The sequence below is a fragment of the Trichogramma pretiosum genome, unplaced genomic scaffold, assembly GCF_000599845.2.
Source record: "Trichogramma pretiosum strain Unisexual culture from Peru unplaced genomic scaffold, Tpre_2.0 scaffold17, whole genome shotgun sequence".
NCBI lineage: Eukaryota > Metazoa > Arthropoda > Insecta > Hymenoptera > Trichogrammatidae > Trichogramma > Trichogramma pretiosum.
In genome coordinates this window covers 1,632,313-1,693,599 of record NW_019641225.1, presented here as the reverse complement: position 1 = coordinate 1,693,599, position 61,287 = coordinate 1,632,313, and the positions used below count along the sequence as shown (strand labels likewise).

Sequence of the window (61,287 nt, the reverse complement as noted above, 5' to 3'; positions counted from 1 at the left end):
CCGTGTACAAGTGTACGTATGTATGTGTATAATAGGCCCCGTTAAAGGCTGCGTGCTCGAGCTTACGCATACATACATATTTACATCTGCGTATACAGGTGAAGAGAGAGAAAAAAAAGAGGCAGACGTATAGACTCGGTAGCCAATTGCCCATAGCACCAGCAGCAGTAACAGCAGAGGGGATATGTATGTGCGTACGTACGTATAACGCAGCATCCGCGAGGTGTGGACGACGACGACGACGACGACGACGTCCCGAAGAAAGGGAAGAGGCATGTGTGCGTATATGAGTCGACAGATAAAGAGCACCATTCGAAATTTCTTCGCATTTTTCTCTCTCTCTTTCTCTGTCTAACGGAGACGCCTAAGCAAAAGGTGGCTGGCCGCTGCGGACGGCTGCTGCTACGGACGGCAGAATATAAATACTCTCGTCAGGACAACTGTCAAGACATATTCGGTTTCGTCTCGCAGCGGAGTACATCGTCACTTACAGTGTGTACCCACCCAAGTTACTTACAGTTGTTCGTCGTCAACGCGAGTGTGAATCACAAAGTTCGTTGTTTCAAAAGTTTGATCAAGAAGAAAAAAAAAATCAAAACCATGAAGTTCGTCGCTAGTTTGATCCTCGCCCTGGCCCTGTTCGGCGCCACGGCCTACGGCCAAGAGCTCAGCGAGTGCCTCGAGCAGGACAGCATCTCGTGCGTCCAGAGGAGCATCTACAAGAAGGCGCGCGCCTTCTTCGACCGTGACAGTTTCGAGCTCGTCAGCGGTGTGAGCTTGGTCAAGGTCCAGGGCAGAAGCGCGCGCAGCGGCGACAAAGCAGCTGCTGAACAAGCCGTTGAAAGCGCCGACGACATCATGACCAGACAGAACGCCATCGAGGGATACGTGGGTACCGAGGCCGTCAACTTCCTCAGCGGACGCAGCCTCAAGGTTAATATATTTTCGACGGTGTTGAAAAAATTGTGCACAGTGCGATCGATCGAGTGAAGTTTACTAACTCTTCCCCCCATTTCTTTAACACACAGGTCAACTTCGCCCCGATGGTCGAAAAGATCGGCAGCACCGCCCGCTCCCTGACCAGCTCCGTGCCCGCCGAGATCCAAGCCGTGGCCGACGACATCGCCGAGGGCCGCAGCAAGAAGAAGCACCTCATGAAGAAACTCATGCCCCTGATCATGCTCGCCAAGGTGAAATTCGGCGTCCTGGCCACCCTCGGCTACTTCGCCCTCGCCCTCATCGCCAAGAAGGCCCTGCTGGTCTCGTTCGTCTCTCTGGTCCTGTCCGCCATCGTCGGTCTCAAGGGTCTGTTCTCCAAGGGCAGCCAAGGTCACCACGACACCACCGGCTACAACAACGCCTGGGCCGGCAGCCAGAGCGCCGCCAGCTGGTCCGCCCCCGCCCCGGCAGCCTCCTGGTCCGGAGCCGCCGCCCCACACAGCTGGGACGAGAGCGCATCCGCCGCCGCACAGGCTCAGGCTTACTCCGGCTACCAGCACTAAAACGCGAACGGTTGACTTAGTCCACTACGTTAGGTATATAGAGTAAAAACAAGTTATTTAAAAAGAAAAAAAAACGTTATCTCTCGTCGGCCTTTGGTTGGTCGTCTCCGACGAAAAAGAAAAGAAAAGAGAAGCTTTATTGCTCTGGCTGCTGCCGCGGCGCACGCCGAGTTTCCTTTTCTCCCTTTTTTCGATATATTTGCACTCGAAGAAAGGAAGAAAAGGTTCGTGTGAGACGTCGAATCAAACGTAACGAGGTTCGAGACTCCACCGAGTCTTGAAAAAAGCCCGCATCATCCATCCGTCCATTTTAATTGTTAATATTTAAATGCATTACCTTCGGGGCACTTAGCGTTGATACGATACCGTTCGAGCTCGACCGTCATTTTTCGTAACCATGATCATTATCGCGCATTGTCATTCCATACTCTAGTGTACATAAATAATTTATCTTGATAAGAAAAAAAATCACATTATGCATTGCATTACACATTGAAGGAAAAAATGACTCGGCCGTTCGAGCGGACAATCCGCGGTGTAAATATAATATTTCTCATGAAAAAAAACAGGCGATTGCCATCAATGGCTAAACATTCGCAATCGTCTTCATCGTTGTTCTTCATCGATAATTGTTCATAATATGTGTATTGTTTAAACGATATCCCTCGGAATCTTTGTACAACTGCGACCGTTTTTTTGCTTTTTCTTCGTTAATGTTAACAAAAGAGACTAGTCGTTTGTTACCCATTTATAAATGCTCTCTGCGTCATGAAATAATAATGTGTGCCAGAACGTAACAAAAAAAAAATGAGAAGAAAGAGAAGAGAAACGAAAATTCACATTGTAACAACCGATCACTTGGGTGTTTTTATAAATACACTTTTGTTGAAAAAAAAACCAAATTGAATCACACACGTCTCGTGTACATATTAATTTCTTTCCTACACCTCCTCATTACCTCATACATCAGAGCTCGATGCCAATGATAACCTAATTCAAACGATATACAAGTATAATAAAACTGCGCAACAGCATGGATCGAGACTCTCTTTTTCACATAATATTATATCGGCCAAAAATCGCTGCCGCGTAACCGCTACTGCGCATATGTGTGCAAAGAGGATCGCGTACACGAAGAAGAAGAAGCAGAAGAGGTGCGCAATTAAGCCATCAGTTCGATAAACAAGAGATAGCTTGCCGAGCGTGTCGCGCTTTACCGTGAAAAGTCTTTTTTTTTCTTTTCCTTTACAGTTGGGAGCGCTTGTTCTCGTCATCGGGACTCGGGTCTTGTATGCACACACATGTGCGTGCGCGCGTGTGCACCTCATTCGAAAGCCTAAGCAAATAGAGAGACAAAGAGAGAGAGAGAGAAGAAAAGGAGGAAAAAAAGTCATTTGTGTACCTATACCCGATAACGTGTCATTGGCTACTCGAGTATGCACACACATACACACACGCGCATAGGTACAGTAGTGCACTCCCACGCAGGAGTCAGAGAATCAGCGAGGCGCAATCAGTGCAGTCCTTTTCGCTTGTCCGTCATCAAATCGGGGCCTTATATCTGCAGCCGGCTCGTTCGCGAGCGCACACGCACATCCTCGTAGGCGATCGTTGCTAGTCGTTGTTGTTTTTTAGTTCTCTCTGGCGATAAAGCATTCGTACATACAAATATATACGGAGCGGCGACGATATAGGAGACACAGAGAGGCTGGTAAAAAAAAAAACGAAGCAAATATATACAGTGTGCGTGAGCGTAAGTGTGCGTATGTGTACTCGAGCGTAAGGAATAAAATAAAATAACGTAAAAAAAGTACAACGTAAGACGACTACGACGACGACCAGGAAGAAGTGGGCTTCGCGTGCGCGCATCGCACGAACGAGCGAGAAGGGGACCGACCGCTGCAGCGCGTATGCACCACATGCACAGAGGAGAGTCCGAAGAGAGAGAAAGAGAGAGTAGGGACGCGCGACTTGGACCACACGAAAATTTCGCCTGAACTGGTTTGCTGCGAGCGCGAAAAAAAAGAGGCGGTGCAATAAAGGTACACTTACATGCGAACAAGCTCGTGTGTGCACTTATACACACACACGCGCATTTGTGCATTGCACTTCTTCTTCTTCTTCGTCGTCTTCTTCTCTCCTCTCTACCTTTTGGCCTTTCTGCGGATCTCGTCGGCGGCAAATACGACGACGACGACGACGACGTAAGTACGACGCCCAGTACTTTCGCGAGGTATATATACTAAAGGACCAACACCTGCGTGCTTGATTCGTTTCTCGGCTGCTTGTTCGGAAAGACGTGCAACTTGCATCATATACATATAACCCTATACATACGCATATCCGCATAGAGAGATATATTGTCGATTCCTCGGCAATAACTCGAACGAATATAATAAACGATCGACAACAACGACACGAATAAAATAAAATAATGAAGTTCATCCTAGTGACTGCGTCTCTGCTGCTACTGTTCGGGTGTTGTCGGGCTCTGACGGTCGACGAGTGCCTGCAAAAAGACAGTATAACATGTGTTCAGAAAAGTTTGTACAAGAGGGCGAAGGAGCTGTTCGAGAAGGACAGCTACGAGCTCGTCGCCGGAGTTAGTTTGGTGAAGAGCCACAGAGACGACGGAGCCCGTAGCGGTAACGGAGGAAAGGCGGCCAAGTACGAGGAGGAGATCGAGAAGGCGAGCGGAATCGGCGAGCGCCAGGCTGCACTGGAGAACTACATCAGCGAGGAGATCGGCGACTTTTTCACCGGGCGCAGCTTGAAGGTCAGTTGTTACAGCTGCAGTGTCGATCGTGCCTTTTTTTTTTGCAAACGCGTCGGTTTTTTTTTTCTTTTTGATTTAAGAAAAGATCTATATCGTTACAAAAATTTGTTCAACACAGATTAACTTCTTGCCTGTGATCGAAAAAATCGGCGAGTCCGCACGAGCCCTGAAAGAGTCGATCCCGGCCGAGATCAAGCAAGCAGCGAGCGACGTTGTCGAAGGTGAGTGTGTGTCACGTTTCTTAAAGCGTCTTGATAAGACGTGTAAACGCGCAAAAAAAATTGCATAAAATTTCAGCGAGATCATTGTTCGATAAAAAGAAAATTTCACGATCATCGCGAACATCTTCGATGATTCGATCTTTCCTTCGATTAAATCATGCACAAGATCGTAAAACGTAAGAGACAATCGATCGCCGATCTCGCCGATCGAAACTCGCGGCACGTGTATAATATTATAATACAAGTTACGCGTCGGCTCGATCGTGCTAATCGGCCCGGTGCGTACATAGTATATACAAGGAAAGCTGTGTCGTAATCACGCCGTGCAGTAACCCACATATAGACGCCGGCGCGCGCGCGAAGCTTATAAGCCATACAGGCACTCGCGCTTTCCCTCGCGGATCGCGCGTTGCTGCCTGCATCTCTCTCGAACGAAGCCAGAGCTGTGATGTGATTTTTTGTCGAACAGGTCGCGGCAAGAAGAAGCTGCTCAAGTCCCTGTGGCCGGTGCTGATCCTGGCCAAGGTCAAGCTCGGCGTGCTCGCCTCGCTCTTCTACTTCGGCATCACCCTCATCGCCAAGAAGGCCATCATCGCCTCTCTCATATCGCTGGCGATCTCGGCCTTCATCGGCCTGCGCAACTACATGACCAAGAGCATCAGCCACGACGCCACGGCCTACTCGAGCGGCTGGAGCAGCGGCGCCAACGCCATCTCGTCGGCGGGCTGGGCCGCCTCGCCCCAGTTGAGCGTCTCGAGCGGCCCCGCCATACCTTCGTCCGGATGGGCCGCGGCGCCTCAGGCCATACCCGGCGGTGGCTCCGGCTGGGAGGACATCTCCGGAGCTTACTCGGCTCAGAATCAGGCCTATCAAGCGTATCGTCACTGATTCGACACACATCTAAGTCGTGAATGATGATTATTATTTTTTTTTTTTTTTTTGATACCTGGACGAGTGAATGATTTGCTTGATTATATCGAGATTGAGAAAGAAAAAAATTCAAGTCGTTTTTTGTCGTTTTTCGAAAGTATCTAGTTAAGACTGTTCACGTATGAGATAACGATTACATAGATTTAGTCGACAGCAAATTTATAAAGCAAAAATGTTTGACAATCAAAAAGTAGAAGAGGATAGATTAGTTTATACTCGACACCACCATAAAATGTTACGTTATTGTTACTTACTTATTTTTTCATACAACGTATTATTATTTAATTTTTTTTTCTCTCCTAGACGTAAAAAAATAACGCCAATGGTTACATAACTTTTGTACATATCACTTCATGGTTACGTAAATTGCATAGTTTATAAATATAGCATTGTGCGAATTTAATCAAATTGCGGTACACATTGTAATTTGCTAAGCTCGCGAGCGCATCACATCAACTACATCGCTCAAAGACTTTCACTGCTGCGCCTGCTGTGTGCCGCGGATGATAATAATAATGCGTATTTAGCGGTTAATTTTTATTCTATCATAATTACAATCATCATTACATTAATTGTTTATATCATCAATGTCATTTTACTGTATACTTCACCTGCAACTCTGTTTTCCATCAATCATGTGTTTTTTTTTTCGTAAAAATTCGTTTTACAAATACAAAATGTGGTTTTGGTTATTTCTCCACTTTATGAACCTCAAACATTCAATATAAATTCGTTACAACGTGCGTGAATCATTGTAAAATTATCCTTTTAGCGTGTATAGGAAATTCAACCCGCAGTAGCGTTTCCGTTAAAGGATGTTTTTCCCTTCACGCATGAGCATATACGTATGTACGCGAGATGGCTTTTTATAACTTTCTCAAAATGTCGCTTTAAGTATGCCAACACACTATTTATTTTTTCCGGGTTTTGTCTGTATGTGTGTGTGTGTTTACTGCTGCGGCAAAAACAGCATTAAGTGTCCATTGAATCTGCACCGCGCGCGCAGCATTCTTCCGGCATTGCGGTAAAAACGCTACTACATTTATCGCGCTTTAAAAAACATGTGTGTTCCCGAAGACCTAAAATGTAAATTTTCCATCGAACTTTGAAAAAGACAAACAGTTCATAAACAATAGCCGGAGATTCGTGGGTCACTCGTTTATTTATGGTTTTTACTCGTGAATCGTTGCATCGAAAAGTAATCCCATTACCCAGCTCGTATCAATTATATTTCGTGCGTATTTTTCGTGCGGAATAAGTAGCACGCAATAATTCTACCACACATGCGGCGATCGATAATTTTTACCGTTATACCTTCAAAACTCGATCCTTCGGCGTTCGCGGGCATTAAAAAATTACGCACGCCTCGTAGTTTGTACACGTTGCATCTTTGAGAGATTCAATGTATAATATACGCGAATAAAAATGTAAAGTAATAGCCTCTTACATACGCCATGCATATACTCGAACGATCGCGCATCAAATTTAACAATCAATTAAATAAATACATTAATATATCACAAGTTGTAAACTGTGTGTGTGTATTGGCTCTCGGAGCTCAATTTGTGTGTTACCGATTTTCAAAAGTAGGTCGTCGATATATACACCCAAACGAATTCAGTGCGCGCGGAGTGCCCAGAATTTTCACGTGAAACATATAGGATACGTGGCGAAAATGCAATTTACTATTGGGATTATTTTTATCTCTCGAGTAAATTTCGAATTAAACGCATATAATACGTTCGAGCGTAGAAAGTACAAGAGTCGAGAATTAATTTGTTGGTAAAACGATGATAGAATCTTGGAGCAAAGAAAAAAAAAACATCGGTATACGTTTCAATTAGTCCGAGATAGTTCATTGATTGCGAGACTAATGAAGTTTTCTTAAATGAATTTTTCAAAAATCGATTGCTCTCTATATTAGCCAACTAGACGAACGACGAACGGTTTTGCCGTGTACAACATTTACCAGCGGGTACAATTCCTGCCGTATCGACGATCAGTATATAAAGCTTCTTGCCATTTTTTACGTGGATATAGAGAATAGCGAGTTTTTTTCAATAGTTACTGTGTACCGATCGATTACTATTTACCAACTAGTACGATGCATTTTTCTACGATTTAAATGGTCTGGTACTGAATGTAACAAAAAAGTGTCTTCACACGAGCTCGTAGGATCTAAGCAGCTTTTCATTTGACGAAGATTAAAATCGTTTAGCGATGTGCATGGACAACGCACTAAACTTCAAATTCCATATCGTTTTGAAAGTCACGCGTCAAATGAAAAGGCCAATATAGCGCATTCGAAATTTGGATCTGCACTGGTTTCATGTTCATCAAAATATAAAGATCTCATTCCCTAGGAAGTTTATTTTAGTGAAATTTCAACCAGGGTATAGTGAAAAAATTAATTTTCATGATTAAGGACGTAGAACAGTATTGGCTCAGAACCAAAACAATACGGATTTACTGAAATTGTATAAACTTATCATTTTAATAATATCATATCAAATTAAATGAGCATTGCTCCCACACGTTATATCATTATTTATTACCAAAAATTGGAATACTGCCATTCGCCAAAAATTGTAAATTATTAAAAGTCACAGCAAATCGTTTTTCAATGTGCTTATTGAATACATTAGACATTTATAAAGTAATAAAAAAAGTATATAAGTATCAATGGTAAAAAGTAAATAAAAATTGAAAACCCTAATAAATCTAAACCCAGTTGTACGTGACCTAAAAATCTTCTGGCACCATCTTGATAATGTGTACATATTTACTCTCTTTCTTTTTCGAACAAAAGAATCTTTTCAAATACTCTAGATATCTGAGCACTTTGATCTGATTAATATGGCGTCATAAAATATCTATGGAAATGATAACTACTTTTTTAGAAATAACTACCCCTATGTAAAACAAGTGCATTTGGCCAAGATGATGACAAATTTTAGAAATCATGACTGATCTCAAATATAAATTGAAATAATAATAGAGAAATTATTCTATATTATCATGTTCTTTCTTCCGAATGAATTAATTGTTTTTAAAAAATTATAATTAACGATTAAAATTTATCATGATAACATTAGCAAAGTTACATCACTAGTAGTGGGTTATGGAGCAAGCCACCCATGCAATGGCGTGACGACAAATTTTAGAATAAATATCAAAATTTTTTATTATTTATACACTCGATTCTGTGTGTCGAGAGTTTGTTAGAGAAGTATTTAGTTTTAGAAAGTTAAAAAAATCCTGGAAGGAATCGTTACCAAGTGAGTATTTAAGAATATTTGAATATAGTAAGAACAACAGACAAATCGGCATCTTAATTGTAAACAATATAATTTATTAACGATTTTAAAATAGTCCCTTGAAAACTGATCATGCCATTATAGTCAAAACAAGTTAGTTTAAATGTTGTCTTTCCCAACGAAACAATCCATTACATCAAACAGATAAATAAAACTTGTTCAATTTTCGTAATACTAATTAAAAGGACTCATCATTTAGTTCAGATACAAAAATGAATAAAAGTGATGAGAAAGCCGAAGAAGTTATCTTAAACTACAATTCAAGTGAACACGACGTAGTTTTTTCAAACGACGCAAAATATGTTTGTGATATTTGCCAGGAGGCATTTACACTGGAATCGAGCATGATAACACACAGAGACACAATTCATAATGAACGAAAAGATTACGCATGTGACATCTGTGAAGAAAAATTTGAGTTCCAAAGTCATTTGAGTAGACATCAAATAACGGTACACAAAGGCCGCAACGACTTTACATGTGACAGATGCGAGAAGAAATTTGTGAAAAAATCGAGTTTGTTTATGCACCAGAAATTAGTACATAAAGATCGTGAAGATTACTCATGCCCCAAGTGCGAGAGGAAATTTGAAAACAAATCTACTTTACTGAAGCATATAAAAATATTCCACGAAGTTTTCAAAGATTATTTATGTGAAATGTGCGCCAAGAGATTTGCAAGTAAGCAGAGTTTGCTCTTACACATAAAGAAAGTACATGACAATCGCAAAGATTTCACCTGTAATGGTCCCGAAAAGAAATTTAGAATAAAATCAAATTTGATTAAGCACCAAAATACAGTCCATGAAGGTCGCAAGGATTACGTATGTGACACGTGCGAGAAGACATTTAAACAAAAAAATAATTTGCTTATGCACCAAAAGACAGTACACGAAGGTCGGAAAGATTTCACATGTGACAAGTGTGAGAGAAAATTTACACGTAAATCGTGTTTGCTTTGCCACCAAATGACATTACACGAAGGTTGTTGTGATTTTGCATGCGACAAGTGTGAGAAGAAATTTGGAAACAAACCGACTTTGCTCTTGCACCAGAACACAGTACATGAAGGTCGCAAAGATTACGCATGCGACAAGTGTGAGAAAAAATTTGGAACTAATTCAGATTTATTGAAGCACCATAGGATAGTCCACGAAGGCCGGAGAGATTACACGTGTGACAAATGCGAGAAGAAATTTGGACAAAAATGGAATTTACTTTCACACCAAAAGACAGTACACGAGGGTCGGAAAGATTTCACATGTGACAAGTGTGAGAAGGCATTTAAACAAAAAAATAATTTGCTTATGCACCAAAAGATAGTACACGAAGGTCGGAAAGATTTCACATGTGACAAGTGTGAGAAAAAATTTACACATAAATCGAGTTTGCTCTACCACCAAATGACATTACACGAACGTTGCTGTGATTTTGCATGCAACAAGTGCGAGAAGAAATTTGGAAACAAAGCGGCTTTGCTTTTGCACCAAAACACAGTACATGAAGGTCGTAAAGATTATTCATGCGACAAATGCGAGAGAAAATTTGGACAAAAATCGACTTTGCTTTTCCACCAAAAGACAATACACGAAGGTCGCAAAGATTTTGTATGCGACAGGTGTGAAAAGAAATTTGGGCGAAAAGGGGGTTTAGTCAAACACCAAATAACAGTGCACAAAGGTCTCAAGGAACGCTCTTGAGACAAGTGCGAAAAGAAGTACTGCGTGATAATTGTAAATTTATGTAAATCGCGTCAAGTGTCCCCGCCTCTTTTTGATTTGATTTTTCATATTTCATTCTGCTTCCTAAGGGTGAATATGAAAAAATTATTGAATTATGATTTTTTATGTAAAATTTGATGAGAAACTCAAATTTGATGTCAGAAATCATATTCATAACCTCCAAATACATTAATTTCTAAAATTCAGTCTCAGGGCCAAAAATAAACATGTTCGTATCCAGCCATATGGCCAATATTGCAATATGTTCATCAATTCATCAAAATACCACTACTGATAAATTTTGGTCATCGGCAGACAAACAGACTTCATTATTAAACATGATCTGAGTCAAGAATAGAGGAAAATCAAAGAAAAACCATGTTTTATTGACACATATGATGCTCAATAATGAAGTCTGTTTATCTGCCGATGACTAAAATTTATTAAAAATTGTAGTTTGGGGTATCGATGAACATATTACAGTTATGGGCTAAGTGGGGCTGTTGGTACTGCAGCCTCCGTGTATAATAATGTAGTCGGGTCCACACTACAATTATTCTGACTCCAAGTCAGTATCGAGCTCCCATACAAGCTCGAGGGATGAAGGTATAAAAGAAGGTGACAACGAAGGTATACTTGTGAAGTCGAAATCAATTTATTGTCGGCAAGCCGTTAATTAAACTTGAGTAGAGAGCAGTCAATGTTCGCGTCTCGAGGCTTCGCAATGATCTCGTCGACGCAGCGACCGTTACACGTGCAGTCGGGTGACGAACGCGCTATCGTCGCTCGCGCGTGCGCGTTACAATGTCGAACGTACGGCGCGTTCACACTCGTGAAATGTATTGAAACTCGTGTCGCGCAAGGTGCTTTCACACTTAAACATGCGCCAAACCCCACAATACTCCCCCTCTAAAAAAAAAGGAAAAAAAAAGTAAGGTTTAACCTTCTTTTTTTTATATCAAAAATAAATAAATAATACAATCACAGTATTTAAATATACATATTTCAGCTTAATACATTCTTTCTTAAATCGACTTTTGGCATACTTAATCACTCTGTGTTTCATTTAAACAAACATAACATTTTCATACATCTTGAGTATTTAAATCAAAAAATTTTTAATTTTCATAACAAAGTATTACTCAGATTCATAAACGTATTGAACATGCTATAAATTTAACGAATTATGCTACAACGCTTAATGCAAAGAGTTCTTAAAAGAATTTAATATATACAGTATTATATTTAGTAATTTGGTATAAACTTAACAGCGTTTTTACTGTTAATAATATTTACTTTTTTTGCAGACTTAAGTCTATATAACCACAACGGTAACTTGCTTAAAGCAAAATTAAGAAGTTGAACAACAATACCACTTTGCAGAACCGGAACTATTATTTCTAAATCTCCCATTGGATAGAGAGAGCTACACTCGATAGTCACAACCTTCAAATTTTCACGCGGAATGCAACTCAAAACCTGTTTCAAATTAGGTGTACAGCTAAACTGTAACGTTTTTAGCCTCAGCAATTGTTTCAGAGATGTGGGTTCAATTATTTCTAAATTAAACAATATTAAGTGCTCAAGATTAGGCAAATTGCATAATAAAATATGCAAAACATTATTCAAAAAGACTGCATTAGTAATATCCAGGTAACGTATTTTTTCGCATTCGCTGAAGCTAAAAACAGGTGCCGGTGCACCTTCAATAATAAATGGTTGCTTAAAAGTGAAGGTCACGTGACTCAGAGATTGCAGGTCAGAAAACAACGCTTCGAATAAGTAGGCAATATTTTCGTTAAAATCTGGCGTCGAAACATTGTGGAAAAGCAAAGAATTAATATTATTATTTAATCTTAAAGCGTCAGCAGTTTCTCCGAAGGAGAGCTGTATACAGTCAATAATTTTTATTTCAGAAGCTTTTGAATCTTTTAGACAGGATCCGTGTAACCAGAAGGTGTTTCTGAACTCCAATCTCTTCGTATTTATTTTCGCAATCGCTGAGTCACAGCGAGAACGCGTTTCGCCAATGACACACTCGTTCAATACAAACTTTTCAGCTATGTAATTTAAAAATACATGATTCGTTTGAACCATACTTAAATCTAGTACTCGTAACGCGACTACGTCCGAACTTCGCCGACTGCATCCAACGCTATAAACTTTCTCGATCGCACGCTTACACAAATCGTAGTTATAATCATAATATTTACTATTAAATGTGATCGAATGAGGTAGGAAACGTTTAAAATGTTTTTCGATGAAATCATATGGTGCGTCTAATGAAAAAAGCGGCCAAGCGAAGTCAAAATGATTAGAGTAGAGAATTTCAAGCGCTATGGGATGGTTACATAAGGCAAAAGTGAGATTTAAAGCGGCATCAGATCTAAGAGTACTATAAACCCTCGACAGTATAGGTCGACAACGAATAAATGTGTGTGCCTCAAAAGAGGCTGAAAATTCCTGACGCAAAAACATAACTGGGTGAGCAAGACCGGCGTAACATTTATCAGGCTTGATATTTGCATAACAAGGCTCGAATTTATTTTCCTTAACGTTAAAAAAACCAACGTCAAGCACACATGTAAGCGCAGCACTCTGAAGACGTAGAGATGCAGCAAGGGTCTTGCAATGAATAATACAGGTGGTTCTCTTAGATTTCTTATCTCTGGGGCGCTTGATACTCTTCAACTCAAAATCTGAGGTACGCGCTACGCTAAGTAAACTCATAAGTTCGATACGAGTCATAAACGAGTGTATATTATATAAAAACAATTTCAATACTGGCCGACCACCAATTATTAATACTGGCATATCCGGAAGTCTTAAACGTGGAGGATCCTCCGGTCGCGCGTCAATTGAAGATTATCAACTTCTCGTTGGGGTAAACTAGCTGGATCGTAAGGGTCAAAGGTAATAAGCGGTGGTGTGCCTGAGGCATTTATACTAGAATTGCGCTGAGTCGAGCCAACCTCTTGCGGAAGTGGAAAACCAAAATAATTAGTTGATGACGACTGTACACTAGGCTGAGCAGGAGAAGAGACAACAGAAGGCCGCGTATTAGATAAACCATTACCAGGACTCGAATTATTAGTCCCGCCTAAATTTGCAACAGGAACCGACGCAGCCACGTCCGCCGACGGAGTAGCGCCAATCAAACGCTCACTCGCCTGTACAGGCGCAGTCAAAGGCCGATCCAAAATTGCTTGCTTCAGATCTCTCATACCTGCCGCCAATAAGGATAAAGTATCTTTAATATCCGAAAAAGGCGTAGAAATTTCAGCCTGTGTGACCGTCGAAACTTCTTCGATCAAAGTCATTATGTCAAACTCAAGCTAATTCAGGGTAAAGGAAGAGATAAGCGAATGAAAAAGAGATGAAAAAATGATATGACTTCAATCTGGGAAAAGCGACGCGAGATTGAATGATGAAAGATGAATCAATGAGAAAAAAGATACTATGAAAATGAAAATGGCTATCCTATAACCCGAATAAAACTCTTATATTAACAATAACAACATTACAATCAATCAATCCATACAACTATAAGTTTTGCTCGCAGGCAATTCAAAAACACGCTCGATGATTCTAAACGCGTACAATTGTTCTCACAAAATCCGAAAATTCCCGAGGCGACAGCGTACTCAGCATATAAACAAACAAAATAAATACTAAAAATGTCAAAGGCAAGCTTACGCAATGTGCCGTGCTCAAAGTATTGTTATTGAAAACATCAATAATCTCAGTTGAGATAAACAGTCATGTAAAAGTCAGATAGACTGAACTGCCTGAATTGAAAATAACTACAATTCAAAAGGCAGAAAATATCTAAACAAATTTGTGTCTTGTAGACAAGAAAACAAAGTCAACAACGTAGATATAACACGACTGACAAAACTCAATGTCAGAGTCGAAAACAAATGTATTAATATCTATCTAGAATACAAATAATACTAGATAAATTATTGTCAAAGTATCAACAATGTAATAATATTAAGCTTGAAATCAGCACCGGCTAAGCACTACAAGCGATCTCTCACGTCGCAAGCAATGATCGATAAATAATCGAGGGACAGAGCATAAATATGTGCTGACTTTCAATTGAAAAACAAAAGGTAAAGGTATAAACAATGTATGAAGTCGAACTTGAAATCAGCACCGGCTAAGCACTACAAGCGATCTCTCACGTCGCAAGCAATGATCGATAATAATCGAGGGACAGAGCATAATATGTGCTGACTTTCAAGTAATCAAATAATTAACAAGAGGTAAGCTCAATGAGCAAATACCCAAAAATAATATTGAAAGATTTGCTTGTCGCAAAAAATAACGCTACGTGGTTCATGAAGCCACGAAGAGCGCTAGAAAACATACAACAAAATTACGATGTGCGTAATTGGTATGTGAGAATCTCCTGGCCAAAGGGAGATAATACGAGTACGGTTGTACAAGTTAAGTGTGCAATGCACAAAGAAGACGCCACGCGGTTAGCTATGCCGCGTAGGGCGTAATTTGAAAATTAAAATAATCTTAAATAATATTTCTGAGACTCAAATACGAGTAATGTCAAAATTTAAATTTTACTGAAATATGTTCATGATAATACACAACAAATAATATAACACAGAGATCTGCTGCTGTGAAATTTGCTACTATAATTATTGTTGTCGAAATTTGCTGCTGTGAGGACTGCTGGTATGAAAGATAAGCTGAGCACGAGTTACGCAAGCTACCGACAAGAACAACAAACGGTGCTCACGGTCAAATTCCACACACTCTAATAGTACCACTGTCGACTCGGAAAATTCGAGAAATTGTATACTTGCGAAAAATAAAATTCCAAAAATTCGAAAACTCTAAATGCTTCGAGTCCGCAAAAGAAAATATTAATGACAAAATGGCAATTTTTGCACTTAAAATATACCAAATTTGCAAGCTTTAATTTCACGACACTCACACGCATACATTCAAATTATTGAATTCTCGCCAATAAATTATCTCTGCTTTCGCTAAACGCACGCTCGAAAAACGCAAAAAGAAACTCGCGACGATCGAATATAATTCACGCGAACACATGCCAAACAATAAATAATCAATGTCTGCGCAAGCAAATAAAACTAAATTGGAGAATTTTCGTCCATTACAAATGACTCACAATGCTCATGGCAGTATCAGATGTCAATCGAATGAAACAGAAAATCCCACAAAAAATGTGAAAGATGCAATTCAAAATAATTATGCTTGCAAAGACATATCGTATCGCATAAATACTTAAATTACGCGAGCGCGATTGGATGCAGTCGGCGAAGTAAAATAACGAACTTACGAGCGCGCCAAATTTCGTAGATCGCGGTACGACACCTCGGAGCCGCCTTGAAGATGATCCAAGTCCATGAGTAGCAAAATGAAGATGACCACGATGAATTGATCGGAGCAGGCGATGAACTCGTCGTCTCGCCGAATAAGCAGCAGCAGCAGCAACTGGCCCGGCCGGCACAGCAAATGATGTTGGCGATGGTACGCCAAAATGGCCGCCGTCAGCTCCAAAACTCAGCAGCAGCGGCAAAAATTATCCAAGCCGCGGAGAACCAGCAGATGATGTTGAGCCAAAAATCAGCAGCAGCAGCAGCAGCGCACGATGTAATTTGGCGAAGTCGAGCAGCAAAAATGAATTTCGTTTGCTCACATCGAGCGGTAACGAAAAGGCGACAGCAACAGATACTGCGTCGCAACTCGAATTCTGCCGGCGCCGAGCTGTAAGCCGAGACGACGGACTTGAACTCCTCTCACTCGGCAGGCCAAAAGTCGAACAGAAAATTGGATGATTTGAAAGTATACCTTCCGTAGGCGTTGTCCCTGTAGATGTTCTTGACGAGATCACCAGTATGGGCTAAGTGGGGCTGTTGGTACTGCAGCCTCCGTGTATAATAATGTAGTCGGGTCCACACTACAATTATTCTGACTCCAAGTCAGTATCGAGCTCCCATACAAGCTCGAGGGATGAAGGTATAAAAGAAGGTGACAACGAAGGTATACTTGTGAAGTCGAAATCAATTTATTGTCGGCAAGCCGTTAATTAAACTTGAGTAGAGAGCAGTCAATGTTCGCGTCTCGAGGCTTCGCAATGATCTCGTCGACGCAGCGACCGTTACACGTGCAGTCGGGTGACGAACGCGCTATCGTCGCTCGCGCGTGCGCGTTACAATGTCGAACGTACGGCGCGTTCACACTCGTGAAATGTATTGAAACTCGTGTCGCGCAAGGTGCTTTCACACTTAAACATGCGCCAAACCCCACAACAGTATTGGCTATATGGCTGGATACGAACAAGTTTATTTTTGGCACCGAGGCTGAATTTTAGTAATCAAGGTATTTGGAGGTTATGAATATGATTTTTGACATCAAATTTTACATAAAAAATCATGTTTCAATAATTTTTTCATATTCACCCTTGGGAAGAAGAATAAAATCAAATTACAACTCTGATCCAAGAGGGGGGACAATTGACGCGATATAGCCCATATAGATATCTTATAAGTATGCTTTTCAAAAATTTCAATAAAAATCGTGCTGAAACGATTGTGCATTACCTGATCCTCGATCATCCAATTATCATTACACCTTTGTTCAGTGCCAAGGTGATTTTTGAATTAGAATAAATTTCACGGATTGCAAAATAATAACTACTCTCTGTACGTTTTTTGACTATTTTGTTCCTGTAGCTCTTCGTGCGCCGATTATCTTCGAGTTTTTTCCCTGCTTTAAATGGTACTGTAAAATTATGCCATTGGCGCCAATCACGTCATAGCTCGGGAGCGGCAAATTTTGGAATGAATACCATAATGTTTTATTATCTACTTACTCGATCCTGTCTATCTAGAGTTTCTTTTGGAAGTATTTAGTTTTAGAAAGCCGAAAAATTCCTCCAAGGAATCGTCACCAAATTAGAATTTTAAATTGTTTCTCATATTGTAAAAACAACACATACTTTAATTGTAAACAATGTGATTTATGAACGATTTTGTCATAGTCCTTTAAACATTGATCATGTCTATAGCAAAAACAAATTAGTTTGAATGTTGTCTTTCCCGACAGAACAAGCCATAACCCAGAAAAATTAAATAGAACTTTTGTGATAGTAAATACACAGATTTATCATTGATTTGGTCTCTAAAATGGATAAAAGTGAGAATAACCCCGAAGAAGTTATCTTAAACAACAATTTAAGTGAACACGACGTAGTTTTTTCAGACGATGCAAAATATGTTTGTGAAATTAGCCAGGAGGCATTTACACTGGAATCAAGTATAATAACACACCGAGACACAATTCATAATGAACGAAAAGATTACTCTTGTAACAAGTGCGAGAAGAAATTCGAGTTCCGAAGTCATTTGAGTAGACACCAAATATCGGTACACAAAGGCCGCAACGACTTTACATGCGACAGATGCGAGAAGAAATTTGTGAAAAAATCGAGTTTGTTTACGCACCAGAAATTAGTACATAAAGATCGTGAAGATTACTCATGCCCCAAGTGCGAGAGGAAATTTGAAAACAAATCTACTTTACTGAAGCATATAAAAATATTCCACGAAGTTTTCAAAGATTATTTATGTGAAATGTGCGCCAAGAGATTTGCAAGTAAGCAGAGTTTGCTCTTACACATAAAGAAAGTACATGACAATCGCAAAGATTTCACCTGTAATGGTCCCGAAAAGAAATTTAGAAAAAAATCAGATTTGATCAAGCACCAAAATACAGTCCATGAGGGTCGGAAAGATTTCACATGTGACACGTGTGAGAAGACATTTGGACAAAAATCGTACTTGCTCCTACATCAAAAAACAGTTCATGAAGGTCGCAAAGATTATTCATGCGACAAATGCGAGAAAAAATTTGGACAAAAATCAACTTTGCTTTCCCACCAAAAGACAATACACGAAGGTCGCAAAGATTATTCATGCGATAAATGCGAGAAAAAATTTGGACAAAAATCGACTTTGCTTTTACACCAAAAGACAGTACACGAAGGTCGGAAAGATTTCACATGTGACAAGTGTGAGAAAAAATTTACACGTAAATCGAGTTTGCTTTACCACCAAATGACATTACACGATGGTTGCTGTGATTTTGCATGCGACAAGTGTGAGAAGAAATTCGGAAACAAACCGGCTTTGCTTTTGCACCAAAACACAGTACATGAAGGTCGTAAAGATTACCTATGTGACAAGTGCGTAAAAAAATTTGGAACTAAATCAGATTTATTAAGGCACCAGAGGGCAGTCCACGAAGACCGTAAAGATCACCCATGTGACAAATGCGAGAAGAAATTTGGACAAAAAAATAATTTGCTTATTCACCAAAAGACAGTACACGAAGGTCGCAAAGATTTTGTATGCGAAAGGTGTGAGAAAAAATTTACACTTAAATCGAGTTTAGTCAAACACCAAATAATAGTGCACGAAGGTCTCAGGAAACACACTTGAGACAAGTGCGAAAAGAAATGATGATTGACAATTGGAAATATGTACAAATACTCATACGTATGTTCTTTAAACATTTCAATAAAAATTGGGCTGCGATGTGTTGTACCAAAAACCTCGGTCGTTCCACTTTTATTACAATTTATTTACTGCGAAATATTTACAGCTCTTCGTGAATGTTGAACAAATTCATGGGTGGAAAAAAGATATCCCGAATTGTAAGATTGGCTTGATGTTTCTCTTAATACAGAAAATTTAGCTTATTATAAATATTGCGTAAAAGACTTGACAACGTGGACAAAAGTGTTGAGTCTGCGATAATCCTTTTATGTAGCTTTATGTTTTACAGACTGCATTATTTTAAGCAATGTATTTTTAAGTAGATTCAAATCAACCAAAGTCATAAAAAAGCCGATTTGTCCTATGCAAAAGATCGAGCTCACAAATATCTTGAAAAAACAAAAACTTTCCATAATAATCAATGAATCTACTGACCGGGGCATGGCGCATTGAACGACACGAAACAAGCATAAGGTAAGCGGGGGTATTACTGCGCAGCACCTATTACTGCGCAGAAAATGATTGTTTATGACAATTGTATTGTAAATTAATGAGTAATAATGATTTTAAATAATAGATATTGTCCTCCCACAATATTAATAAAAAAAAATTAACATTAAAACATAAATTTATTAATGTAATATCGATTTGAAATTTAACACCTCAATTGAGCTATTTTTTACGAAAGAAATTGCCGATAACACCCATAGAAAAGTACTTGTAACTTTTTACGTATGTGACAATTTGGTTTGCAAATATCATTTTTACTTACTTAGTATATCTATTTTATTAATACGTCGATATTAGTTTGATTAGTTATATTTTTCTACAATAAATTTGAAAAATAAATTTAGTTACGTATTTTGAACCGATGTATCAATTACTGCGCATTGTATGTACCTATTACTGCGCATATATATAAAGCATTTCATTACAAGTGTCTGCGCGGCCCAATTAAGCGAAATCACTCAATTTCCAACTCACGTAAAAAGTATCGAAATGCACCTAGAAGAAAAAGGGAACCCATCATTTCGATTGGGAAATTACCTCAGCTTTCCGATGGTGTGGTCAGATTTTCCGAAATTTTCCATTTTTATCCGGAAAAATTGACATAAAGTTTAAAATACAAATATCTGAAAAAGCCCATTTTTAAGATTTTTTTAAATAGTCGCAATCGATAGCTGAGGAAATTTCCTATCAATTTGCAAGTTTTCAAAGTGTGAAAATGATTATTACTTGGTAAATACTTAGTAAATACATAGTAATCACGGAAAATTCAGTGCGCAGTAATAGACACATGCCCGCGCAGTAATTGGTGCATCGGTTTTTTTACAATTAATTATTTTTTGAATAATTTTATCTCATAAACCCCAAAAAAAACGTTTTTTATGCTTTAACGAAGCTCTTACCTGTTAGAAAAATGATTACCGATATCAAAATAATTTTTATTTTTTGTTAAATCTACTTCAGAATCCGAGGTGCGAAAGGTGCGCAGTGATTCCCTTCCTTTACCCTATGCTAACTAGTAGCAAATAACCGAAAAAGTTATGAAATCTTTCATAGATGGAGATGTCCCCACCAAAAATATGTTCTGCTTTGGCTCTGACACATGCGATCGTATGTTGGCAGTAGCTAGTATTGGCCCCGAGCGTTCACATAGCGTGGCGCTTTCTCATGTTAATTCTCATAAGAAAAAATTTAGTTCGAGCGGCCGACGCTGGCATTTTTTCAGGACGCGTCCTGTTTTTCCATAAGATTACGTGTAAATGGTGACTGTAGCGCCACTCTAAGCTCCGCCCAAACGCTCAGAGCGAGTATTGAAAACAAATAATTTGAATGTTTTTTATACAAAATGCCCTGCTCACACGGAACAACTTGCCGTAAAAAATGCAATAAAAGAATTTTCGGATGACGCTTAAAATTTTTTATCGCTCATTATTAACTTTGTATTTGCAAGCGGTAAATGATCAAAATTTTGGCACCATGTTCAAGAAGAATGTAAAGTAGATCCGTTGAAAATGGTCAAAGTAAAAATGAGAAACTGATGGTATTAACATTAACGGAAAAATAATCCGAGGTTCTGTAATATTTATCAATGGGGACAATTTAGGTAGTCACGGACTTGGGGGCTTTGTTAAAAATTTTTCAACTGCTAAATAAATCTGTCGGTTTTGTGTATTATTCCGTAAAGATTTTTATGAAATCGGCGGGTCCTGTAAGATAAAAAGAAAGATTATGAAGGTGTAAAATTTGACTCTGCTTTCAATTCATTAAATTATTATTACGTCTGTGCACCTGGATTACCACCTTGCTTAGAGTCACGATTTGTTCGAGGGGATTGTATCTTTTGATCTCATGCTCTGATTAATTATTTTATAAATGACATGGTTTGATTAGGAATATTTGAATAAAAAAATTACGATACTGCTACATCGCCAAAGCTGTCCCCCCATGGAGCGGGAGGAGGATCAAATCGGACCATGCCCAAAAAGCAGTCAAAGCAGGCGGCCACCGACTTAAATAGTATGTAGTGTTCCTTTTTTATTTCGGGATTTTTCGCATGGCGGGGTAAAACTCGATTTTGAAATGGTTCAGAAAAGTCACGTAATCAGAAAGTCACGTAATTTCAAAAATATCAAAAAATCTTTGAGTGAAAAGCACGAACTGCTTCAAAGCTTTATTAGCTTAGGTAGTGATATAAGATTGTAACTTGATTTTCATGAATTAAGTGATTTTGATGTAAAATATTATAATCCAGAAGTCCAAAACGCTTTCAGTAATTTTAAGCAAACAGACAATTTAAGACAATGTAGCAAAGTAACTCATTTGGGTACAGAATATAAAAAAGGTTAATGTGTTTGCAATAAAAGTAGTAGCTACAGGTATGAGGTATGTTTTTTATTGTAGAAGGTCAAAAACAATAAAACCTTTTCTATTTGCTGATTTTGCTGTGGTAGAAAGGATTAGTTCAATGATCTTGAAAAGAATTTTATTTAACAAAAAATATAAATAGTATTTATTTTATCAACAAACTATAGTTAATGTATGGTACGATATTTAGTATAAATGTGTGAATAAGGTCGTATATCAGCATATAATGTTAAGTTCAAACTTGCTTTTACCATCGAGTCATACTCGCGGTCCTCAATCTGAATTCTATAGATTGCCTTCAAACACACCACACAGTGTCTTGCTTTCAGCAAGCCGGTCTGCACCGAAAATAGCCAGCTAGTAGCATACAGCACATCGCCCCGCAAATGACTGCTGTAGCATCAATACACTGTGCCGGGAGATCGCCTCTCTTATATGCCCAGAACTAGTCTTATTTTGATGCGCGTGCGACAATTCGCGTCGACACCACCTAGCGGTGACAAGTTCAAACAATGTGTAAATCGGAAAAATATGTATGATTTTGAATATTAAAGATAATGCGTTCATTCTGTCCGTCCTTTACGACGCGCTACTGTGGCCCCAATGATCCTAAACATTGTGCACTCGGTCCATCGAGCCTATACGCTCAATGCCTCGAATAAACTTAAAAACTAGAGCTTAAAACTAGAAATAAAATACCCAAGTCAGAACGCTACAGAAGTATAAGCTCATTTTTGACACACCACTTCATCGCGGCTGACCGACTTATCGAACACAAGTAAGCACCTCGTATCGATCCTTGACGTTCGAAAGCGCCTTTCGAGCTGCCTACCTAAAAGCCAGAAAATCTCTCGATTCGAGATGACGCTTGCTCGCGCGTCAAGTTCGTTCTTTATGTGCATACGAGTGCTAGGTAAACGGGCAAATGTCATTATTCCATTCAAATCACTCGATCCTTTCCTTGTCGAAGTCGACATGTGTAGGCGCGCGCACAAACATTTCTATTTCATTCCTTCTTGTCTCCGGGGGTACGGCGATAGTAATAAATGCCTCGAATCAATTTTTACCACCGTCATCGTGCCGTCTATACATTTCTATGTATATCTCTCACTCTCGCGAGCGAGTCCGCGAGCAAAGGTGCTGATGTATTTTTCATCATCGTCGTCGCGGGGAAGCTCGACGCGCTCGAGCGGCCTATATACCTTCTAACACACCGTGATGTCGCACACATACCAAACGTTTATGTGTGTGTATGTGCACACGCGTATTATACATATTAGATACAGCTCGCCTGGGTCATTATCAACGCGCGTATGTATGTATGTATGTTTGTATACAAAAAAAAAGAAGAAAAAAAAAGCTGCGGCTATGCGCGTTGCAGCACTTCAACAACATCTGCACCATAGCGCTGGCAGTGATTCACCAAAGCTCGCGCGCGAGCCGAGACGAGAGACACGATGGACGCGACTTTCTAAGCAATTGGTTCCACGCGTTCGTTGTACATAAGCCGAAGAATGTATATTTCGATGAATATATGCGCGCGAGTTTATGGCTCAACTCTGCTGCTGGTGCAGTGCCGCTGCGAATCTGTCGAATAGTGGAACGAACATTTTTGATTCCATATAATATATAATATGATCTCTCGTTGACATCGATACAATATTCATTACATGTTTTTCTTCTCGAAATTAATAATTAAAATCATCCGGTCAGTTGAGGGGGCCTTCGAAGAAAAGTTTTAAACATCGGGTGTGCACGTAAGTATGTAAATAAAGAATGACATGAAATTAACTGTACATCCGACACTGTCATCTCTCTCTACGTGAGAAAAAGTAAAGAGTCTGTCTCGCGTCGATTTTTCCGCGGCGTAAAAAATATAGACGCGCGTAAACGACTCGAAACGCATTTCCTCCTAATAATCTTTAAATAATTTATCGCGCAAATAAAATGCCAGGCGGATAAAAACCGACATTCCTAAGCAGGCGCACACCTTCCACACGCACCTTCGTACGTAGGTATATGCGCTCATCCTCGTGACACATTGCTAGGAGCGTGAAAATCATTCTACATTTCCTCGCCGCCTCGTCGACTCCATATAGCAGAGCCCATTGTATGCGATATTCGCACGTGTTTTTTTTTCCTTACCATCCATAAATACTCTTTATATGTATACAGCCTAAATCTCGGTGCGCTCGCGAGCTATATTAAATCGACCCAGTTGCACGTGTCAGCCGGTGCAGCTATTTAACGCGGTAACAAAAAAAAAAAAAAAGAAGAAGAAACGACGGGAAAAAAGTAGTGTGAGAAGAGCCTCGGAGGACAGCTGCAGCGATTGCGATGTCATATCTAGCACTTTTACATTATTATACACTCGTTATATGAGTGCCTTTTTATTTTTTATTTTTTCAAGAATATACAAGCGCATATACAACCAATGATGAACTTTTGATCGATCGACTAGACGGGGCGCTCGCCTGTGCTTGTAATACACTGCAATCTCTGTGTCTCTCTCGTCTTTCGTGACTCACGATCGGCCCACTATTCGCTCACACGTATACATAAAAATATCGCCCATTGTTATTTTTATTGTAACGCGAGGAAACCGAAGATTCACCAGACAGAGATAAGCCGCTAATAATCGAATCGTTTTCGCGTGTACAACAATTCGTACTTACATTTTTTACGGTCAGATTCTAGATCGAGCACGAAGCGGCAACCTAATGAAATGAAATCGGGATTAAAATTTTGCTCTCCGCGCTGCACTGACCGCAGTCAATGTGTGGATCGGTCGTCGTCGTTCGACTCCGCCTCTTTTCACGATTGCAAATGTGTATATACAAGGTGCGCTCGCAGGAATAAGAATTATAATATATGTAACAGTTATATTTGCCCAATGAAAATAGCTCGTACGTTATAATGCAGTAACGTATACGAGAGAGAGAGAGAGAAACAGAGACGTTAATCATCGAGCACGTAATGTTCTTATGTTCGGAATTTTCTTTCGTTCGGCGAGTTATTTCAATAAAGCTAAACTGCATTGCACGTACAAAACGATGTAAAATATTTTCACCCAAGCCCGTGACGCGCAGCTCGTATACGCGCGGGCGAGCCTCTATATAGCTGCTTTTAACAATTATACATCGCGCGCATGCCGTTTCTTCACAAACGCGCCTGCACACTTCTACAACAGTTCTCTTGGGTCGGCCAAGTAGCGGCCTTAGCGCTCACATTCGAACAAAAAAAAGGAAATGAGCAGCTACTTGCGCGGGGCGGCCGCCCACAGGATAAAACTCTCAATTTCTCTCGTTTGAGAATTGAGAGATATGAACGCGCGCGCGCGCGCGCAAAATTTCTCCTATTTGCTGCAGAACAGCCGTGGCAGTAGTAGCCACTTGCGTCAAAAGCTTCCAAGTGCACTTTTTAGAAATCAGTGCATCCTTTAACCTAGAATCCAGAGCTTAGACTTATACATACGCATATTATACGAGTGGCAAGTGCAGCAGCGGCAGCTGTTGACAGAAAAATCTTCCATAGATACACCTCCAGCTAGCTAATATGCGGCCTAGCTGATAACCGTTAACAGTCTGGTTTATTAATCACTCGATCGTCACGTCGATGAGTCGTAGCAATATAAGTAGTAACAGTAGAACCACAGCCCGCGGAGACTTTTACTTAACTCATTGAGGCGCGCAATAAGCGAGACTATGCGTGTATGTGTGTCTGTGGAGCTGTATCTATAGAGGAAGAGCCGCGCAGAAAGCAGAGGCACACACACACGTATAAGTCGAGCGAGTTACGACCAATAAAATTTCTGCAGTGTTGACTTAACGATTGTTTTTTTTTCTTTATCGTTCGTAATTTTTTTCTCTTCAATAGACTATGGCGCTTTTTGCGCTGCGGCGTACTCAAAGCGAAAGTCCGCGCGCGCAGTCAATTTTTGCCGTACAACAATATCGTCGACGAGTATATATATACCGTGTTATTAACCCCCGTCAAAAATCATATGCCTCGTCTATATTTTATAATGAGGCTATCTTTAGCGGATTTTTTTTATCCCCGCGAGACTATGGAATACGACCATTATTATTCGTTTGAATATTTTATCATTTTAACACACTTTCGTGGCAGCCTTTCGGAAAAATTAGAAAATGCACCACGGGCTATACTTCGATGCGTCGGAATATCATAGTAAATACACGTACTGCACTGTATGTGCGTAAATATATGTGTATATAATACTTGTGTGCGTCTGCGAGTATTACGAACCATAAACTAGCGGTATTTTACGCTTCAACAAATAGTTTTTAAGCTACACATATAGGAGGCTTAAACATTTCGAGGGTGGTCATTATTGTAACTTAACGCAGCGCTTCGCTTGTCTATGTATATGAACATTTGACGCTCGGATAACCTGCAATTTTGCCGATTAAGTCTACTATGCACGGGTGCTTAATTTACCATAACGGTTGTCGCGCGCGCGCCCGATGATTTACTTTTTAATTTAACGCTAATATACTCGTAAATCACGCGAGTACTTTTTTGCAGTCTTTAAATCAAGGCATTAGATCAAGAAAAGTCGGGCACACGCGTAAAAATCATATATGCAAGCGCGTCACGCCGACGTGATTTTTTGCTTTTTTTTACTACTGCTGCACACGCGCGCGATGTCATCGTAAATTATTTTTACCTGCTTTTTTGTTACTTTTGATGCTACTGCTACTGCTGCATCACATATAGAATCCTTCGAGCGTATAATGGCACGCTGTATTTACTGCAGCAGGCACGTATAGTACGTGCGTATGTGTCTGTGTGTGTGTGTGTGCTTAGGAGCTAAGTAGATCCTGAGAAACGCCGCATCGCTTCTAGCGCGTCTTGAAATATTTATATTATTGTATTCAAGCCATCTCTCTCTCGCTTTGAGCGCGAAGGTGTTCTTCTTTGAATTGAATGTGTGAAATAATCAAACGCATCCGTACACACACGATTCGTTTTTCATATCCTCCTTTTTTCTTTCATACCCGCGAATATGGCTTTCTCTTCTCTCGCGCGTTTGCTTGTCATACATATGTAATTATAAAAGAAAAAAATTAAGGCTATTCTCTGCATTTGCGATAATAAATACGAAAAACATGTGAAAATTATAAAAACATATATTTTCCTCGCAAATGAAACCTCGTCGAATCGATCTGATTTTCCAACTAAATAGTTTCGAATAAATTGTTCTACATAACTTATTTGATAAATATATACATATGTATCGAGTCGCGCGTCTCATCGCGCTGGATCGCGCAGGATGTCATTAGGAGGCGCACGCATTTCTATTTCATTTGGCACAGTTGCAGATAGACAGGCTCTGTGTAACCCGTATGTGATTGCCACGCAGAGAAATCTATAAATGAAAATATTCAATTTGAACGTCACTCGATTTTTCGAGGTTAACGCATACACGTTTATAAACGAGCAACGGGGCAAGTATGTAGAGCAAAAAGCCCGAGCAAGTATTAAATTAATTCTTTTCTATTATTTGCCTATTATTAATTCTGTATAACATGTAAGTATATATCGATATCGATGGCTAGTATCATCGATCCTGCTGTACAATGAGAGCTTTATTAGACACGGTACTCTACTCCTTGCAAAATTTCCGTTTAGCCTTACCCTCGAATGCATCATGCATCAAATCGATCGATTCTTCACGCGTTGCTCTCCGTGGCTCACGCGCGAGAGTAAAAGTTTCGCAGCCGAGTATAAGAGAGAGAAAGAGAGATACGATCGCGTTCGATTAACACAATATTACGACGAAAAAACCTGTTCTCTCGCGCGCGACGCGTTGCACTCGCGTTGTATACGCGAATTACGAAATTGCGAGCAAGCGTCATCTCGTTTTTTTCAATGCACTTGCACTCTTCGATCTGCTACTGTTACTGCACCCAATTGTCAATGCCAAGGTCTGATTTGTGCACCTGCATTCGAAATGCATCCTATTCTCCTCTCCATCTGTCTCTGTCTTTCATACCGCGTGATCGTATAATGTATTTCCCTCTCTAACGCGGCCTATCCATCCTCTCTTTCTCTCTGCATAGGGTCAAAGTCAATAGCAGCTAGTGCTTATAGGAAAGAAAGCCTTGCGGGCCTGCATACAGCATAGCATATGCGCCGCTGGATAACAGCACGTGGAAAAAGACACACACTATATGCCCCGCGATGCGATGATATGGTGGGGCAGCTGCAGCAGCAGCTATCCACGTAGCTATACAGTAATAGTAGTAGTAGCAGTAGAGAGCCCCGCTGCAGCTCGAAATACCCCTTTTACGCGGCTCGTGGCTCGCTGCGCGCCTCCACGACTCGCGGCTCGCGAACCGCGTATATAAAAGCAAAGCAAGGCCTCTTTTAGGCGCAACACACTAAGCTAGGACATCATCAAGGCAACAAACACCACACACAGCAGCGACGAGGAGCAACTAATACTCTCTGCCGCGAGTCGTGTTAGTGAATATTTATATTATTTTAATATATTGTAAAGCACGTGTTTTTCGTACGCCGTCTCTACTACGACAGCAGTTCGTGTAGACCAGACGAAAAAATAATAATTTTTTTGGTAAAATTTCATTTAAAAAAACAAGCATATTAAAGTCGAGTGCATCTTCTGGTTCCGAAACAAGTGCCGTGTGTCTTGATTATCCGAAAAAGCAAACGTATATTTTGAAAGTGCCCACGACCCCCTGCAGAGCAGCAGTGGCGGAACTGGAAGTTGATACTCGATTTTTTTTTGCGGCAAAAAGGACATTGATCAAGCAGTGAAAAGTTTTTTCTCACGTTTATTCAGGTTTTAACTTGAAGCAATTACAAACAAACACACAAAAATGTTCGCCAAAACGTGGATGATCGTCGCTTGCTGCTGCTTGGCCTCGAGGACGTGGGCCCTGCCAGCAGCCAGTAACGACGAAAAAATTGCCAACGGCAACGACCTCATGTCGTCGATCTACGCCGACTGCGTCAAGAAGGAGTCGCTGTCCTGCATCAAGTACAAGGTGTTCGCCTTCGTGGATCGCATGCTGGCCGACAAGGAGGACATCAGTTTGAGCGAGGGCATCACCGTCGTGAAAACGACCCAGACCAACATCGAGGAGGGAGCGCCCAGGTACATACATTTTTTTTCATTTTCAAGGCATTATTATACGCGTGATCGATATACGTATACTCGTGTACGTATGTATATTACGGGAGCGATCGGTTATCGGGTATGGGAGGATTCCATCCGTGTCTGTCTCTGTCTACCTCTTTACCTCCTTCTTTTCATTTTTCAGCTTGTTAAATACCGTAAGGATAATAATCCCTGCGCCTGTACGCCGCCGCCGGCATGTGAAACGTGTGTCTGGGCCGCTGCACATACATACATACATAACGTTCGATTGAATTCAGAGCATTTGCGATCGGGCGCAAGCGGGTCTAGCGTTCGCGTTTTGCGCGCATTATAATGATTATATTCCTCCAGCTGCAAGAGGCAGAAACGAAAACAGTTATTAGCGCACAAAAGATAAATGAATTAAAACGTCAAGGGGGAAAAGAAACAAACGATTCTTCATACGTTTTTTTCTTCCTTCCTCGCTCGCTTGAACTTGTTCGCGAGTGCATTATTCGTATACCCTATATAATAATGCACTCGAGCTCGCCTCGTGAAAGTGCAAAGATAAGAGAAACAAAGTCACGAGGGTAACCAGCGATCTATGTGTAACAATGCGCGTTAATATGCCTACAATCGGTTATTCTTCTTTTCTTTTTTTCTCTCTATTCGTTTGTTTACGTTACCATTATCGTTATATGTTTCTTTTTGGGGCGTAATGTAGGTCCATCGACTCGACCGATCTCGAGACGCTGTTGTTCGACCGTCTGGGCAGATTTTTGCGCACGCACTCGATCAAGGTCGACCTGAAGGGCAGCGACATCCTCGGCGCCATCGAGTCCACCGCGAGGAGCTTCGACGGAAGCTCTGCCGCGGACGATTCGTCAGCGGCCGTCGAGGGACGCAAGAAGAGTAAGTTGACGACGATTTCGTATAAATAAAATATTCATGCGCTTTCGGTCAACGTCGAAACTGTACATGCAGCTAGTCGGTCGATATATGAAACGAGAAAATGAACGAAAAAAAAAAAATGAAGCGAAAACATTCGAGGATCTTTTCATGCCGATGATAAAGATTAAAGTCGTGCCAGCAGAGAGAGAGAGAGAGATGAGAGCTGCCTGCGTAACGGGTTTAAAATATCACGATCGCCGCGCACCAGGACCTTGGACGTACGTACGGTGCGCTGACGAGCTGAGAGAGAGAGAGATGATAATCTCGCGAGCTGCGGAATTAACTAGACGCTCACGCATCGTGTCGCTTCGCGGCCGGCACGAGAGAGAGAGAAAGAGCCGCAAAACTGTATCATCCTATTAGCAAAACTGCATTTATTAATATAAACGGTTAGCCGCGCATGAATTTGCGATCAATTTCCTCCGCTCTGCAGCTCTCCGCAAATTGTCAATTTTTCCCTCCACGATTGGCTCTTGTGTACAGGGATTAATATCTCTTCATCCTTTTTTTCTTCTTCTTATTCTCTCTCTCGCCCGAAATCCCGTTACGTCGAAACGAAAGAGAAAAAGCCAATCTCTCTCTCTCTCTCTTGCACGCGGCCAATAAAACACCCACGTCGCATATAACACAATACACACGCGGTGGCTGCTGCTGCTGTCCTGACATACCTCCTTCTCTCTCTCTCGTAAAAGGAGACACACACACAGAAAGCGAGAGAGAGAGAGAGAAGAGCCGTTTACAAACTATAATGGCTCGCTTATGGCCCGCGTGTGAAATATAATTTATGGCCCATTTTGAGCGCATGAATGTATCGTACAAATAACACACACACTGCATTTGTAAGACGCTCACGCGGCTGTGGCGTCGGTGGCGGCGCGAGTAATGCAATTAGGAATGAAAAATGGGAGAGAACAAAACGAGAGCCCGCGGATGGCACGAAAAGCTCCTACGCGTTACACGACGCGACGCGGGCATCGATATACGTGCCGAGAGGAGGGTATTTTTCTTTTTCTTCTTTCATTTCGGAAAGCGTTTGATACCGAGCTCGGCGTATAACTGGACGGATAGATATCTGGGTAATGCGCGCGCCTCTCCGGCGCACATACCCGATACTTATATCTATCCGCTCACGCAAATGTACAGGTTGAATAGATCGAGAGAGAGAGAGAGGACCTCTGGTCTATATGTGTGTGCTGTACGCGCGCATTAGCATACATATGTGTGGAAAAGGTGCGGCTACCTTTTATTTCTCTCTCTCTCTCTCTCTCTCTCTCTCTCTATCTTCTTTTTCTCTCTTTATCCTCTTATTTTATTTATTTTACTCTTTTTTTTACATCACGGATAAATATATGCATTACACATTCGTGTGTGTTTATATCGCGTAAGGCATGAATCTCACTCTCTTTCTGGGCTTTTACACTGCCACCACTGCTGCTGTTGTTGTTGTTGTTGTTGTTGTTGTTACTGTTGCTGTTGCACGCAGTTGACCCACTAAAGAAACTCGTTTTTGTCGAGAGGGGTATATAATACATACACACGAATCTGCCTGGCAAACTAAATCTTCCTATATATATGTGTACATACACACTTAGAGGCGCGTATATGCACTGCACAGCTATATAATCTCCAGAGAGAGAGAGAGAAAAGAGAGAAAAGGAAGAGCAGTACCTGAGCGCGGATGAAAAAGACTGCCGGGTTGCTATTGCACAAGATTATAAAGAGAGATAAAATGCGCTCGAATGTAAAGTTTTCGTATACACGCGCGTTTGCTTGATTAGCATTATATATGCTCTCTTTTAACGAATATACCGTCAGCTGGGGTTGGGTTATATTGCAATTTCTCTTTCTCTCTCTCTCGACCTGCGCCAAATCTATTACTCCAGATTTGCGCCGAGAAAATCTGTACTGCTCCGATCCTCTCTAATTAAGTCAGATCTATTATCGGATATACTGTCGCTGTTTTTTTTTCAATCTTTTTTCGCTACGTGCACCAGACGAAATCAATTTGACGAAACAATGATTCGTTAAAACGCAGCCGCCGCCGCCGTCGTCGTAATAAATATCATATCCTACACGCTGTAACGCGCGAGCACGTGAGAGATGCGATGGGAGAAAATTTAACGAAGCGTAGTACAAAACTATTATATACAGTTCTCGCGTGCGCTCATTTATCGAGGCAGTAAATTCGTCGACACTCAACGATTATTTTTTACGAATAGACCATAATGCGAATTTTTAACGGAGTGGTGATGAACGATCGATCAAAACTTTAATACGCGCGCGCGTGAACGAGTCGTAATGCATACATTATATTGTATAGCCACAACGATAATTAGACTGTGAAGCCGCGCGCGCGTGGGAAAATATATAAGTACGAATAATAAATGTGTGCGCGAGGAGAAGACGAAGAGGAAAAAAAGGACGAAAGAAAGACGAGTCAACCGGGTGAATGTATATCGAATTACTATATATGCATATCGCATACGTGTGTGCGTGTGTGTGTACTTATCTCGAAAAATTGCATACCCACACACACACAGACAGTCAACTCGTTCACGCAGTCGTCTCTCACTCGCACTCGATGCAGCCGGCAAAAGTAGTGGCAAATCAGAGAGCTCCGATCCACAGGAGAAAGAAGAGAAAGAAGAGATATTCTCGCGCTTACACATACACACACACACACAGACACGTATAAAAGATTTTTTGTCGACACACTTTCCACGGAGAGCCCGCGAGAGAACTGCACTTACACACACACACACACATCATCAGCGCACCTTGACCTTCGCGCGTCCATGAGTGAAAGATAATCTACTATGATACAGCGGCTGCAGCAGCAGCTTCGCGCGTTTATAATCATAATATATATCCGCGGCTGAAGTGCCATTACGCCTCTCTCTCTCTCTCACTGTGTGTGTGTGTATGTCAGCAGGAAAGAATTTAGGCTGTGAAATGCTTATCAAATTAAATTGCGTATAATGAACGTACGTATACGTACGACGACGTCCTTTTTAACTTTTTATATGGAACAAAGACGCGCGTCGTAACCTTAATTGCCCATTTTTTTACGCTTTTCTTTTTATACGTTATCTTACGTACCCGTGATTCTTCTTCTTCTTTTTTTTTTGTTGCTATTCGAATCTCTCTAGCCGTTAGTTATGCTTTCGACGCGGGCTTCATTTATATGCGCAGGGCGCGGCGTCGATAACGTTTTACATTTCAGAAAAGATTAATCTTCGAGGCATGCGTGTATGTACACGTTCGATATAAATGCCTAATTTCACGCGCTTCGTTATACGGTCTGAATAGAAGTCCGGTAATTACCAACGAGTTTGACATCGATCACGTGTCAAGCGTGCAAACGTTGATTATATACCTACTACTATGCTACTACGCGTTGACATTGTACAGTTAGCGCGTGACAATTTAGCGCAGCGAGAAAATGTACGACTGTATACGCACGATTTAACTCTTATATGCGTTTTTTCTTTCTTCCCAACAGAGAAGACCCAGAAAATGATGGGCCCCATCATGATGGCCATGGCCATGAAGGCAGCGGCTCTGCTGCCCCTCTCCCTGGGCTTCATCGCCCTCATCGCCGGCAAAGCCCTGCTCATCGGTAAGATCGCCCTCGTCATCTCGACCATCATCGGCCTCAAGAAGCTCCTGAGCACGGAGAAGCACGTGACGTACGAGGTGGTGCAGCATCCGCACCACAGCAGCAGCCACTCGGTGAGCAGCCACGACGACTCGGGACCCCACGGCGGCGGCGGTTTCTCGGCCTCGGGCCCGAGCGGCGGCGATTTCGGCGGCTACGGAGGCGGCAGCGGCTCGGGCGGACACGGCGGCGGCTGGTCGCGCAGCTTCGCCCAGGATCTGGCCTACGGCGCGCAGAAACCCGCGGCGAGCGGCAGCGGATCGGCTTCGATCGTCGTGCCGTCGGCATGAGGAGGACGATCGAAAATGGAGAGATACATAATACGTAGAGCGAAAATCTAAGACTGATTAAATCTTTTCTCACATTCTCTTTTGGAAAAATTGTAACGCAACGCAGTTATTGTGTCTAGGGTGCGGTCGCGTTTCATAGAACTACGTTCGCTTTTCTCTTTCATCTCGCTTCACTTCGCTGAACTCTGTGATTCATTCTTTCTCTCTCATTTTTCCGTTATCATTTTTCATCTATATACTTATCATTTTCTCTCGCGCAACGCCTCTCTCTCTCTCTGTTCACTCTTAGTTTTATTACTTTACTCGATTGTTTTCTTCTCTCGACATTGCGAGGCTGTTGATTTCTTTATTAAAAAGTACCACGCAAAAAAAGCAAGAGTCACGTAAAGAAATAGTCGTCTTTTATAAAGAAATCAAGCAGCTCGAATGGAGAAAAAAAATTTTAAAAAGAAAAATAAAACCAGTGGTAGATTGTAAATATTTATACTCTCGCATGAATCGCCATGTGCAAAAGCTCGCGAAGAGCGTATCCATGATATATGCCTTTTTTATTCGACAATTTTTTGTAATAATCGTTTTATGTGTTTCGCGCGTTTTTTAATTGTACATATACACGCCAAAGTCATTAAATAGTTGTATTATCTTTAAAAAACAGAAAAAATTGGTTCATCATTGAAAAAGAAAATCGTGTCATTTACAATCGTGCGACGACATTTCGATTCTCCTTCAGTATTCTCTCGTCTATTCATTACCTTCGCGGATTACCGCAATACTTTGTACGTAATAGAAGCTACTCTATTGTTTAATCTCTCTCTCTCGCTGTACACACACACTTTAGCCATCGAGCCATCTCCTCTCACTTTTATTCTAGCGTAATTTTTTTTTCTCTTTTGCATTCTCGGATGTGTACTGCGCCACTATACGTACTCACTTACCATATACACAAACAAATACTTCGTTTGCTATATTCTCCTTTTGTCTTTTCTTACTTCAACGTCGTCGGCCGCTCGCTCGGCAAGGACGAAGAAAGAGTTTCTCTCTCATCTCGTTTCATCGCATTGTACATTTTCTCATTTTTTCCATTTTTTTTTCTCGTACTTTACGCACACTTACGAATTGTAGCCAGTTACGCCTGATGCGAAATACTCCTATTTTTTCTTCATATCATTGACACACACGCGACTCTTCTTTTGTATGTTTCGTACGTTTTTGTAAGCCAAGCGTGCGCGCGACGTATCGATTTTTTTTTGTACCGTAGCAGTGCGTTTTTCTCTAGCCTAATGTTACGATAATGTTTTTTTTTATATGAGAAAAATAATACATGTATTTTACTGTATAACGGATATGATTTTTATAAAAAAAAAGGATAAAAAAACATGTTTGTAAATCACACCCTGGTTTTGTATTGAAATATATGATATTTATACGTTTGAGTTCAGCCGCAGCCAAAAGGGGCTACGAGAGCTCGAGAAACCGATTCATTCACTCGACGAGTATATATCCCTCATTCATGAAAATGTTTGTATGTTCATTTTTTATTCATAATTTTTTTTTCTTTTTTAATACGATCCACGCAAAGAGACGCACGTCAAAGGCGATAATCGAATGACTGCTGCTGCTGCCGCGAAGAGAAGAGATCGAGCTGCAGTGCAGTGTGCCAGGGAGAGAAAGCGGCACTCTCCTGTCCACTGCATGCGTTATATATACATTATATATACCGTAATCGATTATCTCCTCTCTCTCTCCTTCCCTCCCTCCCTCCTTCTCTTCACTCATTTTGGTCTCGGAAATCGGGTTGATATATCTGCACGATGAGCAGCAGCAGCAGCTGCAATGCAATATGTGCGCAAACACACATATCCGGTGCAAGATCGACGTCATCGCGGTCAGGATCGTCGGTTTATATTTAGCAATGCGATATCCTTTCGTTCTCTCTTTCTTCCTTTTTTTTGCGCGTCTATATCTCGGCATAATAAAGTCGTCGACGCGTATATTAATTACGAAAAGATCGTTATGTGAGCGTGTATAGACCGATCGCGACCGATATTATCCACGGCCGCTGCGGATAATGAGAGAACTCGCTCGCGGCGATAATCGCTCATCGGCACCGTTGCGTCTCCTCTCCGGCGTATATCGCTGCTCCGCATACATACATTCGTACATACATTATCGGTTGCTATCGTCGTAAAACATGCGCGTACATTATATATGAACGCGATGCCTCGAGCATGTATGGGAAAATGTTCCCACGTCCCACGTGGAAGGATGACGTTCGCCTGTCCCACGGACCGCGCTCAAATACACGCGCAACTATGAGCCAAATACAGCGTAGAAAGGGCAACTCCGCGTTAAAATATACGGGCTGGCGTAATGAAATTTTGAAGCTGTTGCAGAATTAAAAGCCTCGTTATACACGTCTCCACGTGCATGATGAAAGAGATCGGTATATACGCGCCTGAAGAGAGGCCGCCGGCGATACACATGCATCGATCGTATTTCCGTGTTCTCGGCCCGGCGTCGATCCAGTGATCCACATACGTGCGCGCCGAGAACTCGAGCGATCCTCTCTCGGTATTATATATACACATGTATACCCGTTTGCGCTCTCCGCGTGTGCATATACACGCGAGCTGCGAAAAATGTGAAAGTGCACTCTCTGCGACCGGCGAACGAGCGCTACCGACGCTACGGACGCCGGATGCTGCTGCCACCGCTGCTGCTGCTCTTGGCCGACCGTGAACGCAGAGGTACGATTCGTTCATTGCGTATACGTCCTCGACCGCTAGGGCTATTTTTGATGACTTTTTTTTATTCGATTTTCAGGGGATGTATGTAAATGAATTAATTTATAAACAATCGTTGTTAGCGTAACGAAACAGCAAATAATTTTTTAGTAACTACACAAAGATGAGCCCAGGTAAAAATTTAAGTTTCAACAAAACTGAAAGCTCATGTATTATAAGCAAGCTGAAGAACAAAGATGAAGTAAAGCAGACTGTAAAAAAAGTGAAAAATTGCCTGTAAAGGCCTCCTCCGATAAAATGTAGGTTAGTGCGTTTATTTTTTAAATCTGGGTATAATGTATTCTTAACTCGTCATTTCCTATTTGGAAAATTGGTCATTCAAAATTACATTGGCAGCTGTTATTTTTTTGTGAATTCATGAGAATTATTGCTCTCGATTTCGTGACAGACACATCGCCTGCGTCGGCATCGAAGTCGCCGATAAGTGCTGCACCTACTTAGAATGCGTCATGGTACTTCTGCAGTTTAAAAAAATAGAAACTGAAATTCACTGCACTCTTTTCGGTCGCTTTTCAGTTTCAAATCCATGTCCATTAGATTGGAAGAAAAAGCGAATAAATGATATAGAAAGCCTCTTTACTCCAGTTTGGCTAAGCCAGTAAAATCAAGTCGATCGTTGATTAGACTAAAACTCTATAGGGGCAGTAAATTGAAATAAACATTCGCACAATCGAGAGGTAATCTATAATAGCGACTTACTTTGCGTCGCGAAAGACTCCTCGAACATCTAACTCGTTTTAGCCTTGCGAGTGTAAGTGGTATCTGTGCGCGTAAAATAGTAAGCGTTCGCTGATAAAGTAGAAATTTACGTCAGCTTATACATCGTAGACTTGTTTGTAGCCGTTGAAAACTTAGAGAAAGTTCGTGTTTCGCGAGATTATATTATCTAAAAAGCGTCGCTGCCTGAATTTTTATCTCCTGGCTGTGGCGTTTGGCATATTTTAAAAATGATCGAATTGATTATTGTGCTCAATTTTAATTGCCTGATCGTGTGCCAAGTGATTAATTTTTCTTTTAGAAATTTGAGGAAAAATCTAATATTATTATCATGCTGATTGTAAAAATTTGTAAAGAAAAAAGTTTTGATCCTTTACATCCTGGTTCGCTCATAGGGATTCAAACATTAAAGAGCTATCAACATAAACATCGACTTATTTCAACATGAAATGCTCAAAAATCATGAATATTTCGGCTGATTTTGTCAACAAGAAGATTTTGTGAACTTGAAGCAGACATGTCAAAACCTCGTTATGATTTATACAATTCTTTTGCCTCTGTCACTTGCAGATTTGTAAAGAATCGTACTCGCCATCTAACGGTGCAGGCTTAAAGTAATATTGAGGCCTAAATTTTTTGTAACAATAAAATTTTTATTTTCAGGTCATTCAAAATGCGCTTAATTTCAGTAACATAATTATCATTCAAAAAATCACCAAAAACGAGCTTATCAATGGTTGCGTACTTTACAACATTTGAAAATTTTTAATTTTTTATTCGTTGGGCCATTATGAATATTGTTCATTTCTACCTGAGATCTTAAAGACGGAAGCTCCTCAAAAATAATCCCATTCACTGCTCAACGCGTCTGCGCTTACATTATATCCGAGAAAAAAAGTCGAGCAAAGCCATCGCTAACTAAGTAGCATAGTGGTATAGCATCTGTGCGGTGTGTAGCGCGCTCCGCACACGGTCATTATGCAACTTTCGCACTATTATCGCGTCGTTAGCGCGCTCGAGCCAGGCGATTTTCCAAAATCGGCTTAATACCGCGCGCGTGGAGCAGTGGTAGCTGTATAGCAGTAAGTATCAGTGGATGAGGATGACTGTATACCGGATGCACATCGGTAAGATAGCGTGACCGTTTAGTGAAGCCGGAAAATACACTCGCTCGAGCAGAGGCGGTGGTATAAGCAACTGGTATATGTGTACAGTCGCTGCTGCTTTCGCCGATCCGCACACGCAGTGCCGATCTTTTTCTCGCGCGCGCGCAATACAAACAACCATATAGCCGAGAAATCGGACAAGGCCAGGAGAGAGAGAGAGAGAGAGAGAGAGAGAGAGAAAGAGAGACTGAGACTGCTCGAGTTCCGGCATTTTATATTTAGGGAGACGATGAGTTTCATTGATGCGTTGCCGCCGCCGGAGTTGTAAACCATAATGCGATGACTTTTTAATTATTATTACTATTTGATTTAGTATCGATAAACTATGTTGTTACAGAGAAAGAGATTATTTAACACGATGCTTTACGATCGGTTCATCCAAGAGCTTTAATAAATGGATCGCGTTTCGATTGTCAAGGTCGCTGAAAATTCGTTTTCTGAAATTTTCCATTTATCACCTTGCGGTCATGAGACAATTCAGACGCAACGCGCGCGCAGACTCAATTAAAACGCTCGAACCGAAACGAGCTCGGGTAATTATCTACATAAGCAGGTGAACTTGTCGTCTGACTAAAGCGCGCACTCGTTCCACTAATAAATCAGAGAATATGTCGGTTGAGCGCGGACGACTATTTCAGAAATGCGACGATCGACATCGACAGAATTAACAATTTTCGTTTCAATTTTTTAAACTCGGTGTTTCTTTTTTTTCTCTTTTATCAATTTTGATTTTCCTTGCATTATCTGGTATGTATGTTATAATATGAAGATAGAAAGTTCGCGCGCGCGCGCACAAACGTAGGATATATATATCGAGTAACATCGCGGAAAAAAAACTCGCGCGCGGCAGTAAAACATGTTAGGCGCGAGGAAATTCAATGTGCGTATGGACACACACATACACACACACACAAACTCTAGTAGAGTCACACTCTAGTTTGCACCGTATACACTACTGCCCCATACAGTACTTATTACAAGGCATAATTCGAGCTAATTGCAATTAATTAACATTCGAATCTGTGAAATACACAGCCAGTGAAAGCGTTTGTAGAATATTTTCTAAATTAAAGATCGTAAAAGAAAGAAAGAAAAAAAAATAGTTATTTGAGCTAAGTCGTGGGATATTTGCAAATCCCATTAGCTCCTCGAAACAGATTGATTCTCGAGTGATGTATCGAAAAGGTGAAAAGAAAAAATTTAGCTAATGAAATTAAAGTGTACCCTGGAAAAGTGATCAATATACTAAAACGTATGCGTTTACGCCTACCTTCAATGCGAATCAGTTTTAGTTAGTTGTTATATATGTTTTTATTATGATGGTGTAATACATTTGCGTTCTCAGCACGACTTAAATCAATATACAAAATTTTTGTAGATAATGTAGGAGCCCATGTTTCCACTAGCCCTAATTGTTGATGTATATTTGCTTTAGCCTTGCTGTGGCTAGTTTTTGAATTCATTTCCATTGATGATTCAGAAAAATGTTTATTTTTTCCATAATCTCAAAATAATAACATTTTTTGAAAAAACCATATCAATAATCTGCCTTAAAACTAATAAATACTCTTAATTTAACTATTTACAATACGTTTAGTAACGTTTAACTATCTTAAAACAAAGATTTGGTGTATTGCTTGGTTGAGAGCCATTTGTGTTTGTTTCAAGTAATTAATATGTGATGTGGTAACTTATGTTTCATTTTAAAGGGTGCGTTTGATTTATTGTACCTTCCAAGGTTTTTTAATGTTTCATGGTTTTTAATATGATGTTCAAAGAAGTTTCTGGTTAAGGTGTATATATGTGTTTTAATTTTGTCAATGTTGCATATGTTATGAATTTCTAGGTTTTTTGAGAGCGGTTTGGCTTTTGTAATCATCCTTAGAGTTTTATTTTGTATTATTTGCAGTTTTTTGATATTGGTAGAGCAAGTAGAGCTCCAGTCAGGTGATGCATACGTGATAGTAGGTCTGATTATAACTTTGTATAGTGTAAGTTTATTTCTTAGGTTTAGCTCGCTTTTCCTATTAATTAGATTATATAGTAAAGCTTTGGTAGTGTTGGTTTTTTTGATTACATGTTTAATGTGTTCTGTAAAGTTTAATTTATTATCTAGTATTACTCCTAGGTATTTTGTTGATTTGTTCAATTTGGGTACCATTCATAGTGAATGTAAAGGTTTTTTCTTTCCTCGTTCTTTTGGATGATACTATGAGCTCCGTTTTGTTTTCGTTGATCTTGATTTTTCATTGGGTGTAGTAGGGCATGAGTGCATTTATATATTTTTGGAGCTGATCCAAAGAAGGGTTCCATGAGAAAAAGAAGGGTTCCATGAGAAAAAGAAGTGTTCCATGACTTTAATGAGAATCAAAAAGTTTCTTGTGGACTTATACAATTCTACTTACTTTGCCACGTGCAGATTTGAAGATAAAAATTTTCGCCATCTAGCGGTAAAAATTTGAAGTGGTATTATCGTAATTAAATTTTTTAAGGACTAGTTTACAATTTTTGCAACATTTGAATTGTCATTTTCACATTATTTAAAATGCGATTAATATTTTCAATATAAATTTTACAGGAAAATAACCAAAGCAATCGGTAAGGTAATTTGAAACATTTTAAATAGTCATTTTCATTCATTAATGTGTCTTTGCCCAAACTACAAAAAAAGTTTTATTTTAAAAGGTTATTTTTGTAAAAATTAAAAGACGTATCTCAATGAAAAATTTTACACATACTTAATTGGTCTATCTAAAAACAAATTTTCAAAAAATTTGTAAACTTTTGTTGTCTGCTACAAATGTTTCAAAAAAATACGGCCTACATGATTCAAAGAAAAATGAACAAGAATGAAAAACATTGATTAAAAAAAAAAAACGAAATGGTATCATTTTTTCAAGAATCGAAATATTGTGAGCTATAAACATTATGGCTAACTTCAAAAACGTTGTCTCGAGAAAACAATTGTAGCAGACGACACGTGACCGCTAAAAAACTAAAAAAAAAAATATTCATACTACTAAAGACCGGTAAAATATGTGTGAAAAGTATCATAAAGATATGATTTTTTCTTCCATTCAAAACAAACCTTTGAAAGAAATATAATGTTTTTTAGTTTAAAGTTGTAATGTCTCCTCAAACAATTATTAATAGGTTACACATAAAATTTGCTCAAACTTACCCAATATAGTCATGCGCGCACACGAAACGGGGCATGCAAGTTTTCGTATTATACAGGCGCGAGCGATATTTAATACGATGTGTGTGTGTGTGTGTGTGTGTGTGTGTGTGAGGCGCGTTATGCATGTATATCGAATATTATATATATAGATTGCAGCGCGCGTTACATACCCACGAGTATGGAATGCACATGCATCAACATCTTTATTAATCGATACAGTTTCTTACCTACTTCTTCTCTTCTCTTCTCTTCTCTCCTTCGCAAATGGAAATTCGCGATCGTCTCCTATATACCCGTGTGGGCAAATATATACATATACACGTATTGCCCATAAAATTATCAATTTTATTCCAGTACCGTACGTATACATACGTTATACATATATTTCAAACGCGCGCCACCGTGACCTAAAAAATGATTTTGCGCACAAGCTGCTCAATTGATTCTCAACGGCTCGTTTGTTTTATAACGTTTGACGAAAAATTAACTCGTCACATTTATGTACATTACCCCGCGAAGATTATAAATATAACAAAGAAAGTCATCATCATCATCGTCGTCGTCGTCATTGCTTGTAGTCTGGGTTGCATTGAAACGAGAGAAATGTTCTCACCATTGGCTGCTGCTGCTGCTGCTGCTGTGCGTATGACGCACGCGAAATATTAAATTTATAATGTCTGTGCCGCTGCACGATGATATTACCCACCTGTCCAGACAGTGAAAATATGCCCGTTGCCGGCGTTGCTGCAGGAGCAGCAAAACTCGAGCGTTCGTTCGTTCGCTCGCGCGCGGGAATGGCTTCTGTTTTCACTTGGTCTTGGCGTCTCTCTCTCTCTCTCTCTCTCTCTCTCTCTCTCTCTCTCTCTCTATATATTATCGCGTGTGCGTGTGCGTTATGCGCCGCTATGACCCAATTGGAAACCCTTGGTTTTCACGCTCTCGCCTCTGCATCGACAGCAGCAGCAGCAGCAGCAGCGACTCGCGATTTTATATTGTGTGTATAATGCGTCACTTCCACACACACACGTGCACATATAGATGCGTCATCAGGGGGTGAAAAAAAGAATCACAAGTTGCGTGTTTACTTTCGAGCCTACCGGGGTGTACACAATTTGTGCGCGCACCGCACGCATAACCGAACGCGCTCGCAGATCGGATTATGTGTGCATCGGTGTACGCACACACACACAGATACAGTTAATAATTGCGCGCCCGTATGGAGACTTTTATTACGTCGCGATCGCGCGCGAGCTGCAGCGAGCAAGATTCCTACCCGATGCTGCTGCTGATGCTCATCGAGATCGATCTCGCGACAAGTATGCGGTGTACAGTTACCGCCGCGCGTATATACGTGTTTACGCAGAGAGAAACACCGGTTACATTACCAAAGTCGTATTATATGTAAGCTCGCTCGCACTCGCGCAGCGGCGAGCCCTAATTAGGCACTTTTCAATATCGCGAACACGACGACGACGACGATTGTTCTAGCTTTATATACTCTCGCATATACATATCGTATGTATGAGCATAGAGACTTATGGGATATCTAGGCCGTTTCTCCTGCCGCGTTGTGTGTTGGCCATTATGTTTAACTAATTGAAGAGCAATAAAAGCGCGTACACACACACTCTTTGCGCTCTCTTGGCCATTGTATCGTACAATAGAAGCGCGCGCGAGCGGGCTTACATGCTCAAAGGACAAAAAGAATAAGAAATAAAAGAAGAAAAAAAAAACGGAGCAAGATTGATCAAGCTAGTTCTCTCGGCTGTGTAGGATATTAGCATGTGTATTAGTAAAGCGAGTCTTTATATGACGTCGACGACGACGACGACGACAAGTGGCAATTTTCCGCCTTGGCGCAAAAAACGCTTTCACGCAGAGAGGAGTTTATATACATGTACGCTCTTATGTGCATGCGGTATATAGCAGTAGTGTATATATAAAGACGCGAAAGCGAGCCTTTGCACGAGCGAGCGAAGAATCTGGAGCACATCATCGAGCCCGAGCGGACTCCGGAGAGCCCCGCGCGATGTGTATGTATGTATATATATGGAGGAGTGCACAGGAGGCAGCGCTGGACGTACTTACGTATGTGCACCGTATATATACATACGACGATGATAATATCGAGGAAGGATCTGCTCGCGCGAGATGAGAGAAAATTGGATATGTTTCGATGAGGGATCGCGTCTAAAAGCTCGAGCGATGTACGTGTGATGCAACGTCGAGCACTATACCATGCGGTAGCAGTATATGAGGTGCAGAACGGACACAGCGCAGACACGCACTTTCAGCGATCTTCGTGCAATAATAAAAGGATCTACATGTGCATAGATCGAATGCTGCGGAGAATCCGATGCACCAGGAGCTGCCAGAGGCTATACACACGTGTATATGAGCACGTATGTATTTTACAGAACGATGATCACGCGCTGAGCGAGAAAAAGATTGGTGCACCGAGAGGGAAATCTTCGGTGGCGTATTTACCTTCGCGCGCAGCACGTATTACATCAAATTTACCATTCGTCCCTGTAATAAAGTAATAGAAGATTTACGAATATATGAGCAATGTCTTGATTTGTACAAATATGTTGACTTTACAACTTGCGCACTTACAGATAATGACTCTCGCCATCTAGTGGCGAAGACCTAAAGTAGTTTCCTTTGCACTTTTATGTTTCCGAAGTCACGTAGATATATAGGTTACGACATATCGAGTATGGGAGTTGAAGACGTGGCAGTTTAACTCATACAATTATTTTTGGTTTGCCACTTGCGGATTTACAGATAATGGCACTCGCCATCTCGTAGCGGAGGCTTTAAGTAGTATTTTCGTTTTTAAAGCATTTAATCAATAATGGATTCAAATACTTCCGAAAGTGTCAATCAAGTTTGACTTATACAATTATTTTTACTTTTCCACTTGCGGATTTACAGATAATGGCACTCGCCATCTAGTGGTGGAGGTATAAAGTATGGGTATTGTCAATTCGAAGTCATTAATAACTGGTCTAAATGATTGTGAACGATAAATCGATCATTTTCAGATCAATTAAAATGGACTTAGTACTTTAACGTAATTTTAATAAAAGAATAAGATATCTATTGCAGGTATTGTATTTTGAAGCATGTAAAATGGCCACTTATTGGTCACTAGGCCGTTATTAAGAATGTGTATTTTACCAGGTAATTAATTTTGAAACAAAAATGAAATGATGTTTCTCCCACTCTAACCTAAAATACGTATTCAAAAAGAAGTTATACGAGAAATCCTAAATATTTCTAATAAATTTAAATTTTGAATCGTATCCAATGACTCAACTCGATACCGCTAACGAACTCGTCGCTTCAATCAAGAATTAAATCATCCGCCGAATCACGAGCTTTTCACGATAACCACTGCGTTCATCTCGACGATAATGCAAATCAGCTTATTTGCAATCGAAATCACACCTCTCAACGCGATTGTAAAAAGGAAAATAGTAAGAGACGCGCGAAGAACGTTCGGAGCTTGCGAGCGCGCGAAATACTCGCAAAAAGGGGGAAAGTGAACGAATCCGCGCGCTCGTATGTGTGCGTATAGAGAAAAGCAATAGAGAGAGAGAAGACAATAACTCGTCGTTCCGGACGATACACATTGTATTGTGTGGTTATATACTTTTCCGTTGACCACTATAGTAGTAATAAAGAGCGAATCGCTGCGCCGTCTGTGCCATTTACGCGACGGATATACACGATTTATGTAAAGACGGCAAAGATCTTATAAACGAAATGATTCATCGGATTTTCGCGTCCGTACGCGAGCTGCGCTGTTACATCTCAATGAACGCCCCCCCGTGTGCACACGGGCAGCAGTATACACGGTGTATACATATTATACAGCACCGACATTTTTACCGTTTAGCCGACGCGGCGCAATCATCTGTGTAAATGAATTTTACACAGGCCCCACACACACACTCACATAACCCGCTTGTAACGTAATAAAAATATTTTTCGAGTGGAATCATTGCTTTGAGAAAAAAAAACGGGAGAAAAATTTCAGCTTCTCTCTATAGCTCGTACACGCATACACGCACTGATTAAGAATTAGACGCCGTACAGCGAGCGCACACGGCGTTCAGGAAGTGAGTGTGCATGGATAATACATTTTCGCACGCAAATATTCATATTATATACCCGCGAGCTCGCGATCGTTATACGAATGGCCAATTAATACATATATAGGCTAGTCGCGATGTTTGTGCCACTACGCAGCTCGAGATCGTTCATTAAACAAACCTTTTACGCGTGGACGGATTATTATTATTCTTTTTTTTTTCAAAGCCGCGTCTAGTCGGTGCAGGTGCGGTATGACAAAGCAAACAAACGAAAAGCCCTGATCAGTGCCACGTTATCGCTTATGCTGCAAACGCGAGGGGGTGGGAGTTCCCGCTAAGCCTCGCACGTGGAAAAGGAGGGCGGGGCGATTTTCTTCTTCTTCAAAGACTCTCGTCGCCTACGCATTTTGCGCGATGAAAAATGATGGAAGGATATCCGTTTTGCCGAGTGTGCGCGCGCCAATTTTTCGCGCGTTCGTGTTACTCGATATGCCTCCAAAGTCCGTTTAATAATAATCTAAACGTTATCGCGCTGGAATTTCTCGCTTCTAAAGATTGATCATATTATGATGCAGATCAGTATGCGTGTGTATGCGCTCGCGCTTGAGAGAGAGAGAAAGTAACTGTAAATTTGCTTCAGATTTCAAATGTGCGCAGCTGCATAGTTATATAGACACACAAACACATATGACGCAGGTAAAATTTTGGGTTGGGCTTTATAGATTATTTGCATTCGCTCGCGCATGTGTGTGTGTGCGATCGTAAAATCTGTCGGATGGCGCCAAATATACACACACACACACACACACACAAACGCCGATTTCACGCGCAGCAGAAAATTAATAATCTCATTCATGCTTTATGTATACGCGGATAAAGCTCAGGCGCTGCGCGTGTATTACTGACTTAAATTACTGGCCTCCTCGCAGCCGATTCTTTTATCGGCTCTTCAGCCGAGAGAGGAAATTGCCGAGTATCGTTGATGCATTAGAATCTCGATTCATTACGCGTTGCGCGAGTTATGAATTACGAGAGAGAGAGAGAGAGAGAGATCATGGAACTGCCCCGCGTGTATGATTGCACACATCAGTCGTCGGTGCGATGATTAATTTTTGCCGTAATATGGGAATATTTTCCATCTCTACCCAAGATCTCGCGCCGATACGGATGAAGAGAAAAAAAAAATTTCGCGCGACGTATCCTTTTGGTTGTCCATACGTATACGAGCACTTTTATGCGGATCGGCATGAAAACAGCCTATATATCCTCTGCCGCGTACGCGATGTCGATGATCCGGGAAAAAAAGTAGAAAAAAACAAGAGCACAGCAGCAGTTGCAGCTGCTGTTGCTGCTACACTACTTCCAAGGTAGCATCGTGGCTGCTATATAGGAAACACAAGGTGTGTATACGAGAGTGCGTATAGATAGATATATGGAGTAGTAGTCGTGTTGTACGCGTGTGTGTTGTTCTAGCTCTGCTGCTGCAGCTAGAGAGGAGTAGGAGGCGGAGGAGGAAAGCTTGTGTCCAGTTTAGCCAGAGAGGAGGGTCTCTCGGATGCTGGTTTTCTGGCTGCTGCTACCTGTGCGCGAGTGTGTGTATGTTCGTGTGTGTGTTTGTATACGGTGGTTGCTTTTCCACGGCTGCCGCCGCCGCCTACATGTGTGTGCGTGTACTCGAGAAGAAGAAGAAGTAGAAGAATGAAAAAAAAAAAAAAAAAAACAAGTGCTACTGCCATATGAAAAGCTAGCCGCTGAGTATGGGTAATGATGATCGGCCAGCTCTAGCTCTAGCTCCTAGAGCCTGGTAGTAGCGGCGGTGGCGGTCCGCCGCGGCTCCTCTTGGTGGGGACTGCTACTATTTGCCGCCGCTGCCGATGCAGCCCGACCGGATATATAGAGCTAGGGCAGGGCTAGCTCGACGTACAGTTCGCTTAGAGTGCTCACTGCTAGTGAAACACACACGTCACCTTAGGTATATATATAAGATATATATAAGATTGTAAGAGGTGAGACACATTGCGGAATCTATCTAGTAGATACATATATAACATACTTACGCATGTTGTGAGCACACAGACTATAAGACAAGTTCGCGTGTTTAGATCCAAACGTTTAGCAGTTTTATAAAAGTTCTTCTTGTTATACGGAGAAGGTATATCGTTGTATATAGCTTCGGAAGTCAGACAGAGGGTTGTTTTTGAATCATCTTTTGTTTATTTATTGTATAGTGTTCGAATCTTCATTTATTAACGTCTCGTATTTGCTGTTTAAAGTGTTGTTTCCTCTCGTTTGTTAAGTTGAGCTTTCAAGCTCCGACGTGCTTTTTTGTGAAATCAAATATTTTTTCGTTGTATCAAATGTTTTTTTACATCGTCACAAGATTTTTGAACGATTCTACTTATTTTTAATTTTACATAAAAGTAATTTTTTCTTTCTACTGATAAGTAATTGGTTAAAAGCTCTGAATTACACTACGTCTAAGTTGCAATAAAACTGTCTATACAAGTTTGAAATTCTAAAAAAACACAGAAATTTTTTATCATTTTTTTCTGAATTAATTTTTAATTGAATATTCATACAAAAAATCAAATCAAGATTATTGAAATAATAATAAATAAAAAAATCTTATTTATTATGCGCTATTAATCACAGTATTATTTTTGTATAAAAAAAGAAATTACTATATCAAATTTTAAAAGCTTAAACAGATTCAATTTTCCAAACTTTAGGATTCGCGAAAATAAAAGCTTAAAAAGAAAATTATCATCCAAGCGACTTCATGAACAAAAGCTCAATTTTTTTTTCTCCTCTTGATCTTGTTGCAGTTTACTCTTAATCACAGCCACAAAAATGCATCATCACATATTCAGTAGCATCTTGGCAGTAGTGCTCCTGCTCGCCACCCAGAGCCAGGCCCGCTCGGCCGACTCGTCCGCGGCCCATCCGTCGAACTCGATCGGCGGTAATGAGCAAGGCCGAGCGGCGTCCTCGGGTGCCGGTGGCGTCTTCGGCGAGCTGCGCTCCGTCTATCAGATCTACAAGGACTGCGCCGGCGCCGAGGTGAGCAGCTGCCTCAAGCTCAGGCTCCTGACGACGATGGACCGCGTGTCGCGCAGCGCGACCCTCAACATCGCCGAGGGCATCACCCTGATCAAGGACGAGCAGCAGAGCCCGGCTCAGACCCCGACCGAGCGCGAAGAGCCCGTGAAGACGCCCCAGGAGATCGAGGCCAGCCTGCCGAGGAGCCTGGAAGACAAGGAGGACGCCCTGAACACCATGATCTTGGACAAGGCCGTCAGTTTCCTCAAGAGCCATACCCTCAAGGTCAAGATGCCCAACGTTGAGGAACTCCAGAGGAGCCTCAGCGAAGAAGGTAATTATATGTACACGGAATAAAATAAAAAATAAATAACTCGCGACTTCGCAGCTGTCCACGCGCGCGCCAGAGCAAATAAAAAAAAAAGTAAAAGAAAAAATAATGACCACAATAAACCAGCAGCCAGCTTTTCGCGAAGTATTTATGAATTAAAACGAAAAAAAAAAACTTTCTACGGCGATTTCCCGCCTGGTGAGAATTAGAGCACACACACAGAAGAACGCAGAGAGAAGAAGCGCGCATTATTCAGTGGGGCGAATCATACCGAATTTCTATATCGTTCCACATTTTTGTTATAGAGAACCGCGCGGCGAGTCCGCCACACGCATCCGTATTCCCTAGTAGTAGTAGTCAACACTTCACAGTCGGTTAATCTCTCTAACGATTATGCAAAATTCGACATTGTTTCATATATACACGCGCGGAGAAATCTTTTCTGCAACGATCGCAATTATCGATACACACACACATTCGAATGAAATCATTTTTCCTTTTTCTTTCTTGCAGCCCGCGCCAGGAAGAAGAAGAACATGGGCGGTCTCCTGGCCATCCCTCTGCTGATCGGTGGTACCCTCGTGCCCTTGGCCCTCGGCACGTTGGCCCTGCTCGCCGGCAAAGCCCTGATCGTCAGTAAGCTCGCCCTCGTGCTGGCCTCCATCATCGGCCTGAAAAAGTTGGTCTCCAGCCACGAGCACGGACACCACGAGGTCCATGGCGGCGGCGGCTGGGCCCGCTCCGGCCAGGAGCTCGCCTACTCGGCGTACAAGCCCGTGGCCGTGCCAGCTGCCTCGTCCTAAGACACAAAAAAGCAACAAAAAAAAAAACATAAAGAGGCGGATAACACGGGGGGTGTGCGGCACACACTGACTGAAGAGAATTAAGCAATTTTACAAACAAACAAAAAAAAAATTATTTATTAAGGAGTCATGAATTCATCATTCGCATAACTTTTTAATTTTACTTTTTTACGTCTTCTTCTACGTCTTCTTCTTCATCTTCTTCGTCTCTTTCTGGCTCTCTCTCTCTCTATCATCGTTTCATCTCGCTACTTCTCTCTTGGTAACTTTGTACACTACTAGATTACTGTAGTAACTGGATTTTCTCCTAATAGTCACTGTGATTCTTCAACTATACTGTGTTTTTACTCTTCTAATACTGCAGCTATACTGTCGAGCGTCGTTGACCGGTAATCGACGAATTTTCGGGGGTTACTTTGTTCTTCTCATAACTCGCTCGCCCAATCTCAGGTCTGAGCCGATTCTCTCTCTGTCTCACTCATACTCATGATCATCTGCGTCATCTCTCATCTCTCATCTCTCATTCATTATGTAATTTTTTTCATTCAAGTCCATCTTCGCCTGCTCGAGTCTCGTCTTTCGAACACACACACACACACGCACATCATTGTTTTCTCTGCCTGCCTCTCGGCCGTCGTGTCGGTCAGGGCAGAACTGTTGCTTGTTTTTGTTTTTTTGTTTCCTTTTTTTTTTTACATTTTCATATACGAAGACAAAAATGCAAAGTTTGAGCGCGACCGAGAATAATATCGCCCGTGTGTGCGGGGCGAAAAACACGTGTATGTATATTTATAGATATCTCTAATAAATTGTAAGGATTTACACCTATTATTTATGTTATTAAACCAAAACAACCAAATGCCGTTCGTTTAGCTTCGAACAATAACCAAATGCATCGATGTCAATCAATGGTTTTTCTTCTCTCTATCTCTCTCTCTGCGTCTCTCTTGACTTCTCCTACTTTCTCTATTTCTACGTCTCGTTCTAATTTTTTTTCTTCTCTTCCATCCTCGTACTCTACATTTTGCTTTCTCGTTTACCTGATTTTTAGTGCGAATGCGTGTACACATGCAGACGCACACTTACGCGGTCGGGACGACGACGACGAGAAAAAAAAGGCTATATCGTATTTTACGCGCGCACACGTACGTGTGTGCGAGAAAGAGATCAGCGTGTGTCCCTTTTTCTTCTTCTTCACTCTACCACATGCGCAATATTTTTATAATAATCGCCGCTGAGTCGCGATCGGACTCCGATCTGAAGACTTTTTCGGCAAAAAAAAAGAAAAAAGACGAATAATGAAACTGTGTGGGCAGTCCTCTCTACCTCCGAAGCTTCGGCACTCTCGTGCGTATATGTAACGGAAGTTGCCGTCGCGCTTTTAACGCGTGACCACCTGTGCGTCGCGCGTATTTTGCGCCGCGAGATATCTTCTCTCGCTCGCGCATTATATGCATTTTGGAAACTTCACGCTTCGTGCGGCTGAGAACTTCGTGCCGTGTGTGACACACACGCAAGCACGCGTTAAAACGGCTCATTTATAAAGTTATATATCCTCCTTTTTCCTCGTTCGATTTCTTTCTCTCTTTTTTTTCTCTCTCGCCAACGTTTCGACCCACTCACACAACTGTCTCTCTATCTCGAAACGAAACAAAACAAAAATAAAAAAGGAAAAACGTACATAAACATGTACATAAACATATAATAATGCATATATATATATATATTTTTTAAATATATTATTTTTATTATACGAATATTGGTTATACTTTTGTATTTGACGACACGACTGAATTTTACTGTACTGCATACGCGTATAGTTGCAATTTTTGTGTGCAACTCGACACACACACACACACGCACAGACTTGATAAAATACAACGAAGAGATCGCAAAAATGCAAAGTAGGCTGTACCGAAAGGAGGAAAAAATTTTTGTAGCGACAGCAAAAAAAAAAATAAAATAACCCATGTATATATGTATTCGTTATATCAAAGGAAAATTTTTATAACTGACTGACTTTCAAAGTTGACTGATGTATTTCAATAAAGTTCAAATTAAAAATCATTAAAAAATACACAAATCGATTTGCTTTTTGCGTACTCACACACACTCAAAAGTCCACTATCCTGCATACGTATGAATTCCGATACACGTTGGTCGCGTGATTCAGAAATTCTCCGTGCTGGAACTGCTGCAGCTGCTGCGGTCGTAAAGAGAAGGAAAGAGAGTAAAAGAAAGAAAGAAAGAAAGAAAAAAAGTAAGTAAGTAAAGGAGCTTGTCACCTATAGGCCAGGCACTACGGCTTTAACACATGATACGCCGAAGTATATCATACCGTATTTATGCGTATACGTGTGAGAAGATATATAAGTAAGTAAACCAGGTCGAGAGCCACAACAGGTTGTAACGCGCGCCACTGCTGCTGCTGCAAACCCGTGCATTATATATATAAACCCAAGAAGTATGTATATGTGCAGCGGCCGAGTTCAAGGCAGCAGCAGCATCCGCCCAGGTGGTCCGACGTGAATGCGCTCGAAGATCATGCCTATACGTATTTATTGCGCGACCATCTCTCGCGGGTACTCGCTTACTTTTTTTTTGGAGCTGCGATCCTCGCTGATTTCGCTTAGATTTCACCGCGCGCGACGCGAATTCGAAACTCGAGTCGATATAGATAAACGACGAAATTTTACAATCGATCCCGAAGTATAATATACCGTAATATGCTTGGAGGATGACACGAAGAAAGAGAGACGTAAAAAAAATCATAAAATTTACAGTTGACAAACGCATACATACGAAAGTTCCCCGTAAATGGCAAAGTAAATTGAAACATAATCCCGACGTCTCGGCGATATAACGCGACGCGCGTACGCACATAAACGTCGATCGCGGCGCTCGAACGTTAGATAAACTGTAACGATCATCTCGAAGTCGGTGTTTGTGTACACACGGAGAGAGGCTTAATACGGATGATAGCGTCGAGTACGATCCTCACAGGCAGTGGAATTTTCGCGGGACGCGAATTTTCCATTAGAAGCACGGCCGGCGTGACGTACGTGTACGGGTTTTAACGTAATGCTCGCGCGGAACACGAAACGCGCATAACTAGGGCCTGTTTTTCACGTGTACGTATAATATGCATATTTTTCGTTTTATTCTACCTGTCGGTCGCGACGACGATGTATTAATAGCGGTATATGCATATAAGTATAATGTACGAATGAAGTTTGCAGCTCCGATATACATCGTACGCGCGCGCGCTCGCGGCCGAGCTCATACGTATTATATATACCGACGTTAGTTGGGTGCGCATGATTTACCACGCGATGGTGCGCACCGGCCGAACGTGTGCGGCTTGTAAACAAAACGATGATCCGCGCGCGGAAAAAAGCGCGCCTGTCACGCGGAAATGTACAGTTCGGGCTTTGAGAGCTTTATTTGACAGCAACTGGCTCGATGCGTATGCGTGCGCGAGCGTAAGGGAAAAATTGAAAGAGCGATTCCTGGTAGAAATGCTCAACATTTTATGGCTGTTATAGTTTGAATCTGAAAGTCTATTCGAACATGAAACAGCCATCGGTGCTTTGACTGATGCAACTGTTTTCACTTTTACACATCTTTGTCACACCTATCTGCCTTCGATTCATCATCACCAATCAGTGCCGAAGCTTTGTAGACATGTACAGGACAAACCAGGAGTACTTGAATCGTTGAGAATTTTTAGTCCTCTTGGTAACTCTGTTAACTGAACGTTTGAAGAGCTGTACCAGAAGGCAGGTATTGTTATCGTCTTCAAGGATTTAAATAATAAAAAACAATTATTTCTTTCTTCTTGACAACATGTAAAAATTTATTTGGTTTTCATTATTTAAGTAGATTGAACTTTCTCTTATATATTTATTTGTATTTTGCCACTTGCAGATTTCACAGATAGCAGATATCCATCTAGTTGTAGATACTTGAAGTAGTATGCAGTGTCCTTTGATGTTTATAAGTTTAAACATCATGTATGTAAGTAACTAACATCAAAGAACCGGGCGAACTGACAACTGACTTGACTTATACAATTATTTTCACTTCGCCACTTGCAGATTCACATGTAAAGGCACTCGCCATCTAGTTTCAGGAGCTGAAAGTAGAATTATCGTATTTAAAGTGTTTGGAAACTGGTCGAAAGTCATTTTTTAAATTGTGCTTTAAATTTTTAACACAATTGGTATAAAAAAATTGCCAAAAAAAAGCCAATGAATCATAATATACTTCGAATATTTTGAATGATCATTTTTTAATTGTTAGGGTTGAGCCTTTCTACGGGGGATGGCGGATATTAAACCAATTTCTTAACGATCCAAACGGAATAGTCGCGATGCGCCTGCTCTTAGGCAAACATCTATGAAGCCGTGAAAAAAAGTAAAAGATAGTTCAGACGTCTTGAATAACACGTATGTGTACATACATATAAGCTTGCATGATTATTTCTTTCTAGAATTTCAATCGTATCCCATACGTTTTCTACTTACTTTTTTTCTTTTATCATTGCCACCGATCTACGAATGCATATTATGATTCGAGAAATTGAACATATTATTAATATTAATCTTTTTCGATCGAATTCATTATTAGAGCATAAATGATACTTTCTCATTCAATGTACCTTACATCTATCTAATTATAATGGATAAATGTACTTCGCGTGAATTATCCATAAAATGAGGAGGAGGATAAGATGAGGAAGAAATTCAATTTCATTTGAGATCAAAATCGTACCCTTTTTCAACACTTCAATTTCATTCGTTCTGAAGTCAAGATCAAGTTTAACCAGATCCAAAATCATTATCGAACAATCTTGTGAAGTACATAGAAACGAAACCTCATTCGCATCCATCCATCGCAAAATTACTGAAATTCAAAGACACACAGCAGAGCAGCAGTTGCTCTCGATCCTACAGTACATGCGATACCAATTCGTCCGAAACGCGCGTATCCACACACAACTGACGCAACGCAAGAAAAAATCCATGTCATTACTCGAACTCTCTATAATCTCGTAAATAGGTGTATACGCCATATATATGTACGATGCAAAGCGCAAAATATAGCAGCAGCAGTACACGCATTTGTGTCCATGGCGTGCGGAAAAAGTAGCAGCAGCAGCAGCCGCGCGCGCGTGTGTACGAGAAAGTGGACGCAGCAAAGCAAAACCACCGCAGTGCGATGCAGCCATACGAATGCGGCAGCTGCTGTCCTCCTTTATAGATTCACATCCGTCCAGACGCGACTCTTAAATGATATTCGCGCGCGCGCGTGGCATTAAATCGTTTATTGGATACATAGCGTTGCATGCCGCGTGCGATGTATGTGTGTGTTTTCTCGTTCGATTATATTCCCGACGATGAATTTCGTAATCGTATGTACGTATGTGAGCATTAGAACTATTATAGTGAGATAATCCGAGATTATTGACCCGTATAATAGATCTAATGATTGAAAATTTAGCTCGTTTCTCATTTTGTCATCCCTTGCGGTGGGAGTTTCTTAACAATAGACTCGAATCGACTTTCATTGATATTTTTAGAAACTGCGATCGAGTGCATGTATGTTAGTGCGTCTCTGTAAAATAGCGTTTCCATTGAAATCGGTGGACTTATGTTGACCAGACAACTTGCATTTCATGACATTTTACTTGAAAAGAAAGCCCTTAAATATTACTTTGACAATGTTTGTACTTGACTTGGGAGAAACGCACTATTTATTGGATTATTTTTGGTGATTTTTCCATTTCTACAATTATATTATGAATAATAAGTACATTTCAAATGACCTGAGAATACTATTTTAAGTATTCGTTGCTAGGTGTCGAGGACCTTTTTCTGTAAATCTGCAAGTGGAAAATCAAAAATAGTAGGATAAGACAAAGCGTTTTACCATTGCGCGATATGACTTTGTCCTTATTCAATTAGCAATTTTTTTTTGAGCACATAGTAAAATGAATTTATCTATAAATTATATACATTGTTAATAGTTATTTGAAGACTATTCAGTTATATTTTCAGCTAAAGGTAGCGTAAAATAAGCTAACTACAGCAAATTTTCTCGCACAACTGAAAAAAAAAGATCGATTGCTGTAACTGAACATCTACTCGACCGATTCGCTCCAAATTTTTTCCATTATTTAACTACATAAATTATGAGCTAATATCGTCGAGATATTTCGTTTAAAATTCAATTTTTGAGTTTCTGGCATCATTTTGAAGTGAAAAAATGCCTTTTTTGAAAATTTGAAGGTAAAAAGTCATCGTACATGTTGGTAGCAGCATTTAAAAATGCAAAAAGTTAAATTATCTCGACGTCATTACCTCATATATATTATCTACTTAAACAGTGTATAAAACATGAAGTGGATCATCGAGTAGATTTTGAGTGACGGTGTCCGTGTCCACCGCATTTTTTTCACGTTGCAGGTAAAAATTTGCTGTAGCCAACTTATTTTTCAGTATTTTGGGCTGAAAATTAAACTGAATATTGTTCGAATAACTATTAATTATGTGTATGATTTATAAATAAATTCGATCCAATATTATGTGTTCAGAAAAAAAAAAACATTTTTTTCCTGAAATTTAGTCAAGACCTTACCCCGTCCCTCCTGACGCCGAAAAAACAAACGATGAACCGATTACATCGTGTTCGAATAAAGAATGTGTAACTGCTCGTCCGTCGAAGCGTCGATGGCACTAGGCAGGGTGTGAAGTTTACAGTTATTTAGGTCTAAACGGTATATTTAAAAACTCGAGCCAAAACTCGTTTCTGCACTGCCGTTCGCCGGGCAGCGAGACGCGCGCGCGGGGTAACCGTCTTCTTCGGCTTTTATCGATCTTTAAATCTAATAAGAAATTCCTAAATGATATTTACTGTTACGAAAATTAGTTTGTAAATTTAAGCCCCCGATATGTTTTTTTTTCTTCTTCCTCTTCATCCTTCGTCGTTTTGCAAATAAAATGCAGGTCAGAAGCGTGTGCGCGAGTGTGTGCGCGAGAGGGTAACTGTAAATTAGCGAAAAACGACGACGTTGGCTTACACGTATATGAATACGAGGAGATGCTGCTGCTTCTCGCGTTTCCTTGGATGATTTTTCACCTATATTGCCGAAAAAAATCACAATACATACAATCATTGATGTATCGAGGAAATTTTGACTCTACGGTTGTTGACCTCTTCGTCTTAATTTTTGTTTTCGAATTTCACACACGTGCCTCGCGCGCGTGTAATTTTTATAATGCAACGAAAAAGAAAGTCATACGCATTAACGTCATAGAGGGACCAACCATTGCACAACCCATCTTTGACGTCAACGCACGATTCCAGAGTGTGTACATATGCAGATCGTCGAGGCCCATTTCGTTAATTAATCTGCTCGTCGGATATATAATATAAAATGTATACTTCCGACCGACGGTCTTTCGTGCGTTAAAAGGGAAAGTTTCGCGTACAATTTTTTTTTTGACTTTTTGTTTGTTTCGAAAATGCTACATTATACTCTCGAGCCCGCGATCGTGACGCAGGTTCGCTCCGCGGCGAGAAATGCGTCAGAGAGAGTGAAAGTGAAAAAGTTTGTGCGAGCGAATGCAAAGATCCTTTTCCGAGCTGAATTAGATGCAAAAAGTCAATCTTGCGCAGTGCAGGCCTCGGAATCGGAGCTGGTCTCCAGGGTCATTAATTAAAATGCAGCATCTCCGTACGCATTTCGTTACGATCTGCGTGCGCGACGCAGAAGGAAGAAAATAAAAAAGTAAATCGAACCTAAAAAAATAATAACGGCACCCGGCGTGTACGAGCGTTCATTACATCGAAACGAGGCTATACACAACGATTATTAAACAAGCCGCTCGATAAATCAAAATATATCAAAATGATGAAAAGGTTTAATAGAGCAAAACGTATATGTACAGCTCGCAGTGAGTATTATGCGCGTATGTTTGCTCGCGCGCATATAAATGCAAAAATGAGGCTAATCCTCATTGATCTTATATAGCCTGCGCTATAACGCGAAAGTCGATCGAGAATCTCGCGGCAGTAGTAGCAGGTCTATATAAACTCGAGCGCGACATTGGCCTTGGCATTGCACTTGTGTGCGTGCATAACAGCAGTCCCCGTTGTCCCGCAATCCCATGGTACACGCGTGTGTATATCTCTTGATTTTTAATTAGAAAATAAAAAAATCGAAACGAAACGAACTCGTACGCTAACGAGGAAATATCTCTTATTAAAGCTGCTACGAAATAAGGTGTACGAGTTTTCGAGGTGTCTATTGCTTTATATCGCAGAGCTCTGATTATGTACATGGATATACGTACGCACACACACAGAGGCAACAATGATACAGCGCTGCCTCGAGCAGGCCGGCGACCGCAAGTGCGAGGCAACATAATTCGTTATCTGTATTATATACAAGGCGCCTCGGCGAAGTAGGGCTTGTTCGATCGCGAGATATATATATCATCCACGGCGGTGGATTTTTCGGACTCAATTTGTCAAATCGTTAATTGGTCGTAAATTATTTTCTTGATTTTTTTATTCTTTGAACTGCGTTGCATATTGTATGTACACGACATGCAGAGGCACATGGCTCCCGTGCGAAGCAGTAAACGCGCGCGTACCTTTTTTTATTTTTTTTTATTATTATTATTCGAGTAATTGGTCAAAATGAAATATTAAGATAATTATTTCTTCCGAAATCCTGGGTGTTCCAGCGTGATACCCTCCAAAAAAATTTATTTTTACTATAACAGCTTCAGATATTATATATAAATGCGATGCCGCGCGCTGACCCAGTCCGCAAAAAAATCCGCACACACACGAGCAATTACCCAAAAATCATCGTATCAATTTCGCTCTTTTTGGCACACAAAACAGCTCGTCCGCGCGCGAGAGAGAATCCTTTGAAAAAATTGAGGAAAAATCGATACCATCAACATCGTCGCGTACAGTTAGCTCGTGTCGCGCGCGATCTTAATCGGTATAAATATAACGCACCCGCGAGAGTACGAAAGAGGAGCCGCGTCGTGCGTGCGCGGCAAAGGATATATAATATTCGCGCGGAGCGCAGAGAGAGAAAAAAAAAGGAGGAAGGAGTAACAGAGAGATGCGAGTCGCGCGAGGTAAGGGCCTTGACCTGGCCTCGATCCTGCGCGCTGCAGCAGCTCTCGAGCTTGTATATATGTGCGCGTATAATGTATACCGGGCGGAATTTATATATTATACGAGCGGAGTCGAGTTCACTCTCGCCGCCGCGACTACGGCAACAGCGGCAGCATACGTATTATACGTGGCAGTAGCGAGCAGAGAGGAGAGAGACGAGGAAAGTGTTCCACAGAGTGCATTTATCCGATTGTCCAGCGAGCCTCGGCGAACTATGTTAATCTCTTATGGAAAAAAATGTGTCGAACTTCGATACATGCATCGAATTTTTATTTTATCGCTGTTACGCGCGTATACATGAAGCGTCGTTGAAATTCATTGAAGATGTGGTGAATTACTTATATTCAATTTACGAATACGGAGGAATAATTCGATTATTGAAGTGCGTTTATATTCTCGATACGATTTCTGTGGTAGAAATGTTCAACGTTTGATTACTAGTTTTTAGCAAAAGAAACCGTTTCTTGGATATTAGGAGTAGTATTAGAAGTGGACGCATACTGACCAATATTGTAACTTTTATTAAAAAAATTTCTTGGACATATAATTTTTTAACGCTATTCAATGACCGCGTTTTAACATTATAAATATTATCCTAATCATCATGTACACACTTCTTCAATAGGTCATTTTTAATTTTCTGCAATAGAAATATCAAATGTCATCATGAAAGATGAACTTAACAGATCTGTCTATTTGAGTAATATATACATTGCGGACTTATATATACAATTATTTTTACTTTGTCACTTGCAGATTTTACAGATAAAGGTACTAGCCATCTAGTGGCGAATACTCGAACTATTATTAATGCATTCAAAACGGTAAATAGCGGTCCAAGTTTTTTAAAACCATTCATGCGGTCATTCTAAGTTTATTTAATATGATGCTTAATATTCAAAAATAAGCCAATCAATCGTACTTCAAAACTCTTCAAATAATCATTTTTTCATCATTAGGCCATTATTTATGTTGAACATTTTGACCAGAGTCGCAGGTAAACGAAATATACTACGTAAAATCAAGTCTTCTCACGCGCGATATCGCTGCGTAGATACATCGCGGAATCACGCGCGAAAATGAGAATTCGCTCTTTTGAATGGACGAGCTGTGCGAGAGAACGATTATAACCGAGCCACACGAGAGCGGAGAAAGTCTCGTAATACACAAAACTGCGAAATGCGTGCTTTCGTACGTCATGTATTTTATTATAGGGCCTCTGTGGAATGTCATGCACACAACTCGCACAAAGCCAAAAAAAAAATCACACCTCTCTCGCTCTCTAGGTGAAAGAGTCTCTCTATTGAGATCGGTATTATAACGCTAAAACGACTACCGTCGCGCGCGCGCGACTCTATTCCATTGAGGTTTTAGCAAATTATTTACACGCTCGCTTGGCTTGCGTGCGCGTCAAGGCTTTAGGGTCAGGTGCAAGGCGCGGCTGTATACGTCGTCGTCGTTTTTTTTTCCTTGCGACGTTCTCTCTGTTGGTCAGCTCCCAACGCACACACACATACACGACGCGTATGCGTATATGCATTTATGTACATTCGCGCGGTGGTCCCTCTCTCTCGTTCTTGCTCGGGACTCGTTCATCGACTTTGGAAGCGCACATTCCATCCGTAAACCGTTAAACGCATACATACATGCATGCATACGGCATACACACACGTACGCGTACGCGCGTATACTCGCTGCTGCTGCTGCTGCTGCTGTTGCTTCTGCTGCAGTCGTCGAGGGAATATACATTAATTATCGAGCGGCCGATTTTTTTCTCTCCCTCTCGGAAACTGCCGCGCGCAGGGCCCGGGCTCGATCGGCGGGATCGCGAATTTATGGGCGAACCTTTGAAAGTACGCCACACCGACTGCCTGTGCCTGCCTGCCTGCCTCAAAAGCGGACCTCGCTCGCGTTACACATATGCAGAAAATTATCGGGCGTGGGAAAGGCGCGCGCATGTGGAGCTTGAACAAAGAATTTGTTGTCTCTCCTTTTTTTTTTTTTGACTTTTTTTTGGGGGGGCTCCGATGATGCACACG

General features: G+C 40.9%; 4 protein-coding genes across 4 annotated transcripts; all 4 read left to right on the top strand.

Moving 5' to 3' along the window:
• The first annotated feature begins 600 nt into the window (after positions 1–600).
• On the top strand, positions 601–1,502 carry LOC106649082. The gene is made up of 2 exons (XM_014366354.1): positions 601–933; positions 1,029–1,502. Exons 1-2 carry the CDS (start codon positions 601–603, stop codon positions 1,500–1,502), a joined length of 807 nt encoding a protein of 268 aa, XP_014221840.1.
• A 2,434-nt stretch (positions 1,503–3,936) lies between these two features.
• Positions 3,937–5,387, top strand: LOC106649081. Its single transcript, XM_014366353.1, has 3 exons — positions 3,937–4,278; positions 4,397–4,499; positions 4,969–5,387. Exons 1-3 carry the CDS (start codon positions 3,937–3,939, stop codon positions 5,385–5,387), a joined length of 864 nt encoding a protein of 287 aa, XP_014221839.1.
• A 23,360-nt stretch (positions 5,388–28,747) lies between these two features.
• On the top strand, positions 28,748–33,906 carry LOC106649080. The gene is made up of 3 exons (XM_014366352.1): positions 28,748–29,025; positions 29,732–29,919; positions 33,461–33,906. Exons 1-3 carry the CDS (start codon positions 28,748–28,750, stop codon positions 33,904–33,906), a joined length of 912 nt encoding a protein of 303 aa, XP_014221838.1.
• A 14,818-nt stretch (positions 33,907–48,724) lies between these two features.
• Positions 48,725–50,047, top strand: LOC106649079. The gene is made up of 2 exons (XM_014366351.1): positions 48,725–49,247; positions 49,758–50,047. The coding sequence occupies exons 1-2, from the start codon at positions 48,725–48,727 to the stop codon at positions 50,045–50,047; spliced, it is 813 nt and encodes a 270-aa protein (XP_014221837.1).
• The last annotated feature ends 11,240 nt before the right edge of the window (positions 50,048–61,287 follow it).

Excerpts from the sequence above, each read along its gene's own strand:
- LOC106649082 (XM_014366354.1), top strand. The coding sequence starts at position 601 with ATGAAGTTCGTCGCTAGTTTGATCCTCGCCCTGGCCCTGTTCGGCGCC. Across the intron at positions 934-1,028 it reads TCAGCGGACGCAGCCTCAAG|GTCAACTTCGCCCCGATGGT; the intron begins GTTAATATATTT and ends TTTAACACACAG.
- LOC106649081 (XM_014366353.1), top strand. The coding sequence starts at position 3,937 with ATGAAGTTCATCCTAGTGACTGCGTCTCTGCTGCTACTGTTCGGGTGT. Across the intron at positions 4,279-4,396 it reads TCACCGGGCGCAGCTTGAAG|ATTAACTTCTTGCCTGTGAT; the intron begins GTCAGTTGTTAC and ends TGTTCAACACAG. Across the intron at positions 4,500-4,968 it reads AGCGAGCGACGTTGTCGAAG|GTCGCGGCAAGAAGAAGCTG; the intron begins GTGAGTGTGTGT and ends TTTGTCGAACAG.
- LOC106649080 (XM_014366352.1), top strand. The coding sequence starts at position 28,748 with ATGTTCGCCAAAACGTGGATGATCGTCGCTTGCTGCTGCTTGGCCTCG. Across the intron at positions 29,026-29,731 it reads ATCGAGGAGGGAGCGCCCAG|GTCCATCGACTCGACCGATC; the intron begins GTACATACATTT and ends GGCGTAATGTAG. Across the intron at positions 29,920-33,460 it reads CGTCGAGGGACGCAAGAAGA|AGAAGACCCAGAAAATGATG; the intron begins GTAAGTTGACGA and ends TCTTCCCAACAG.
- LOC106649079 (XM_014366351.1), top strand. The coding sequence starts at position 48,725 with ATGCATCATCACATATTCAGTAGCATCTTGGCAGTAGTGCTCCTGCTC. Across the intron at positions 49,248-49,757 it reads GAGGAGCCTCAGCGAAGAAG|CCCGCGCCAGGAAGAAGAAG; the intron begins GTAATTATATGT and ends TCTTTCTTGCAG.